The sequence below is a fragment of the Podarcis vaucheri genome (assembly GCF_965113315.1).
Source record: "Podarcis vaucheri genome assembly, chromosome: 3".
In the NCBI taxonomy this organism is placed as follows: Eukaryota; Metazoa; Chordata; class Lepidosauria; order Squamata; family Lacertidae; genus Podarcis; species Podarcis vaucheri.
In genome coordinates, this window is record NC_138761.1 from 65,884,721 (window position 1) to 65,945,668 (window position 60,948).

General features: G+C 41.6%; 1 protein-coding gene and 1 long non-coding RNA gene across 2 annotated transcripts; both read right to left on the reverse strand.

Annotated features, from left to right (window-relative positions):
• Positions 1 to 11,579: 11,579 nt before the first annotated feature.
• ENPP1 (ectonucleotide pyrophosphatase/phosphodiesterase 1) lies at positions 11,580 to 59,730 on the reverse strand. The gene is made up of 25 exons (XM_082216075.1): positions 59,393 to 59,730; positions 43,979 to 44,051; positions 42,474 to 42,590; positions 40,145 to 40,270; positions 38,367 to 38,427; positions 34,532 to 34,629; positions 32,226 to 32,305; positions 30,488 to 30,607; positions 29,061 to 29,170; positions 28,134 to 28,199; positions 25,858 to 25,930; positions 25,127 to 25,235; positions 24,120 to 24,251; positions 22,601 to 22,632; positions 22,210 to 22,337; positions 21,539 to 21,608; positions 19,971 to 20,058; positions 18,469 to 18,644; positions 17,062 to 17,095; positions 16,811 to 16,965; positions 15,834 to 15,969; positions 15,494 to 15,574; positions 14,875 to 15,007; positions 12,289 to 12,445; positions 11,580 to 12,199 (listed from the first exon to the last, which is right to left on the reverse strand). The coding sequence occupies exons 1-25, from the start codon at positions 59,594 to 59,596 to the stop codon at positions 12,032 to 12,034; spliced, it is 2,727 nt and encodes a 908-aa protein (XP_082072201.1). The 5' UTR covers positions 59,597 to 59,730; the 3' UTR covers positions 11,580 to 12,031.
• LOC309528612 lies at positions 55,139 to 58,157 on the reverse strand. Its single transcript, XR_014217842.1, has 2 exons — positions 57,920 to 58,157; positions 55,139 to 55,906 (listed from the first exon to the last, which is right to left on the reverse strand). It is a non-coding gene; the product is annotated as an uncharacterized lncRNA (long non-coding RNA).
• Positions 59,731 to 60,948: the final 1,218 nt, after the last annotated feature.

Genomic DNA, 60,948 nt, shown 5'->3' on the forward strand with positions numbered 1-60,948 from the left:
ATGCATGCACAGGATTGCAGCCTCAAGTTTGCAATCTGCTTCTCATTGACACTAGCTAATCCAGATTACACTCTAGGTTTCCCTGCAGCAAGTTTCCTAAGGTTTGAGCCAGCAAAGTCACATAAATCTCATCAAAGTCAGTTCTCTGGAGTCGTCAGTTTCTTCCAACCAGCCCTCCTACCTCCCATTCATTTTGATCAATTGGAAGACCTTCTTTCTTGCATGAAAATAAATGAAGGGGTTGCACTCTGCCTCACTGCCAATCCAACTGTATTATGTACAACTCCCTTAGGGAGTGGAATGTTTTTGGCCAGCTCTGCATGATCATTGGAATGGTGGAAACTCATTGCTATAGCGGACGTGCCCCAAGGAGCAAATATAGGGAAGAACAGTATCCCACTAAAATTATTGAAGAAGTGCTTTAGTAGTCCAGAGATAGCACCTTCCCACTGCAGAGAGGATGGGGATTAAGAAGAGAATGATCCCATAAGTCAATGAACACAGTCTGTAAATTGCTAATTATTCAGTCCTTCAACTGATTGTGGAAGGCTGGTTTTTACATTTTTGTGGTTGGAGTAAATATCTGCATAGGAAATGCCCCTACTTTTAAAGAAAGTCTCTTAACAGTCCCATCTAAAAATAATAGCAACACTGTCATCACCTGCAGGACACACATTGCCCTATAATTATTCCAGTCTGCAGCGCAGGTGTTTTGAGATCTCTGTGGCTTGCAGAGATTAGATACAATCTAAGGATTAAATTAGATCTCATGAAAAGACTCATACAACAGTTCATTGTGAAGCTTGTTGTTACCACCTTGTCTATCTTCATTTCCTTTGTTTATGGAGCGACATGGCTTGACCCTAGTGATGTCTTTACTGTTTCTGTAGGAAAGAGAGGAAAAAATAATTCTCTACTTCTCCAGTCTGTGTGTTGCTACCCTGAAAATTCAAAAGCATGGATCCTTGACCGTGCTCTTCCTGTACAGGCAAAAATCAAGTCGGAATCAGCCCAATGCTTACTCACAGAAAAGAACTTCCACATGTCCCAAATTCCCCAAGGATCCTTCCAGCACAATTTGTTGCTGCCTGTGACATGTTCCCACTTTCTTTTCAGATGGCAAAGAATTAGATGTGATGCATATTTGTTTGTGTACATCTCCAGAACAAACTCCCTCTCACATCTGTCTCCTCTATTGCCACTTTGACTCATGTCTGCCATGTGCTCATAAAACAGGAGGGCTTGGCCCTATATTGAGACAATCTAGAGATTATGAAACATAGTTTTATGAATAACTTACTGAAATAAACTTTTAACCACACGGATTCATAGCAATTAACATACCTTAGCTCATTTGGTAGACCCATCACAGTTCTATTATCGAGGAAATATTTGTCCTACCAGAAACTAAAAACAAAACAAAACCCCAAACCCATGAGTTTTATTTATTTCTCCCTTCCACCTCCAGATTTTCATCCAAGCATTCAGGGCTACATCCAGGAGGTTATTTCATGTAAATAGGGTATGCTACAGCCTTCCGCATAGAAATTGATTTGGACTTTGTAAGAAATGTGGTGTCAGCTTGGCCCCAAATTCACAGCAGGTGCTGTAGACCCACCTGTTTGAGGACAATCCCATAAAGAAAATATAGTGATATTTCTTAGCAAGATAGAAGAAGAAGAAGAAGAAGAAGAAGAAGAAGAAGAAGAAGAAGAGGAAGAAGAAGAAGAAGAAGAAGAAGAAGAAGAAGAAGAAGAAGAAAGAAGACTTCTTTGAGAGAACATGACAGGTGGAAAAGTCACCTAGTGATACCATATCTGAGGCAGGGAATGTGAATTCAATTCAATTCTTCTCCTCTTCATGTCCATCCTACTATATCCAATGCATCACTTTGGCTCTCTGTCTCTACCTAGGGATGCTGACTGTAGAATCATTCAACTGGGGAGCAAAGGGTTGGCCAAGACAGATACATTATTGGGGTTCATATATGTTTTTTGTTTGTTAGCTTGTTTGTTTTCACTGCTGTCTCTGACTGGGCAGTGATGGGCCTCACTGCTTTCTTTGCAGAGGCAGAAGTTGCAGGAGAGAGAGAAGGAATGAAGCCTTTCTATTTAACTCCACACCACCTGCTGGCGTTGACAATTTCTCATCCAAACTCAGACATTAATCTACTGTGATTGTTTGGCAGTTAATCTGCTGTGATTCATGAAGTGATGTTACTTTCCTGGCTGGATGTGTGAGTTACACAAGGGGAGGTGCTGGCTATTCCTCGAAACCCAGCTAGAATAATCTTTGTCTATAAATGTGTCACGCCTGACTGTGCCAGGAGCAATCATGTTGATTTCCCCAAGTTTTTACTTCAGTATCCATTGCGATGCAGATGTGATCAATAGAGAGAAGCATTTTTGTAAGGACTCAAGTACTTGAGAGCCTGGGTAGTACCAGTAGCAGCTGGAATGGTGGTGTGGAGCCCACCCATCAGCATCAGCACTGAAGCTTACACAAATCAGACTCGGCTAGGGCAGGGCAATAGCAAAGTTGTGGCTGTGCAAGAAGCACTGGATTGGTTTTGCCCATGTATCCACGCAACCCTTGTTAGAAGAGCTTGCAGCCTGGATGAATTATATAGAAATGATCACTTTACACCTTCTGGAGTTCAAAGGCTTTATTCATGAAGGAGCAGATTATCTTGAAAGAAACTATTTACGGGATGAGTAGAGATGAAAGAGAGAAATAGCAGACATCTTGGGAGAATCTATACTGGTCGGTTATAATGTTAACAATGCATTATAAAAATGTGACACCAGAGGGCACTGCATTGAACGCTATATAACGTTTTTAAAAATAGCCTTTAATAGCATTTTTGCAGATCAGTGTAGATTCAGCCCTTGCATCAGCATATCAGGAGAGAGAAAACAAAATGGTTCAGCTTTTAGGGGCGGAGTTAACTTAAACAGAGAGACTACAAACAAGGGCTGGCTACATTGCTAGACAAACAGTGCCTTTGTGTGCTTTAAAGAAACATTAACTAGATGCTCAAGAGAATTAAATGTATTTGTTTTTCTCCAACAACCCTGACCTCAACACCAGCCTGCCCCATGCAGGTAAGCTGCAGTGATGCTTTGTCAGGAGGGTGATTTCATGGCTCAGACCCACAACGCCAGTTGCTGTGTGGTGTTGTGGTTAGTGTGTTGGGGACAAAGTGGGGAGACGTAGGTTCAAAAATCCCCAGTCAATCATAAACCTCCTGTGTGAAATGGGACCAGTCACTATCTCTAAGCCTAAGATACCTCACAAGGTTGAAATAAGGATAAAATGGGGGGGTGCAATAGTGAGGTACGTCACCTTGGAGGTAGGGCATAAATGTATCAAATAATTAGTGTTGTCCAGCTCTTATGCTTCCATATTATTCCATATTTGCTGCTGTCAATGCTAGTGATGTTATAATAGTCCAAAGGCATGAATTAAGGAATGAACCACAATCCATAGCCACTTAGAAATAAATAAGTCTCTTGAATAGAATCCATTTGTCTGACTCAGGAAGAAGCTGGAGCCACTTCAGAAAATTTGCTTCTTCCTTTTTAGTGCTTTTTCTAGAAAGAGCAAACCCCAGTTAGGTAATTTGCATTCTTTCTTAATACTGTAAGTCCTTTCCCAAACACACAGTGCTATAAAAAAGCACTTTTGCTATCAATATAATGAAAGGCATGAAACCAACAAGGTGAACAACATCACCCTAGCCCTGAACCCACAACAAAATGCTGCCTTTTGAATCTTATACATTTAGGGCATGATTGTTGCCCTAATTAGAAAATGGGCTGGGTGTGGCATTAACTCAATAGATTATCCTATGTTTTATGTTCTTAACATATGGAAACAGTTACCAAGAAGTCCATCCAGCCAACTGGGAAGAAAAAGCAATGTAAGACTGTACCCAAAAAACAAGAGGAACCTGAGAACAGAAAGAGCTCAGTTAATATTTTCTTAACTTCATTTTTCCATCTCCCACCCACCCCACCCCACCCCTTTAAAAACAAAAAACAAAAACCCTTCTGGATTTCCCCTACATGTCCATAAATGGAAGTTACCAAAATGCCACATTTTCAGACTGACTTGAAACAGGAAATGCCAAAGATGTCTTAAGATAACCTGTTCTGTAACCACAATAAGGCTGCAACCCTAACCTCAGTTGCCTGGAAGTAAGTACCACTGAATTCAATAGGACTGACTTCTGAATAGATGTGGTTCAACTTGCACTGTACAGTGGTACCTCGGGTTAAGAACGTAATTCATTCTGGAGGTCCATTCTTAACCTGAAACTGTTCTTAACCTGAAGCATCACTTTAGCTACTGGGGCCTCCTGCTGCCGCCGCGCCGCTGCTGCACAATTTCTGTTCTCATCCTGATGCAAAGTTCTTAACCTGAGGTACTATTTCTGGGTTAGTGGAGTCTGTAACCTGAAGCATCTGTAACCTGAGGTACCACTGTAATGGTTTGTTCCAAAGCACACTTACAAGGGAGTCAGTACTGAATATATAGTGAGTCTTGCTTTTGAATAACATGATTAGGACTGCACTGTATTTAGATACGTTCAAAGGTTTTGCAAATTGAGGTGATACTCATGCAAAAGTACAACATAAATATAAATATTAAACAATACATTTAAATTTGTCAAAAACAGGGATACTATTGGAGCATTTGTTGGTGGATATCCCTAGCCTGATGGGGAGTTACACATTTCTGATTTCCTGATCTCTTCCAGCAGCAGGCTTCTCCCCACATGTGAGGGATATGCTTGGGGAGAAACAAAGTGTTTTGCCACCTGAGGCCACTGAGCTACCAATCTTTCTCTTGCCTGCTCACTTCTGATTCCTCCACAACCCGCCTCATCTGGGGCTATCTTGCCCCTGTGCTGCTCTGAGTATCATAGAGTCTTTGCTCAGACTGAGGCACTGTGGGTAAGGTGACCTTGGAAAGTGTTCAGGTCACCACCACTTGGGCATTGACAATTATTTTTTTTTTAATTTCACTGTAATATACTGTGAAGCTCTCCAGGGCCACCTGGCCCACATTGCCTCTACAGTGGTACCTCGCAAGACGAATGCCTTGCAAGACAAAAAACTCGCTAGACGAAAGGGTTTTGCGGTTTTTGAGTTGCTTCGCAAGACAATTTTCCCTATGGGCTTGCTTCGCAAGACGGAAACGTCTTGCAAGTTTGTTTCCTTTTTCTTAAGACCGTTAATACAGTTGCGGCTTGACTTCGAGGAGCAACTCAGAGAACGCGGTGTGGTAGCCTTTTTTGAGGTTTTTAAAGACTTTGGTGATTTTTGAAGCTTTTCCAAAACTTTCCCGACACCGTGCTTCACAAGACGAAAAAAATCGCAAGACGACAAAACTCGCGGAACGAATTAATTTTGTCTTGCGAGGCACCACTGTATTTCACCCGCATTGCCCTCCCTCAGACTGAGGCGCAGGTGAGTGGCCTAGGCAGACCTTTCAGAGCATAAGCAATGGAGAAGCGGTGGCAGCACTCCTATAGTCCACTAAGCTGGGAGGCCCTTGACTACCACCTTAACAACTATAATTGTCAGGCCAGCAAAAACAGCATTGGGAGGTGGTTGGCTCAGATGTGGGCAAGGACTGTAGTCCTGAGGCAGGAGCAGATGAGCTGGGGAGGCACTGATCTGCCAGCCCATAAAATCCACCGCCTGAGGCAAATAACATGCTAACGGGGAGAACAATCAAGGATATGCTAATATCTCCCCCTCCCATGTGCACAGTGAACATGCAGTGAGGTCTGTGACAGATCCAAGTTATCCAGGTCAAGATTTCAGAATACCACTGCCACACATTCAGTATACATCAGAGGGTGGGGAAAGAAAGAGAAATTCCCATGAGAAATATGCATTCACCGTGAAACTTCACACCATTCGAGAAGTAGGCCAGAAGTGAATAAAGATAGATTGTGTAGATGTCCTCTGCTTCATCGATCATAAAGCTGACATCTATAATTTTAGCATATGTAATGCCAATGCAGGCATGTTGACATCTGCAGCCAAAGGTTCTTACCCCATAAATTTATGTCTATTATTAGATCTATTTCTCCAAGTTGTATCAGTTTCTTTTTATTTTATTTTCTTGGACCAATATTGCAGCAACTGCTCATACCAACTATGGTAAATCTATTTATACTATGGGGAAGGGCACCGTTCTTAACTGAAGCATAAATAGTGACACATAAGCTTCTGGTGAAGGAAGGCCCATCAACACAGAGAAGGAGGCTTCCACTGTGAATCTTCCTTCTGCCCTGCATGCCTCTTCTCAAATGTCCCCAAGGCTTTTTCCCAGCTGGAACTTGCCAGAACTCAGTTCTGTAGCCTATCAGGTGGGCACCATTGACATTCTAAGAGAACTTCCCACTGGTGGGGCTAGCACTGCATCCACAGCCCAGATGTACATGGTGGAACAAAAGGTGCAGGGTGGCTTGGCCCAGATTGGGCCCAACATTAAGATATGATGGCAATGAAACCAGCTCAGCCCCACCCTGCCATTTTGGGACCTTCTGATAGCTTTGTTTGGCAGCTAGGGGAGGCTGGAGGGACATTGCTATCTAATCCAGCACAGTGAGGGGTATAAGCATTGGATTGTTTTGTCCATATCGAGCAAAAAAAGGTTGACATGTTGTTCCCAAACTGAGATTGTGTTCACATCATGAAACTGGTAATTATTTATTGGGGCGGAGGCCTCATGCCAATCCATTCTTTCTAATGCTTCAACCGGTGATAGCTGTTGGCAAAGCTGACCACAACAGCCTTTTATCTGACAGGAGATCCTCACTCACAATAGCATGCATGTGCTGACAGAGAAATGTGCAAAGATCTCTGAATTGGATTAATAATAAAAACAAACAAACATGTGCTCCACTTTTAACGTGTTTTAATATTGTTGCTTCTAATGTCAGGTTATATTCCAATGTATTTCATCTCTTTTATTTGTGAGCAGTTTTGAATACACCAGAAATAGTGAAGTAAAATTCATTTTGTGTGGCTGATGGATATTACATGTTTTACGTGCACAGAACTTTACAGAGTAATAAGGCGACTCCTCCTGTCCCTGAAGAGCTTACAAGCTGCGAGACAATAGAGAGAAGATTAAACAAGGGGAGAAAATTGCTTAGATCCAGGGTTTCTTCTATTAATGGAAGGGGTTTTTATCCAGCAGAGACTCCCAGTAGTGAAAGGGAGGGAGGTAAGTACCACCTATTTTCCTTTCCCTGTAACCTCAAACAGAAAATAATGGATTAAAAAGAATAACAGCCTCTATTCAGAGCCACTGAACCCCAGTGCCTACATCAGGGACCAGACTAACCTGTGGCCCTGCAGATATTGCTGCACTACAGCTCCCGTTATTGTGGACCACTGGCCATGCTGCTTTGTGGTTAATGAGAGTTGGGGACCAATATTTGGAAGGACACAGGTTCCCCACTCCTTGGCTGGAGTATAGGACTTGAAAGTGAGAAACCCAGACTCATGAAGCACTCAGGCTGATTTTCCAGCATTGCTGAATTGCTGCTCTAAGTTGCTTTGGAGGCAGTATGGCATATTAATGAAACGTTTTGGGAAAAATAAAGCCAGGAGCTCTGAGTCTGTAAGAATTGAGCATGTTCACTGGTGACAGAATGTTGACTGGCTTTTGGAGGAGAGGGTAGAAAATGGGGGACGGAGGATGGAATGATAAAAGACATGCTGGCACTCTGAAAAGGAGCACTCCACACAGCAACATTCAAAGTCCCACTGAGAAAGAATATTTTGGAATGATTGCCTGAGAAGTCCCAGGAAAGAGTAAGGGGGTCCATGTTCCAATTTACATACTTCCCTCAACTGCACCATTCTTAATGCCAAAACTGCCTGCATACGCGTATTTATTCTTGTTGGTGCTGCTCGTCATAGAAAATGTTGAATAGTTGAGCATATTGCCCTCCTGTGGTAGAGCCACAGAACAGCCTCAGGCCGGGAGAACTTTTGAAGTGGGGAAAAGGAAGCTGTTCACTCTGCATAAACTTCTGTCTCATACTGAGGGAAGAGAACAACTCCAGATAGATGTAAGCAACCATTAAAGACCAAACTGTGGAAGGCAGTAGAAGACAGGAGTGCCTGGCGTGCTCTAGTCCATAGGGTTACGGAGAGTTGGACACGACTAAACGGCTAAACAACAACAACAACGAGGGCCTGTGAGAAAATGGGAAGAGAATCATGTTCTTTGTGTGGCCAGAACGTGCTGGAGGACATGAGGAGGGAGCCCAATAGTGCAGATTTTCCAGTGTACTTGCATATGCAGCACATGGACTGATTAGGAAGCACCAAAGGCCCTCAGTCTGGAAGCATTCAAAGTATTTAGTGCCCTATATAATTTGGCCCACCAATGGGGAAATAGGTAAAAGTGCTTTTTCTTGTCAAGTACAGGTTGCTACTGTTGGGCTTTTAAAAAAAGTGCTCCATTTACAAAGACTCACCCTTTTCAGAGGAGCAGAGAAACGTAGCTAATTAAAGATGTAAATAAATGTACATCTTTTGTGTATTTTCCACAATTTGGGTGGAATAAATATGTGTAGCAGCTAAAGACAAAAGGATCTGTCAGTTTCCATCCTCTTTCTCATTTTCCCCTTAAGTCCAGTTCTCATGAAAATTACATTTTCAAGAGATTTTTCTCCCAATAAACATATTTTTATATGCAGTTTTGATTAACACACACATTTTTGCATGCAATTTTCCCTGATATCATGAGTTACTGTATGTTATTTTCACCAACATCTTCATTTTTAGGCATACTTTCCCCTAACATATGAATTTTTGTAAACAGTGGTTGAGGAACTGCATTGTGAAATTCAGGTAAGAGAGAAGGATGACTGTGTTTCTGTTCTCTTTTGAAAAGTGCAAATTTGATAAATTTACTGAACTGAATTTCTCCTCCATCCCTAGTGGCAGCCTTTACAATTGGTTGTGGCTTTTAAATTCACACCTAAAAATCACTGATAACACTGAAACTTAGCCCACCTTTGCCTCTGCCCAGATTATAGAGAACAGTTATAACAATGTAACACTTCCCAACCCATCCATTTGTCTCAGTCTGCTGACTAGAACAACAAAGAATCTTGCCGAATCTTAAAAGACAAACACATTTAATTATGGCACAAGCTTTTGTGAACTAGAGTCCACTTCACCAGATGCACAGCATGATCCTCAGTTGGTTGATATATACAAATGGGTATATAGAAGATGAAAAATTAAAAGGCACCGTCCGTTACATAGCAATGAACTGCAAAAAGCATAGTTGGTGGCAGTTCAATTAGACACTAATTAAATTCAAGCTGCTCAGCAAAGGAAAAAAAGGTTCCTTTGTTTACACAATTTTATTTCAAAGCAAGCATTTGCAAGAATGACTTAAATAGAAGCTAGCCTACAAAGGAGACAAAATGGTGGTGAAAGGAGACAATCTCAGATGCATTGCTCACGACTAGAGCTGAGGTGAACTATGTGAACTTGCATTTGGCACTATGTGGACTCGCATTTGGCACTTACGGCAGGATTCTGGCGCTCCTGAGTGGAGCCAATCCCAGTGCAGCTCACAGTTGAGAGAACACTTGAGGCCTCCAGGTTACTCCTTCGCTGCCTTGGTGTTGTCCATCCCACAACTGACATCATATGGTGCCAAGTGTGAGGCAGGTGGCCATGGCTTGGGAACAATGTATTCAAGGGCCAACTTCTGCCAGGAGTTTCCCCATGCCTGAATTAGAGCTTAAGTGTATGCAAAAGAAGCACAACTACCATTTACAACAACTATGTATGTTGGTGGCAGCATAATTCTATTAGCTTCCAAAGCAACTACTCTCTTCCAAACTTAAAAATGGTAAGCTTAATGCTGGTGGTCAACAAAAGCGGTTCAAAGACTCTCTCAAGGCAAGTCTAAAAGAATGTAGCATAAACACCGACAACTGGGAAACAATGGCCTGCGAGTGCTCCAATTGGAGAACAGCCTTTAACAAAGGTGTCATGGACTTTGAAGAAGCTTGAACTCAGGACGAAAGAGAGAAATGTGCTGAGAGGAAGGTACGTTTGGCAAGCCCCTACCATGATCAACTCCCACCCAGAAACCTATGTCCCTACTGTGGAAGGACGTGTGGATCCAGAATTAGCCTCCACAGTCACTTACGGACTAACTTTTAAAACTGTGTTAATGGAAGACAAATCTTACTTGGCTATGAGTGATCACAGAAGAAAAAGAAGGAGGAGGAGAATTATATTAGCATTACTGGTTAAATTAATGGTAAACCACTTAGGGAGTTTATTTACAATTAGGTGACATACAAATTTTGTAAAATAAATATTTGTATTTATTTGTAAAATAAATGCTGGCTGGGGGAGAGGGAAATTGTAGTCCAAAACATCTAGAAGGCACTAGGTTGGCAAACGCTGTATATCTTATCTGCCAACTGAAGCAGACAAGCAAAGATATTTTTCTTCTTAAAGGCACTTTATAAAATAAAATGTGGGCTTCATTTTGCGATGGTATGTCACTTTGATTAGCAAAATTAATATTTTAAAGTGGCAAACAGTCGCCATAAAAAAATGAAGCCCACATTTTATTCTATAAAGTCTTGGAAAAAAATAATGCTTCAGAACTTGTTTGTGTTTTGTTATGCTCAAACGCTCATGAAATGTTGTGTCCAGAACACCTGGTGGCGCTGTTTCACCAGGCCTGCATATTTCTGTGTGGTGGATAATACTTAGCACTGGGTGTGACTGGGATCACCTTTACAGAAGGCAACTTAAGTACATTGGAAGCTGGATCAGGAAGCCCATCTAGTCCAGCATTCTCTTGTAACAGTGAATTCCTGAACAAGTTAAAAGGGAATTTTGAAAGTCCTGAGTGAATATGCTGAAATCTTTAACATGTGCTGGAGAAGATAAGGAAGATAAGAAAGTAAATAAAGGAGATGTTAGAGTTAGGTGCGATCAAGGAATCTCTAAGCATGTGGTCCTCTCGAGTAGTTTCCATTCCAAAGCAAGGTGGCCCTATTAGATTTTGTACAGACTTCAGAAGCATTAATAAGATCACCACTCCTGATGCCTATCCCATACCCAAAGCGGATTCTATGTTGGAGTTGTTGGGATCAGCCAGCATCAGGGGTTTTGGCAAATGGAATTGGAATAATCTTCTAGGTGTAAAACAGCATTTTACACTGAATGGTATATATGGATTTACTTTTCTTCTGTTTGAGTTAAATGATTCTCCTGCATCTCAAAGGGGAAAGGGAATCTTTATGACAAATGATAATCTCTCCCTATTATTTTTTTTTAAAGCAGTACCAGCAAATCTAACCAGCAAATATGTGTTGCTCAAAAGGACTAGTATCTTAAAATCAGTATTTTCTCAATTTCCAGAAAAGGGAGTGGGCAGTACAAATATGCTAGTGATTTTTTTTCTTTTCTTTTCAGCAAATATTACAGGCCTATTACAAAGCTATCAGAAGCCTCTTCTTTCTATAAGTATTTGACATACAGTACATTCTGCAAAACAACTCCGGAACATGGCTGTATCTTTATTTAGTATTTATATTACTTCTTCTTTTTTAAAAAATATACATGCCAGTTGTTTCACTTTTAGTGAATCCACTATTAACACAAATAATCCACTATAAACAAAAATAAAGTAATTCCAGAACACTTAAATGGAATTGAAAAGAGCTGTTGACGTTGCATGTGCGTCCATTTACGTATGGCTGGCAGAATGACTTTAATAATATACAAAATTTTCCACCTCATTCATGTGGATAACAGGCTGGGAGAAGCTGTTCTCTTTTGCTATAGTTGGTCCATAAAATGTCCCTGAGATACAAATGTGGCAGAGAGTCTTTCCAGCTCCCATTTTGCTCAAGCATCTTCAAAAAAAAGTATCTTCCAGCACGATTAAAACATTTACTTTGTGCAATATAGTTTCTTTCTTTCTCTCTCTTTCTGTATAGAAACTCACATTAGGCCTTGTCCAAGCTTGGCAAATATGTTTTTAGCTGTAATATGTCGGGTACAGACTGTTTTCTGTCATGGTAGAAACTTAGTCCCGTAAGAAGTTCCACATCTCTGACTCGGGTTGCATGGAACTTAATTCTCTCTTCCACCCACGAGGACTCAGGCTTGCCATTCTGTTGGAGCAGAGAGAAAAGGTTGTGTAAAAGATTGCCACAGAGTGTGCCTGTCTTTTTTTGGGGGGGGCGGAATTAGGATTACTCACTGCGCAGCTTTCACTGTTGTCTTCTTTGTGAGGTATAACATAAGATGCAACGTCAAGAGACCCTTCGCATTGCCAAGGAGTCTGGGAAATATTTTTACAACTTGTCAAGATAATAAAGTAGTGAGTTGGAATGAGGACTTCTGGATTACTTGTGAGCCTGGAATAAAAATTTAAAAAATCAGTATCTTAGACTTTGTCCTTGTAAGCTTTTAAAGTTTTGTCACACCACAATAGAATGGACAGTGGAATCGACAAAACATTTAAGCCTAAACTATAACATTAAAATGGTTTGATCCTGCTAAATGCAACCTACCAGAAAGTTCTGCTGTGAGAAAACATTTTTGAAATGAATCATATAGGAGAATTTGCTGATGGATCAAGTCCCTTGATGTCAAAGGCATGAAATGTGTTTCTTTGGAAGTAGGTTTCCTTTTTTTAAAGCTTTACTTCCGCATTTTAAAGAAAACCTACTGAAGCTTACCAGTTAATGATGCTGTTAATGAGTTACTTCAAGCAGAGTTCATGATAAGTCAAAAGAACTCTTTGGAACCATGAGTCTAGTTAGCTGGAAAACTAGAATTGTTTTCCTAAGGAAAGCTTTGAAAGAAAGAAAAATTACAATAGCAACTCAGATGAAGGAAGGAATTGAATTTGTCGAAATGATAGTAGGTATCTGTCAGAACTGCTCTCAGATCCCAGCTCACAGAGGACCACGCTAGCCGGCAATACTGCATAAAAGTCTTTATTGCGTTACAGTTTCCATTTTCAAGCCGCAGCGTGCAGCTCTACGTCTTAGAAGCTAGACCGGCAAAGCTCCGTCTGAGTCTCCGCCTCCTGTACACCAACTTAATACCCTAGCCTTACTCCACCTCTTCCGTCTTTCCTTTCTTCTCTGGGTCCCTCTGCCCCCCTCGGTGTCTTCCTTCCTGGACTCTTCCGACGCTGACCCCCCGGACCCTTCTCCCTCCTTGCGGCGGGCTTTAGGACCCGGCTCCCTTTCCGGGCTGCTTACTGTGCCGCCTTCCTGTGTATTTGAACTTGGCGCACACGCCCAACCTTCTACCTTCCTCTTGACCGTTTCCTTGCTCCCCGACGGGGGTGTGGCCAGTCCTGACTCATGCTCTCCCTCCTGCGGCGAGCCGCCGGATCCCGATACCTGGCACCCTTCCTCCCCGCTGCGCTCTGCTGGGGAAGCTGGCCCCGATTTCCAACTGCTGCTCTCTGAGTCCCCTCTGGTCCCTTCTTCCTGGGGTGTCCCCCTGGGTCCCCCCCTTGCTCTGACCACGGGCGCTCCTTTCTGTGAGTCTTCCGATTCACTGGAAAGACTTGGAGATCTCAGGCCGCTGTCCTCGCTCATATCTCCTTCTGATTCCTCCCCCTCGCTCTCTGTTTCCTCCCTTTCCTGTGCCTCTGCTCCTGAACCCCTGACAGTATCTGTGTAGCAGATTCACAGGCTGTATTTGGACTGAATGCTAAATCTTCATTCAGCACTACATGAATGACTGGGCTCCTCTCCTTCTCTGTTCCTCTCCCACAAAGCTGAGCTGCAGTCCAGAAGTAGCTGCTTCCATTTCCCCTTAACTGTGGTTGCTAATTAGTCAGAACCAGGGATCCTATGGTTAGTGTAGGCTTACTTTGAAACAAACTTCAGTCAGCATTAAATCATGTTCCCTGATTCAGACAAAACAAAACACAGTTAAGGGAAAGTGGTAATGAAATCTTCCAAAAAAATTGTGGAGACAGAGAAGGGGGAGTGTTCAAGCTTAGGAAGGGGCTAGGCTAACTTTGCCCGCTACATTAAAGTGGACATGTGTTTTGTATTATTAATAATATAAAGTAATATAAATTATTATTTATAAATGCACATACAGTTATACCTCGGGTAAAATGTGCTTCAGGTTACGCTCCGCAGTGACCCGGAAGTAACAGAGCACGGTACTTCTGGGCTTTGCCCCTCGCTCATGCGCAGACGCTCAAAATGACGTCACGTGCATGCACACGGAAGCTCATACCAATTACAAACTTTGTTGGTCTCTAAGGTGCTACTGGAAGGATTTTTTTTATTTTGTTCCCAAACTAATGTGAGGATCAGAACTTACTTTATCCACCAACATTCATACTTCATACAATTCTCAGAAACTCAGAAACCGTATCAGAATATGTTTAAATACAAATTTGGGAGGCCATAGAAATACATATTTTGAAAGAAATGTGTTTTAAAATAGCATTTAAATATAGATTGTTGGCTAACTTTCCAAAGAAATAAAACCACAGGTGACTGCAGAAATGGAACACAATGAACTTCTAGGTGAACTCATGTGAAAGTGAAACAGACTTATTGGCCCATCAGTATTGCTGAGAATACAAAAATGGGAGATAGATAGATAGATAGATAGATAGATAGATAGATAGATAGATATAGATAGATAGACAGACAGATAGATAGATGATAGATAGATGATAGATAGATAACAAAATGCATTTTATCTGATGTTTCATCCCAGAAATTAACTATAGTAAGAACTTTTCTATGGTAGCTTGTGCCATAAAATTGTAATAAAATAGCTACAACTGACATATGTTTACCTTTTCACTTCCTCAGGTGTATCATACAAGCCATTGTAGTCGTAATCAAACACAGGGCCAGCAATGACATGGACACCATTTCTGGCTGCAGCATAGGCCGGCAGTAAGACCGCATTAAAGTAGTTCCATATCACTGAAAACACAATGGGAGCAGTTGAACAAGGAAATACAAGTGCCTTTCCTATCAATCACACATGCAGGATAAGAGGGCATCTTTTGGCATTTCCCTTACTAAGATCATAGGCTGCCTTCGTTTTTCTTATTTGTCAAACTAGTTTTGTATGGCATGAACATATCACCATCCCCTGACGGCTGGCAAATATGACATCTTTGGGATGTTGGAGGCCTCATAACACATAACCTCTGTGGCCTGGGGAATTTCCCTTGATTTGTATATTTTTTAGGCAAACTGGGGCGGCGGCACAGGGAGGTGCAAGCAGCTGCCCTCCAGACCCCTCACCTGCCCCTGCTAGCCAGCCCTGCTGCCTCCTCATGCCATTCTTCAACTGAGGGAGTACACACTTGCCTCCAAACATCTTTACTTATTAGTGAGTTTCAGGGATTTGGGTGGCAGGTGGTGGTTTTAAAAATAAAAAGAGAAGACACAATTAACCCTTACCATGGAAAGCATGGTACATTGGTACAATATTGCTTGATAAGAATGCTTCGATTTTACTGTATCTTTCATCCTTTATCAGATCTGAAAATTAAAAATGTATAAACAACTATTAATTACAAAATTTGAATGAAATGTCTCAAAAAAGGCTTATGCCCCATTCCCCCCCCCTTTTTGCCCACTTCTGGGTTGCAGCAATGTGCACATGCGCTGTTGCATGTCAATTCAATGCACATAAATCAGTCGGTGCCTTACATCTTATATATAAAAGCAGAAACTGCAACTCTTGCTTTGCACGCTAATAAGTTGCTCTGCTTAGAAATGAGAAAGAAAACAGAATTACTTGGTGGGAAAAGAAATCCGTAGTTTAGCTGGGGGTGACTTTTGTAAAATGAACACATCTGGCTGCGGTTCGAAGGAATGCGACTGTCGGCATTGAAACAGCTTGGGGTGGCTTCTGAAGATCCAGTCCAATTGTCCTATTTAACAAAATGGGGTATTAGTTGCTGAGTATGCATACCACACATTAAATAAATTGTCAGATACAGATTCACAATTGCCTCCCTTGCTCTGACTGTCATCTATGAAATGGTTTAGCCTGTGAAGCTTTTTTCTGGCCAATAATTATTCCAGTCTCAGTTTGGCTGGCTGAACATATGACTTGTGAAGAATTCTCTAATAGTAGAATTTTATAATTCCAAACCTCTTCGTTTTGCCACACCACCAGGAATAGGTCTATGTAGGCCTATTTGGTGGAAATATCCTTTTGGAGCATCAGACATTTTTCAGACCAAGCTGGTCATAGCTAGGGTGAGACAACATGTAACATGCAAATGTGAGAAGCACATGGATGTGTTGTGGTCCACCTGGCCTTTGTCCAACAGAAGACTGTGAAAGTGGAGGACTTCAGGCTGCTGTGGGAGATCTTGGATGTATGAACTTCAAAATCTTCAACTTGGAATTCTAATCAATTCTAATCAAATTTCGTTGTGACCCAATTCTTTATCTTTTACCATAAGTTTTCATGGTGGTGGTGATCTTGCTGCAACCCACTTGTGGGTCCTGACCCACCCATTGAAAACCAGTGAAAGTCAACTAAATATCAAATGAAGTAAATTAGCTGAATTGTAACATGGGCCTGTTCTGCAATCTCCCACAATACTCATGGGGAACCACTGTGCTGTCTAAGAACCATTTGGTTTTGCTCTTAGTATCAGTATTCGTCTTAGTATTGTTTAGGCTCACTAGTCTTGCACCTCCTGATAACTTCTTTTCCCCCTTTTAAATATAAACTGTGTCCTTAATTACTAATGTACTTACATGCTTGTTAACCATATAGGCACTCCACAAAGGCATCTTGATCTTGTGGCTAAAACCATTTACATAATGGTAGCTGTGAAGAAGGCAATAGACCTGCTTCTTTTGGAGCACTCTGGGCCTCCCAAATGGCAAACTGTATTTTTCAATCTTCTTTACTAGAGTAGGAGGAAGAAAAACACAATTCAGCTTGCTTCTCCTGGAAAGATTTTCTGCTTAATTTATACTTTTCTCTAAGTAGTTACAACGCTTACCTTCTGAAGTATTGAAAGTTATCTGTTGTTGAACCTGTGGCAAGAGAAAGCAAAAAGGTGAGGTTGTCATTTTGTGTATCATACCAAGCAAAACATTTCACACAAAAATGTCCTGTTTTTTATGTTCCATCTTTGTTCCTCTCAATCACAGGGGCCCCATGAGGGGATATAGTGACAAAGGTTTCTCCCACTTCAGAGACAGAGAACCTATGGGCCCTCCAGCTGCTGTTGAACTCCAGCTCCTATCAGACCCAGCTAAAATAGTCAATGGTTGAGGGCTAAATTTACCATTGGCCTACCCTGCAAGGGTCACATGCCAGCTAAATGGGTGTGACCACCAACGTTATTACAGACACATAGCCCTCCCTCCTTCCCCCTCAGCTGATCTGCAAAGATCAGTTGTGGAACAGGGTTAGGTCTCTAACCCACTCATCAAAGGACCAATCTGATGACCAAGACAGGAACAATTGAATTCACATCATCATCTGGGGGCTGGGCTGGGTGGAGAGATTTCCCTTTGAAGGAGGAGGCTCATGGTCTGAGAATTCTCCTTGTTCCAGCATTGTTGTTAGGTGTGGTCTCAGTAGAAAGCTGCTTTTCCAGCTCTGTCTGGTTTGCCAGCTATGGCCATTTCTGAAAAGGGACAGTCTAGCCTCTATGACTCATGCACTGACAACCTTGGGATTGGATTACTGTAATAAGCTGTATGTGGGGCTTGCTTTGAAGATGGTTCAGAAGCTACAGCTAGTGCAAAATGTGGCAGCTTGTCAGCTGACTGTTTCAGGTCCTTGGAATCCTATTGCACTGATCTTGTGAGAGTTGCAATGGTTCCCAATTTGCTTGCTATCAAGCAAAATTCAAGGCACTAATAATGACTTATAAAGTTCTAAAACAACATGCTAAGATCAACAGCTGAGGTTCTCCTAGCTGTTCCTCATCCCAGTGACATCTATTATGCAGCATTAAGGGACAGACCTCTCACTCCTCACTGCCATCATGGTATGTCCTTTCCCTTGAACTATGACTGGCACCAACACTGATAAGCTTCCAGTGTCAACCGAAAACCACCTATTCCATCCAGCCTTTACAGAGGTGACCATCTGGCCAGATATTGATTATTCTTGTTATTGCTGCCCTTGCTGTGATTTTATCTGCTCCTTTTATTTTTGGGTTATGTTTGTATTGGTTGATAACCCTCCCTGGTATCACATTGTTATAAAGACTGGGTTAGAAATATAGATATTTAAAGGGTTTTTTTTAAAAAAAAATTATTACAAACCATAGAAATCCCTCATTGACATCACTGAATGCCAAGTGATGTTGGCACAGCTTATGCAGGATTCCATGGGTTTAGCCAAGAGTGCCATCGATTGCTGCATATATATTTTTGGTCTCATGAATACTTACTGAAAAATCACATGGGCAGCCACGGTTATCTGCAGAGGTTCTCTGTTGTGTGGGAGGGCATGTCGAAGGAAGGCTTTCTTCCTTGGGATGTCTCGGCATATAACTGGCCTTCTTTAAAAGGTGGTTGAGGCTTCCATGGGTTCCATTGTTGGGAGCCGGTGTCAAGCCGAGTAGATCTACAGTTGTTCAGAAAACAATGGCAAAGATGTTCAAAGGTGCACTTCTGCACTGCAGTCCACTTGCAACTATGATCATGAAAATGCCATGTCTTTAGAATTTCTGACATTTTTTATTATATCTATGCTGGTGGTCAACTGAAAGGCCCACTGGAAGCAGATCATAAGCATAAAAGTATAAGACAGTAAAATAAAGTAATCACATGCCACAGGTGGGTCTCCTGGGAGACAGAATTCCAGAGCCTGGGTACTACCACTGAGAAGGACCTCAGACGTTATTGAGATGTGAAGTTGTGCTTCCTCTAAAGATATCAGTGAGTAGGCAGACTCATATGGGAACAAGCAAATCTTTAAATACAGTATATTATAGTCTGCTCACTACCCAAGAAACACTGCCTGTCATATGTATAGAAGACAGCTTGGGATCTTCCGCCTTCTATAAGGCACACTTGCACACTGGCCAACCCCAACCCTGATTCAAGCCTACAGGAATAGTCTACAACTGCAAGAATTTATCTCTCATTTCCTTCACAGGGCTATAGCTTCACTGTTGACAGAGGTTCTAAAGGTGAAGCAAAAGCTTGGGCCCTTTGCAGGCTGTGATGCTGCTGCTAATACACGATAGGCTAAAATTCATTCCCTAATAAAGAGCAGTCCAATGCAGCCTCGAACTGACAGGGATCTCACAAGTGTGAATAGTATTTACAAACAGTTTTCTCCCAAAGAGAAGTCTGTGTGCAGGAACAACCGTTTCAATAAATGCACACTGAGAAAATGAGAGCGCTATTGATGCTAAGGGGAAACAAGCTATTAATCTGGATAATCAGGTCATCAAGGGCCGTGCAAGAGAGCTTTAATATACAGCTCCCATGAATCTGTATGTTGAGACTGCATTTCATCACTTGCAAAGTTTCAAAATGTAAGACAACAAAACATGTCTTTATGGTGAAGCTGAAGGCTTATTTGGCTTCTTGTCTATGTCCTATAACCCATGAAACCCATTAAACACTTATTTAAGTGTGGGGCAGTTTGCAATGGGTAGAGAGAGCTCCAAGAAAGGGGAAATATTAAGATATGGGAATCCTGAGAAGATGATACACGTATAGAAAGAGAGTGAATAGGAAGAGGACAAGAAGGGGCTAAAAAAAATGTAGGGTTGTTGTTGTTAGATTGAAAATTGACGTGGGCAGGAGACAGCAGAGTCCAGCAGTTTCCCACTATAAGAAATGTATCCATAATGTGCATGTAAAAGTCCAGTCCAATCAAAAACTATTTTTCCAAAAGCTTTGTGAGGTGTGTGGGGGGGGAGCAGCCACTTTACCATACCACACATTAAATTGTAGATCTCAATGTTTTCAAAGGGATCAACTTCATTTTGAATCTTGAATCCAGGTCCAAACCCAATAAACAGAGCCTAGAATAAAACAGAAATTATGTTTTATATGTATGAAATGAACATATCTCTCTCTCTCTCTCTCAGTGTGTAACACACACTCATTTGGAACATCCATTTAGGATGTAGTCCTTTTCTCATTTATCTGAGAATAGGCATGATTAATTCTATTTCTACTACTTCCATAAGGTTGCACTGTTAGTGTTTAACTAATAATTGCTAAATTGATCTGAATACAAATGCAGTCTAAGCTCATCTTAAATGATTCTCCGTTAAAGTTATTTCAGGGGAAATCGGAACAACCTTTCAACAGATTTCTCTACTTTAGACTGTGTGTATGAGAAATATATAGTTGATTCACATATATTTTTCAGAACTGTCTCCAGCAGAAGTAAACAGTGACTAATTATGCCCCTGTGTCTATGTAGCCCTTAAATTTATCTAAACATGTAAGACTGAGATAGCCCTTTTTAACAGCATACAGGAAACCCAGCTTTAAAAACAAAACAAAAAACCAAGTTTGATCTAACATTATCTGTCAGGAGGCTTACATTGTTGCAAATGTTCCAGTTGAGGTTCTTTTTTACTTTCTTTGAACAAATACAATATGTATTTCCTTGCAAATGTTATTGAAGTCATGATATAATTGTTATAATCTACCTTTATTCAGACTACAGCTGCATCCCTCAAGACAAACAAAAGCAAATAACAGACTGCTACTTTCAAGGCGAGTGAGTTTCTTATCTCTTGTGGTAATTTTTTTTTAACAGCTGTTATTTGTGCAGCCACTGCTGTTTGCGATAAAGAACATTAGCATGCCATGCTTCTCGGTAACAACAGATGCTCCTACAGTAAATATCTTAAACTACTACTTGTCCCCTGCAAAGACCATTCTTTTGAATTCTCATGCAAGTTGCACATTTAATAAAACCAAGATCTAGCTGTAAGACTGCTCCAGTCACCAGAAAAATATAGCAGACAAGAGCTGATACAAGGATGATACCTGTGCCATGCATTTGGACTACATACTCTGCAGATGTACAGAAGAATAAATGTTGGGTTACCCAGTATCATCCCACTCCATCACACTCGGAACAGGACAGAATCTGCAATTTAAAGTAAGATAAATGCCATATCTCTGGCATTTCATAAACGTATGGGTTCTTGATCCAAATATCAAAAGTGAGATAATTTAAAATGCTGGCTGGCAAGATATAAAATTCTTCACCTACAACCTGAATTTGGAACAGTCCCATGAAAGTAATACAATGGGGGATCTTTTAAAGATATATAGATGAGCTCACAGGGGCCTCCCAGCCCCATATTACAGGTAACTGGAATAAGCCTAAGTAGGCAGGACACAAGTCTAGATGGCAAGGAGGGTCAGTGGTCAGGCATGAGTGAGAAACATAGTGGGAGCATGATAGAGATCCCAGCATCAAAGCTACCCCAGGATCATGAAAAGCCTTGGAAGCGCACAGAGGGGAGAGACCCTATTTACCTGCATATTTGCAAATGCATTGTCTGACCCATGGAATCCACCAGTGCAATACTTGAGCTCAGAGGGCATCCTACAAAACACAGACATGAATAGATAACTGGCAATACCTGCCAACCGGCATTACAGAAAAAGCTTGACTAGCGCAACCACTGACCCTCAAACCTTCCTTTTTCACAATTTGTTCCTCTTCCTACTATTCAGAGCACCATTTGCTGAGACTATGTAATGCTGTTTCCATTGTCATAGCCAAGGGCGGCGGAGGGGAGGCCGTCCTCCCATCAAGTAAATAATCAAAAATACTTAACTGAGGTTTTGCCGCTGCCCCACCCCACCCCCAAATCCTAGCTACGGCCATGGATGCTTCTCAAATCTCTTCATTAGCTTCTTTTCCCTTTCCATATCCAGGACTGACTCATTGTCCTGCTCCTTAAAATTCTTCTAACCAGCAAAGCTCAGCCTCAAAATCCAACAAACTAGCAGAAGGGAAAACTCAAGAAAGGTTACAAATATATAATTTGATCCCACTTAATAGAAATAAGCAACAAAACTCAGAAACATACGATTTGTGTTACGGTGCTGGAATGAAAGAATGCTTCCATGCACAAGTAGAGTTCATGGGCCCTGTAAAAAAAAAAAAAATCATAGCCAGGAACGAAAGAGTGGCCACTTACCGAGCAAACTGCCATTGCTGGTCCATATAAAAATTCACTGGCTCAATCCGGTCATTCTTGGCATAATGAAATCGCTTGGGGAGCAGTTGCTTCAGGTATGCCTTGAAAGGTTGATTTGGAACCAAGCACTGAAAATGTTGAAATTAAAAACACATATTTAACCCTGTTACGCTTGCAAATTTTAAGTGTTCCCAAATGGAAACACTTGAATAACTCAAACAGTAAACCTATTCAAATTCTTCTATAGAAAACTTTCAGGTCCCCTTCTCTCTCTCTCACCCCATCATGGGAGCCACTTCCATGTGATCTGGTGTCATACCCACAAGGGTAAGCCCGATAAAGAACGTAGCTATAATTTTACAACTGGACAGAGAGTAATGACTATACTTACTGTAAGGTTTCTTACAATGCCTTCGTAATCAACTGGAAGAGTTAGATGAAATAATTAGTTACCTAAAGGCCAAAAGAAAAATGAAAATAAAGGATGTCCTAATAAGTCGTGGTGATCTAAAAACTGCACAATACTTCATATTCCTTAGCAAGCATTCATGGCTCTCTCTTTTTTGCCATAGCCTTATCCACACCAAAAGCAACTCTTTACCATACAGCATAGCACAAGGGTGTCAAAAACCAATGTGGCCAGTCCCATGCTGGCATCAGGCAGACTTGGCTGAAAAGCTCTCCAATCGTTCATCAACTTACTTGAGTAATGTGAGATTTCTCTGAGTGCTCAGTATATTAGTTAAACATAGAGAAGCGTCTAAATAAATAAAAACAAGCAGCAACAAGTCATCTTTCTGGAACCTACTTGAGTTTTGTGTTCTTTGAAATATCATGCCCTTGGTATGAAACAGTTCAATTGCTTTAAAATGTGCCAGCTCTGTATTTCCCCCCAAAAGAAATCAATTGCATTTATTCACTTCTGCGAAAGAAAGTTAAGAGAATGTGGACTAAAAATGCATCATGGAATTGTAGATTTCGAAAAGGCCACAAGTGCCATCTACTCCAACTCCCTGCAATGCAGGAATCTTTTGCTCAGTGTGGGGCTCAAACTCATGACCCTGAGATTAAGAGTCACGTGCTCTACCAAAGTATGATTGCATGTGGCATCTTATTGTATTGTATTATATTGATAGGATACTGGGGTTGTGCCTCAAGATACTTAGTGGTTGCATTTGTATATAACACTGAAGAATATGCCTGCAAAAACTAGAGTTCTTTTTTTACCTCCCCATATCCAACCAGCTTAAGTGTTCCAAAACACTTAAGTTATGTCTTTCAAGTGATTAAATCACTGAAGAGTTGACACAGAGAAAAGCTCCAGTGCAATGATGCATTGTTCTATAATTTTTGCTGCAATCTTTACCTCATTGACCTGGGAATAAGCCCCACTGAATTCAATAGGACTTACTTCTGTGTATATACCGTATTTTTTGCTCTATAAGACTCACTTTTTCCCTCCTAAAAAGTAAGGGGAAATGTGTGTGCGTCTTATGGAGCGAATGCAGGCTGCACAGCTATCCCCGAAGCCAGAACAGCAAGAGGGATTGCTGCTTTCGCTGCACAGTGATCCCTCTTGCTGTTCCGGCTTCTGGGATTCAGAATTTTTTTTTCTTCTTGTTTTCCTCCTCCAAAAACTAGGTGCATCTTGTGATCTGGTGCTTATAAGTTGTTTCAGATGCAGGTAATGAACACAATAATTCATTTATTTGTTCAGTTTGCATTTTAACCTGCTCTTTGGTCAAACAAAGGTCAACCATTCCCAGGACTGAAGCAGGAGAGAAGCTTGACATGGTTATTTTGTTATGGACCTCTTGTAGTACAGGCTCGTTCCAATATTTATTTTGCTGTACTTTCAAAGTTGCAACACACACAAATAAGTAGTATAAATTAGTCTAGTAGTTACATACAAGAGTAATACTCATCTGGAACTTTTTGGGGTCTCAAGCGAGCTGCAGGTCCAGGTACTACAAACAAGTCTTGAACACTATCCAAGTATGTATTGAGGTATGCCGATTTGCTGCAGCTTGCTGCCTCCATTCCTTCAAAGAAAGAAAGAAATACTCTTTTTAAGAATAGCTCACTGAGACAACATAGCTCACCAAGCAAAATTACTAGAAATACGTGAACAACAAATGAATGGCACACTCCTGTACATGTCTACTCAGAAGCAAGCCTCATTAAGTTCAGTGGAACTTACCCCCAGATAAGTGTGTATAGGATTGCAACCTTAGTAGTATAAATAGACTTTGACATTTCAATAACAGAGCAATCCAAACTACAGGAAATGGTGTAACTTCTGTCGGGTCACTAAATCTAATGAAAGAGCTGAAGGAGGTTTGGGATCAGGGTCACACTGCTATTTCTCCCTCCTGCTCCAGCCACTCCCCTGGATCATCCCCTTTTTTTGGCAGTGTGGGGGTTGGCGGGTTATGCTCACATAATTTATGCTGCTCATCTGAGCCAGGGTGGAGAATTTATACAGTTGGGACAACCCAAGAGCTGCTGGATCCAATCTCCCCACCCCAGCAGGTTGTTTCGATTGTACCATAAATGTTGCAAATTGTTGCCTATGTTTTTGTTTCTCCACCTCAATCCTAAACATGGAAGTAAGTCACTGTGACTTAAACTGGATTTAATTCCATTTATTCTGGACCTTTCTGAGATACTGATATGAGATATTACAAATAATGAAGAGTGTGAACCAAATCAAGTTAGAGAAAATATGTATTCATTCACACATAAAATTTATAGGCTGCACTGTAACCATGGTTCTCTAGCTAGCTCAACACAAAATTACAGTAAAACAAAATATAACCAATAAAACACCAGAATATTGAAAAATATACTTATTATTTGTTTGTTTGTTTTTAAAAGAAGTGTTCAAACAAGACCTGCATAATTTAAATAAGCTTACCATGATCAGAAAGCAGAATAATGTTAATGCAATTGTGGAGGTTCATCTGCTTAAGTCCATCCATCAGTAGCCCAACTATGCTGTCTACTCTCTGTAATGCAAGAATGACCTGCAAGGGGGGGGGGAGAGGCAAAACCAATGATAACTTAACATGTAAATAAATGTTAACGGCGATTAATATTTTCAATATTTCAACAAGTTACTCACATAGAAAAAACTTTTCTCTCTAGGCCTGCAGCCTGACATACATACACAGAAACAAATGGAAATCTAGACTGGTATTTTGGAAAGCATCACAAATAGAGTTAGAAGAAAGATGTGTCTTATTTTTTTATATTTAATGGCTTAAATTAAGAGGTTGTCAGTTACATGTACTACACCATGGCCCGGTTAATGCATAATGCTAAGCCAAACCATGGTTTACAGCACAATCCTAACCATGTCTTCTCAGAAGCACGTTTCGTTGAATTCACTGGGGCTTACTCCCAGGTAAGAGAGGTGCAGATTGCAGGCTTAGTCTGGGGTAGCACAGCAGCAGAAGGACCAGAGAAATTCACACTGTGCCATGGTTTAGCTGAGCATTAGGTGTGAACTGGGAAATGTTGTTATTAAAATGCTGCTGTACATATAAGCTTCCAACAAATCTCTTTATATATAAAAAAAATCACATCCCTGAGCAATTACAGAACTTAACATTAAAACCAAAAGTAAAATTATATGAAGTTACTTACTTCACTGCTAACTGGTCCATATCTGTGGCCTGAGGAATCAGGTTCTTCTAAATACAGAGTGTAAAGGTGTGGTCTATATCAAACAGCACCAACATTTTAATATTTTACATATAAATTCAGAGAGAAGCGTGGAAATATTTAGATTCAATATTATTTATGAGAAATAAGTGTGCACCAAGAACAAGAAAGGGTCTTGCAACACCATTACAGAATAGCTGAATATCCTAGCTTACATATATTAGAGAACAGGTGTGCCACACCAGCTAAGAGAACAGAATGAGTTAGGAATCAAGAAATCTCCCGTTTGAATCTCGCCTCTGCCATAAACTCATTAGGTGGCCTTAGGCAAGCCATTCTCCCTCACCCTTAGCCATGCCTCCCCAGAAGAGAGACAGGAAGAATAACAAGGACTGAGAATGCACTCCTAATCCTGCTACTGTCTGGCAGGTTTAATGGAGCAGTGGGGGCCCCACCACATTCACATCCTTGCTAAGTATGGAAGGTGAAAGGGGGAAGAGAAATTGCTCCAGCAGTTGGGAGATGGTACATTGATCAGCCCTGGATCCGTGGCAATGCCATCACACGATGGCAACAGGGCTGGCTTGGAAGCAAAACAAACCCTCAGCTGGCTCAGCCCCTCCCTAGAGTTCTCTGCTGGTTGCCATTGCCAGGAAACTCACTAGAAGCACTTCCTGCTGCTCTTGTATTTGGCAGGCAGAATGGGGAACTCTGCACACAGGTGGAACACAGGGCTGGGCAGAGGGACATGTAATCCAACCCCAGCCCGGTGCAAATGGGGGTTAGATTGCTCTGCCACTTAAGCGGGTTAAGATTGTAACTAGATAATGCATGAAAAGTACTTGAAAACCCTTCAAAATGCGTGAGAAGTACTTTGGAACCCTTGAAAGTGCTACACAAATGATGACGTGGCATATATATATATATATATATATGCTTTCGTAGATTTTCACGGGTACAGGAATGCAGGTTTTGGTGTCTTCGGGTGTCTTCCCGTGTAAGAGTCGGGGTGTCTGTGCGACGTTTCGACGAGGTCTCACTCGTCATCTTCAGGCTGGTGCTTTCGGCTTCTTGTTACTGGAACAGAGCAGAGTCTGGTGTTTGAGTTCCTATAAATACTGTTGAGGGGTGTGGTGTATAGCCTCCAACGTTCTGGGCAGAGAGGAAGTTCCTAGATTAGTGTGCCTTTTCTTCTTTTGTTCCTTATATATATATGCAGGTTTTGGTGTCTTCGGGTGTCTTCCCGTGTAAGAGTCGGGGTGTCTGTGCGACGTTTCGACGAGGTCTCACTCGTCATCTTCATATATATATATATATATATAGGCATGAAAGCTTTTTTCTCCATGAAAGCCTGTGCTGCAATAAATATGTAGGGCTTTATGGTGCCACAAGACCTTTCATCGCTTTTTCTGCAACAGCTTAAAATAACTATGGCTCTGGAAACTGTTTGTTGTTCACTGAAGCAAAAACAACAAAACCTGTGGTTCAATGTGGTTCAAGCAGATGTACATATGGCGGCAGCCTAAGACCACAATCCATGCAAAGTCAAGCACACATGAATCCTACTAATTTCAGTGGGAAAGTGAAATGTGTACTCAAGTATCTGCCATTGAAAATTAAAGGGGATTAAGTGCTGATCATGCTGTAACAAATGTACTTTGCTGCAAGACCCTATTTTTTCACATGTACCTTCTTCAGATGCTGCATCAGTACAGTCTTACTATGGAAGCTCATGCCACAACTAATGTGTTACACTTTAATGTACCGCCACACTGTATATTGCTACCACAGCTACACATCTGGAGTTATAAACTGAATACATATCTTACAGGGAGATGGAAACAGGCGTAACTTGGTGGTCTTGCTAAAATGCACAGAATTATGCAGTGATGGATGTCCCAAAGATCCTACAAGCAGAATTCTGCCCAAGGGATGCTTCTGCTGGTAGATGAAGGAATGGATTCCATCATTTCTCCTTCTGCTGTGTTTCCCCTTGGCCTTGGAAATCCACTCCAGAGGACCAGGGGAACCCTCCAAAACAATGAGGGAGGTGGCAAGAAGGATGGTGGAGAAAAAGGGGAAGCAGCAAAAATTTCTTCCTTCCCACTTCTGCCAGCAGGAGTCTCCGCAGGGTCAAATATTGTTCTGTTTGTGAAAGAGCCCAGTCTGGATCCAAGGCAAATAGCATTCAAGTTAATCATTGTCCTGGTTTTCTAACAGTCCTAAGCACAAGTATAGCTTTGAAATGTCATGCTTACCTTTCCTCTTCTGGTAACTGTAGCCATTTCAGAAAAGTCATTACTCTTTCTCCATATGGCACTGACCTAAATAATAAAACAAAACAAAACAAAACAAAACAAAAAGACTTCAGCTCCAAAACACGGTGACCAGGTATTACCCATTAAATCTGTACAGGTGGATTCTGTTGTCCTCAGACCATTTTTTTATGTTTGTGTATCTGCACTGAAGTACCTGCTTTATTTATTAGTATTTAAAGGTAAAGGTAAAGGTACCCCTGACTGTTAGGTCCAGTCGCAGACGACTCCGGGGTTGTGGTGCTCTTCTCACTCTATAGGCTGAGGGAGCTGGCGTTTGACCGCAGACAGCTTCCAGGTCATGTGGCCAGCATGACTAAGCTGCTTCTGGTGAACCAGAGCAGTGCACGGAAACGCCGTTTACCTTCCCACCGGAGCGGTACCTATTTATCTACTTGCACTTTGATGTGCTTTCAAACTGCTAGGTTGGCAGGAGCTGGGAGCGAACAACGGGAGCTCGAACCGCCAACCTTCTGATCGGCAAGCCCTAGGCTCTGTGGTTTAGACCACAGCGCCACCTGCGTCCCTTTGTATTTGCTTTGTATTAATTCATTTGGTCTGGGATTCATTGGTGGGGATGATGAAGAGAGGAAGTGAAGATGGCTGAGTTGCAGTTCTAAAGAAAAAGATGGGTAGAAGCCAAGTGAAAGGCCATTTCTGTGGAAGATAGACATGGATGAGACATAAATCAAGGAGGGATTGGTTGAGCCTGCCTTGTTAAAGCAAAAGAAAAACAAATGACTATTTGATGAATTGAGGAATATGTTCTTCTTATTGTGATATTGGTAGAATAAACAAGATGTGCTGTTTCAAAACTTTTTTAAAATTCTAGGTTTTTTGTATTTGTTGTTCGTCAACTTAGAGACTCACCCATTGTATACTTTATAGATGTCTGGAAAACTTCCATTAACGGCGACATCTGAACCAGGCCAGAAGAATGTGGCAGATTTTAGTCCTTGATACATAGCTGTCAACCAGATCTGTATGAAAGGATAGACAATTGCTATTCATTAAGTCTTTCTAATGATGAATTTCATGAACTGTATTTTAAAGCTATTTATAGTAACATGGAGAGATACGTTTTACCAGGTCAGGTCAGGTCAGTGACCCATGTGGCTCAGTGTTGTCTACTTTTACTTGCAGTGAGTTCAGATGTTCAAAGGTCTCCTGCTCCCTCAAAGCCCTCTGCACTGTTTCTCCCTTGCTGTCCTGTATACTTAAAACTGCCTCCTGGAATGCCTGTGTGATGCCGCCTCCCTTACTTCCTCTAGATCATTCCCCAAAGACCAACCTTTTCTATGAAGCTGTTGGCTCAACTGTCTAGTTCCTATGCTCTTCTCTAATGGAGCCTACGGCCATCCACACATTTCCAGCTTAAAACACAGCTAAGTTGTTCTTTCTCTCAAATCAGATCAATTGATGTGTGGGTGTTGGGGAACTATATAAAAAAAGCTGTCTGTTATAATAAACAACGGGATAGAGATGGGGTGGTATTCAACTAAGTTTGACTCAGAGTAGACACACTGAAATTAATGGACCTAATGGATTGCAGCTAACGTCCTTTCTACACCACTTGCCAAAGCAGCAGTGGGAATGGACTGACCGCAGAATAAACAGGACTGTGTACACAGCCTCTAACTAAGCTTAAGCATGTGAAACTGAAACAGCTGCACCAATAAGGAATCAATAAACTTCTAGTCTTTACCTTCAAACCCTCCATGGCCTTGGTCTCTTATACCTTTACTGACACATCCTTTCCTTTTGACAGTCAGTTATCCATTCTATCATCTGTTCCCTGAAATGATTCTGCCCTTACTGCTTTGCTGTCCGTCTGGAACTGCTTCACAAGGCACCTTTATGCAAACACCTTCCTTAATTTCCTTCAAACCCACCTTCAACCACAGTTCCAAAGATTAAATGTAATTAATACAAACATGTGTAATTGAAATAACTGGATAGTTCAATCCTGACTTCAGTTCCCTCCCCCCATCTCTTTTGTCTGTTTCTCTTGCCCTGAATTTCAGACTGTAAGCTCCTTGGGGGCAGGGACCTGTCCTCTTGTGCTCTGAAAAGTGCCATGCACACTGATGACGCTATATAAATATAGCAATAGTATAAATACATATTCAGTTAGAATAGGTTCCTTTTAAAAAAAAAGATAAATAAAAGCAAAAGATACTTAAATTTTCAATTCTTTCATGGGTTGTTAGGATATACTATATATTATATTGGCATATAACTTTTGGCAGAAAGGGCAGGATATGAAAGAAGTAAAATATAATATAATTAGCACTTACTGGCTGTCCTTGGTACCACTGTGGATTAAACTTCTCTACGTTTCTGAGAGTGAAGATAGCATTTCTCTTTGGGTCGTACATTTTATTATCCACTAGACCATGGGATTCTGGGTATAAGCCCTGAAAAATAAGATTGATTCATTGCATATGTATCAACATTGCTTCTGCTTCCAACCATCTGGGGACAAGGGACTGTATTTGAGCAATAACACTTGCAGGTCCAACCAACTTGACATATTGCTTATCTTTACCAATCTCCCCCTATAATGTACAGCCCCACCAGAGTTTGGGGTGCTTGTAGGCCATACTCTCCATTCACATAGGACAACAAATTAGTAGGACACACCTCTTAACAAGTGTGGGAAGATTAACAAAGAGGCAGTGTTAATTTGAAAGGCAAGAGAGACAGAACAAGAAAGAGGGTAAAGAAAGGCTGGGATGGGAATGGTATTTCAATTAGCATCATGGACTCAAGGGGTGGGGAGAAGATATGAAAAGGGATGGACTGCTTTCATATTTTTAAGTCACTGAGTTTTTGGCAAACAAAAGGTTAAAATATACTTTTAAAAAACTAGCCAAAAGATATCACATTACACACATGTATAATGTTAGAAACGTAAGTGCTTCACCAGATTTTGTCTAAGGGCTCCTCCAGCAAACCTCTTTATTGGAGCGTTCATCCCAATTTGCTTGCATGAAGCTTAGGTGGTGGTTAGCTTTGTCCAGTCCCGATTGAGCATTTGAGCTGCTTTATTTATGGGCAGTTATATGGAAATGAACATTCATCTCGCATTCCTCCTAATTTGGTTGGGAGGGGGTTTACACACCTTCCTGTTAATTGTTTATTCACCCCATCACTTTCCAAACCACAAAATCTGTGGTTGATTTTAAGTGGATTCATTGCACTAGAATTACAGAGTACTTTAATCCACTTTAATTGTGCAAATATAAAGCTCTGGTATGTGACTGAATCTCTTCCACAAAGTACTGACAGTCACAAGGCACCCTAAATGGTTATGAGTCTCTAAAGGGTAGTCAAAATGGTGATTCCAAGATGTTGATAAGACTCCAATTCCCTGCTACCATGGCTCTCAACATACAGATGTTCAGGCTTGGGATTTATAGTCTTACTTAGGGGTAATTGCTAGTATCCAGGTGATAAAAAGATGATAACAAGGCTTAATTTGCTTTTTTCAGGACACTGATCTAATGTTTTACTTAAGAAATGGCATTGACTGAGGAATCTGAATTTGAGGGAAGCAGTTGCCAAGCACTTCCTGAGACTGTGAGAATGGCTAGTTACCAGCAAAAGGATAATGAGATTCACTAACTACCCCTTTTAGTCTCTGTCAGCTATCATGCACAAAGCAACATGAAAGCTCTGCCTTAGGCAAGCATCTAATTACTTCCTCCTCCGCCCCTGCCCACCTCTCTGAACTGGTGTTGCCTCTTTGGTATTAGCATCTAGGCATTTCACAGGTACACATTTGCATTATGCATTTTCTGCAGTTATCCTTCTGTTTCCCACAAGAATCCTTACACTATTAACAAGCAATGGAACTTGAGAGCCAAAATTCTCTTAATACGTGCTGACTGCAATATTGTACAATTTTGCGTACTCTCTTACTAATGAACTGAAAATGAAATAGTATAGAATGAAATCCACTTTCTTCCTCCTAGGGTGTGTGTGTGGGTATGTGGGTGTGTGTGGTGTGTAGGAATCCCAAGATGCTCTTACCGTGACAATGCTGTAATGATTGGGAAATGTTTTTGATGGATACACTGGTCTCATGCCATGAGCATATGTTCCACATTTTCCTTTTGTAGGAAGCAAAATAAAATTAGAATTGTCTAACAATGCCACATTGACAGATAATATATTTTTTCATACAAATACTTTACAAAGTGCTATAAGAATATGACAAAATTGTCAATTGCACCAAAGGTCATTTCCTCAGCTGCATTTACAGATTGGTAGCTGGTTGGAGCACAACTGGCTTGCAGTGACAGCGAGTGGCAACTATATTCACATAAACTGTCTGGGGAGCCATGGGGAGTTCCTCCCAGACAACCACAACCATATAGCAATTTGTTGCTGTATAGCAAATCGCTACCACATAGCAATATGAATGCGTCAACTGACCCTCATAAACATAAAGAGAGTAAACATAGGAACTTTTGACGCTAACAGTTTTCCACTTTAGAGTCCTGCCTCTTGTGGTTTTCAGTTTATGACCACCCTACATTGCTGGATCAATAAACTAAATCTTTAGAAATCTACAGAGACAGTCTTTGGTTTCTAGTGCTAACTTAAAAAGAAAACAAATAATCTCCAGAACTTATACTTCCATAAACACATTCTAAAGAATGCCCTTCTCATCTCATTTCTTAAAGTAACATGCCATTCATTACCACTCTGAAATGGGTAATGGTGATCAAATGAAAGATACCTTGACAGGAGTCCTTCTGGGCTTTTATTAGGCCCCATGACCTTATTCCTTCACTCCTCATCCTCTTTTCACACTATGGGCTTATCAGGTTAAGGAGCAGTAGTGGATGGCAGAGCAGGGTGATGGCACTTGCCTGACCTTCCAGCAGAGGAATCAATGCCACCAGCTCCTGCTGGTGTGTTTGCATGTGCTGGCCTCACCACAGCCTTGTACCTGCCTGTGTTTATGTGACAGCTGTAGCTAATAAACATAGCAAAAGAAAGTTGTTCTAGAAACTGGTTTGTGTGCATGTGTTTGTACCTGTTCCCTGTTCTGATTAGCAAGCTAATTCAACATAAATGCTTACATTATTGTAAAATTAGAAATACTGTGCTGTTGCCAAAACATGTCCACTAGGCACTTGTCTCTCACTCACTTTACAACTTTTTAGATATCTAAACATTTAAACAAAGAACTGCCACGGAATTACTATGTTGCTAAGTTACAGGCTAATTCTGCCCCCTGAATTTTTATATAGTCAATCAATGCTCCATTGTTTTCTCAGTATGCTGCATACCACAGCATAGACTTTGCTCTTGCAGTGCTACACACCAGTATGCATAATGGATTTGATCTAGAGATATGCAAGCACAAGTATAATGATGTGATGGAGCTTTCACGCACAATGGGGCTTTCCATCTCCCCACTGCAACTCTCTATAACACACACACACCGCAAAACAAAAAACCCACTGCTCCTGATGAGATAGGACACAGGCACTAAAGCAGGGTGGACAGATAGAGGGGAACAGGAAGAGAAGTCAACAGGAACAATTTAGGTGAGCAAAACTGCCTTCTGTTTACATACAGGACTTTCTGGACTAAAATCATAGGCTTTACCTATAACAGCTTTAAAACAAGCTTGTTTGGTTCACTTCAATATGGCAGAATATGACCCACTGGAGGTCAGGGATGGCAGTGGTTTCCACCAATTAGTCTTCCCCTCTTGCTACCTCCTTTGTATTCTGGTGATTCCCAGCCACCCTTCTGGAGCAGATTTACAGGAGGTACAGGGGGCTATAGGGAAAAGCAGGGGTTGTCTTGTCTCTCTCCCCCCCCCCCAACTCTCCCAGTTTGAAATTCAAATAAATAAACCATGTGTTGGGCATTTGTTGTGTGAGTTGCTGCTTTGTTTTTTTTTTTAAAAAAAATCAAGTCAACTGAAATTCTTGCTGACTATATTCTATTTTTAACATTCTTCTGCCCTCATCCCCAATACTAACTCCTTAAGAGTCCAAGAGTCTTGTCTCGCCAAATTTTTCCATGTTTTGAACTGTGGTCACTTCCAAAATGATCGCTGTCCAGCCACAGTAACGGTTGTCTAATCATGCCTGCCCTTCATAGAACCCAGACTTGGCTTCATCAAAGTCTCTCTTGTCTTTTGACTCATCAGCCGCTATAAAACTGCCACCCTCATTTGGGTCAAAATGAGTTTACGGGAAGTGTGAGAAGCTCATGAGGGCAGACAACATGTTCAAGGGGAAAGTACTGTTTAGATTTATTATTACATTCTTAATAGATCAACATGCTGTGGCTCAGACAGAGAAGCTACTCACGTAATTTGTTAATAACAGGAAGAAGTCTACCCCATGTGTGCAAATACTCAGCTCTGAATCCATCCAAGGAAAACAACAACAGTGGAGGTTTTGAAAACCTGAGCAATTAGAAATGAGACAGTTAAAGGCAAGAATTTATTAGCTGTTCACTCTTTCTCCAAGTACTCTTTACGCCCCTTTGGGAGCTCTCCCCCATGTGCTCATAAAGAAGAGAGTGAGACCACACCCAATGACCCCACACATGCCATCAAGTCACTGCTGTCTACAGATTAAAGGGAAAGTCTGAAGAGGGGAGCCACTCTATATGCGTATGCTTCCCTGTGATCCAGGATCCTTTGAAAGGCCAGCAGAGACACAAAGGTGAGGGCAGGAGCCAGCAACCCTCAGTCACCTGTTTCACAATTTGTTTGACACCTGAATAGGGTTAACAGGCACCAATCTCACCAATTCTAATTTTTAAAAGCCACACATTTAGATAAATTCAAGCTATACTTCCAAACCCTTTTGCATTGTGTGAAAAGACTGAACATCTAGACCACGGGTAGGTAAACTAAGGCTCGGGGGCCGGATCCAGCCCAATTGCCTTCTAAATCCAGCCTGCGGACAGTCCAGGGATCAGCATGTTTTTACATGAGTAGAATGTGTCCTTTTATTTAAAATGCATTTCTGGGTTATTTGTAGAACATAGGAATTTATTTTTGTTTTGTTTTTCAAAATATAGTCCAGCCCCCCCCCCCAAGGTCTGAGGGACAGTGGACCGGCCCCCTGCTGAAAAAGTCTGCTGACCCCTTATCTAAACAAAAGAGCGCTGTATACGTAGCAAGGAGCATAATGACATATGCTACAAAAAATGTTGCCGGGAGCCTAGCCAAAGGCAACTCTAGTGCAATAAATATGCTGGAAAGTTCATTTATCTCCTTGGTAACTACAATGAGTCCTTTCCATTTATTTGCTTCATAAAGTTAGTTTCCACATTTTAGAAAGAATGGTACCCACACGGGACAGAAGTCAAATAAATATAGAACAATAACATATTGTTAATTATAATTTAATAAATATATCCAAATATCATATAATGCAGTGGAAATGATATGTAAAAGCATATAATTTAAACTAGGGTTATCATTATAAGTAATAAATATTGCAAGTACTAACTAGTAAAAAAAATACATTCATACAGAAATCAGTCCCTGTAAAACCTTAATATTACAATACAATCACATTTATGGAGGGACAGCGAGGAGTGGTGATGGGGAATGGCATTCCTAAAGGGTTGTCATTAAAGAAAATGGTAATCACTTGATGTTTATATAAGAGATGCTGTAATGAGCTCAGACTGGAGCCTGAAAGATTTAGGAAAAATGTCTGGGAAACCTGCGGAACTGGTTGGGCACTGGTTAAGCAAATTAATTAAAAGAATCTCGATCACTGGGTATCTGTAAGAACAGGATGCAAAAATAAGAGATTGCATTAGTTTTGATGGACTTTACATATTTAGCTAAAATAGTTGGGTGATCTTTTAAGTTTACCTAGGTATTCACTCTATACCAAAGTTCCCTTTATTGGAGAGGAGCATTTAATAAGACAGAGATGCTTCAGGCAGGTTTTCTGCTGCTAGCAGTGGATTTGGCTTGATGACCTACCTCTCTAAGTCAAATGTAGTGATGAAATGTACCAACGTTTTCTGAAGAAAGTGTGAAAGGAGTTCTGTACTTTTCTTATGAGCGGATGTATCATCTGAGCTTCACCAAATCTGTTCTAAAGCTGTCATCTCAAAAAAATGGGCACAAAACACAAACCAAGGCTGAGAGAATATCCTTGGGATTGGGGTTAAGTACCCAGAATTCTCATATTTCTATAAGAATGTTTTCAGCAGGCAGCTGATTGTCTTCTGTTTAGTTTTTAGCCATCATTCCTTTTCTCTTTTGCAAGTTGGATAGCACCTCCACACACATGCTCTTTGTTCCATACTAGAGTTTATTTTATAGTCAATGAAACATCTAAATAGCAGCAGATTTTATCATGGTAAGGCTGCTCTCTGAAGCACATTTGGTGGGAAGTAAGATTCATCAATGGCTACTAGCCATGATGTCTATGGGGCCAGAAGTGGAGTGTCTTGAATACTAGCTGCTGGGAATCACAAATGGGGAGGGAGGACTGGGCGTATGTCCTTCTTAAGGACAACCCAAAGACACCTGGTTGGCCACTGGGAGAAAAGGAGGCTGGATAAGATGGTCCTTTGTTCTGATCAGCAAGGTTCTTTTAATGTGCCACTGAAATTAGTAGGACTTCTGAGGAAAATGGCTAAGTGTTAGTTTACACACTCTCTCTCTCTCTATATATATATATATATAAAATCTTTTTTAGTTATATTCCTCAGGCAGCATAAGAGCTTCAAATCAATGCTTAGTGCCAAATTTTTAACTGAATGAAATGTCTAGCCAATTTAAAATAACAGGTTGGGAAGTAACTTGTTTCTTTTTGCAAATTGCCTTCTGGTTTGGCATTGGCAAGAAAAACCTCAGGTTAAATATAGTACGCTGCTCATCCAAACTGTTTCCCTTTGGTCATATGTCAATCAGTTTGCCTCATATAAGTGACTGTTATGTCCAAGAAGAAGATTGATAGCTTTGCCTTGTTTACAATGTTCACAAACATTGAGAATGCATCCAGACAAAACACCAGGATTCTCCATTCCAGAAAAAGAGGCAAAGCAAAACTCCAGTCAAGTCTTATCAAATTGCACTACCTTGCTCCACAAGATGACAATGATTTTTCCAACACTGAGTGGACTTGGGTTAGCTGCTGTCACTGGGAACATGCATGCCCCTGCCACCAGACTTGTAAATAGGAGATGCACTCCAGGAAATACATTTGATGGCTGAAAAACACTAGCCTTGGCAACTCTGAAAATTAGCAACTGTGAGGATATGTGATTGCTTTTAAATGTTCTTAGATATTCTAAATATTTTTAAATATTTTTAGATATTTTAAAAATTGTTTTGAAATATTTCATTTGGTCTTTAAATTGTTTTAAATTTATTTTGTTTTGCTTTAAATTGTATTGTTATGACTTTTTTATGTTTGCCACCCTGGGCTCATTTGGGATGAAGAGTGGGACGGGAATTCATTGAATATTTATTTTAACTGGCTATAGCATTTAAACTGGCCCACATCATATGCCTAGAAGGGCAAAACACCTCCAAATGTGATACTGTTTCCTTCTCGGCTGCTCTTTGATTCTCAGTCGGTAAGATCCAGTCCAAGTTATATATATTCAGCAACAATCCTATATGCACTTACTTGGGCATAAGTCCCCTTGAACAAAGTGAGACTTGCCCCACTAGAATTCCAACTGGAATCCATGGGATTAATGTGCTTAACTTTAGCTGGGTCTCTCCCACTAACATTTGTGTTGATGCTTGTGGGAGCAATGACTAATTCTAGTTGGAGCACCAAAAGTCTGAATACAACCAGTCTGGGCCAAGCCTTATGATGAACAGCTCAATCCTTATAATCTCATTAAAAACCTTTGGAAAACTGGGAAAGGATCAGTCTGGAAGAATGGTTTAAAGCATAGGTGGCAGTTCATTAATGGCTGTTCAGATGTCCAACTCCCATCAGCCTCAGTGAACATGAATCTGGGCCAGGAAATGAACAGGGAGCCAATGCCAAGGGTAATATATATGAAGAGAGAAACTTATGTCAGGAAGGATGGCAGGGATGAAAGAATGTGACACCTTCAGATGTTGCTGCACAACTGCTACAGAAAGATTTACAGTGCCACAACACCCTCTCTTTTTTAGAAAGATGCAAAAGATATACAGATTCTTACCCTTCTGGGCACTGGGGTTCATTTAAGTCCTCACATTTTTCTTCAAGCCAGCTTGTCCTTCCTTATTTTCAAAAAGAAGGATATCAGTATATTATTCAATTGTTAGTAGCATTCTATTACGTGAAAGGGGAAAACTGACTTGATATGCAAGTATGGGAAGTTAAAAGCAATGCATTTCCTGACATTGAAACCCATCAACATGGTCATTTAATGCATTCTTTAAAAAAAAGAAGTAGGAGTACAACTTCTAGGAATTCATTCTAAGATATAGGTTGGGAGCCAAAGAACTGAGGGATTGGGTCTTCTGTTTCTTGAAGAAGCTGCCAGTTGCAGATGGTATGTTGCCCTCCCCCAACTCAGCTACCCTCTGGTCCATCACATTGCTGTTGCTTATCTGGAGGTTGACAGGAAGGGCCAAGCAACAGGGAGCTTGGCATGGCACAAATGCACCAGCAGGAATGTCAGATTGGTTCTGCAGGTGTGTTTGTACTGCACTGACCTCACCACTATCTTCCACTCTATCTCCTAGTAAGTAGCAGAGATGTGCTCAACTGGAGGTCAGGAGAAGTGGTGGTGTCCCATCTGCTACTGAAGCTGTCCCCATACCCCATAAAAAGTGCCCCCCCAAAGGAGTTTAAAGCAATTTAAGATATATAATGGGATCCGCAGTTCTTTTTTTTTGAAAAAAAGTTTTAAAACAAAAATAATAATCGTGTGGGAGTGTGCACCTAAACTACATCTTGTATCTCAACCCTAAATACTTATAATAGCAGCAATTAAGAAAAGGTCATTTTGAATACTGACAGCATTTCTTTTTAACCCCCCTCCCCTGAGATAATAAACTGTAATCTTCAAAGTGCTTATTCCAGCATAGCTGGCATGATGGCTGCTGCTTCCCTTATTATTATTATTATTATTATTATTATTATTATTATTATTATTATTATTAGCTATAGGAGCAGTCTTGGGACTGCTGCACCTTCAAACTCTGCTGCTCAAGCTATTTTTCTCTTAGCCCAATGCAGCTACTGCTGGTGAGTCAGACCATGAAAAGTGGCTGAAACAATGAAACACATGACAGAAGGGTAGGGATGATGGAAAGTTCATCTGCCGCCACCCATACTCCTCATTTGAGGCGAAAATCAAATGCTTCATCAAAAGTCCCTGTTCTATATGTGAATGGCGGAGACCTGTGAGTGACAAAATTATTTGGTTGGCCCCATTACATCTAGTCTGGTCCTGGTGGGGAGAAGGGAGTCAAGATTAAAAGGATTCTTCAGCTACACTTAATTGGTGGGATTGTGATTCTTGAGTGGCAGCCTCCAATGCCAAATAGCAAACCCATTTTTGAAGGAGAGAAGACAAAACCCAACAGAATGTGCCCAAATCCTTTGGGCAATTCCTAAGATTGCCAGAATGTTGTTGTGGAGTCTGTGGCAGCCCTAGATCAGGAAGAACCAGAATAGACTCCAGATGGAACCTGCCTGAATCTCCTGAATATTGGGCATAATCTGCCACACTTACTTATTGTTTTTCAAGCACAGGCTACCTGACATAAGAGTTGTTGTTGTTTCCCCCCATAAAGTGTCTACGTGCTTGACAACTGCAAGTATGGCAACAGTAGCCCTTTGGATCTCAGCCAAGGATAGGTTTCCTTAGATTTTTCAAATCAAAGCAGCTATCAGTACTTTGACCAAGTAGAGCAAATAACCCAGTCCAATACTTCCCCCTTTCACAGCTTTTAACCAGTCAGCGATAAAACAAACATAATATTTTACCTTCACACACTGAGTAATAATTGACACAGCAGTTGTTATTTTTCACACAGTCTTCTGAACAGGAGCAGAGGTACTCTGGCCGGTTCTTCTCCCCACACCGAAATTTGGTACAGTTCCATATATGAGCTGCAAAATGCATGGAACCCACCCCACTTTTAGTTAATTATGGCTGAACTGGGTATTGCGTAGAAGGATATCTGAATGCAATTATATGGGTACAAATCAAAGGAGGCATCGTTTCTTTACTGGCACTTTTGTAGATGTTGCCTTTATAAAAGCTAGTCATTTTAATATCTTCTCCGTATGTCTAACTCCAGGTTTGGGGGTTGTTGGCAAGGTGCCCCCTATGGAAACCTCCATGTCTATGACCCCCCCCAATCCCTAGCAGCCTTAACTAGCAGATGGGGGCCTGGGTACAAAGTAGTAGAAGTCACCACCTCTGCTACCATTGGTGGACAACCAACACCAAAAGAAGAGTGCCACCTTCTATGGTATTCTGAATCCTGCAGCCTGTTTAATTTGTTTTCATTTGACTTCCAGCCCCCCACTGACTATCAGGAAAGAAAGAAAACAATATGGGGCTGCGGAACCCAGAGTAGTACAAGGCAACCATGCTTTTCTTCCATTGCCAGCACAGGCAGCTCACAGTAGCACAGACAGCAGCTCCTCCCCACTCATCATCTTCTCCACTCCTTGCCCAGAAGATGCTTCCTCTTTGCCTATCCACCTTGCAGCTTAGAAGAGCCACTGCCTGCATTCCTCTGGGGAAGATGGGGATGGCAGAACTATCAGCAGGAAGCAACTGTGCTGTAGAACAACTCATGTTACTTTGAGCAGGCAGGCAGCTACAGTGGAAGCAGTCAACAGAGAAGCACCACTCTTTGCACTACTCTGGGCTCCCCGGAGCCCTACTTCTTTTACTTGTTCCCAGCACTCAATGGAGCACCAAGAAGGAGAAAAACGAAGAGTCCCAGAATGGTGCAGCTGACTCCTGCAGAGGAGTGCCAGGGGCTGCTATTTTAGTTCTCCACAATGCCCCTGACATTGCATCACTGTAATTCCTGGATTAGCAGAGTGATGCTTCAAAAAAAAAGAAAGAAACAAAGAGGAGCTCTGGAACAGGAAAATCATTGTGGCTTTGGCGTTTCCTATGCCAGGCCTGATATCCATACAATTCTAAATTCCTGAAACATGACAGAAAAAAAGTGTTAAACTGCCTTGATGGTTTAGCTCCCTTTCAAGTCAGGATACAACTTCTTATTCATGCTGAGAACAAAACCACTACACCTTGCTGATCTGGCATCAGTCTGAATTATCAGTAAAAAATAATAATAATAATTAAATTTGGATTAGTTTTCATGAATCCTCACCGACTTTCACACAACTGCTAGGTGAAACTTAGCAAAGTAGTCATGACCCATAGGTTTTCATGGTGGAAGGAAGGCATGACATTAACAGGATACAGTGGTACCTCGGTTTACAAACTTAATCCATTCCGGAAGTCTGTTCTTAAACTGAAACCATTCTCAAACTGAGACATGCTTTCCCTAATGAGGCTTCCCGCTGCCGGTGCCCTTCCACCATTCGGATTCTGTTCCTAGACTAAGGTAAAGTTCGCAAACCGGGACACTACTTCCGGTTTTGTGAGTTCATAAACCGAATAGTTCTTAAACAGGGCTGTTCTTAAACTGAGGTACCACAATATAGTGTTTTCTGTGAGTCAAGTATTAGGGCGGAGCTAGGCATTGGGTGGCAAATTTCTGGAAACATCAGATGAGCTGGCAGTGGTGAGGCATGATTTGAAGGGAGAAAGCAGAAGCCAGATGCTTGCCTGAAACCTGTTCAGCCATTTCAAAAACATATATGGGAACCACAGGTGGTGAGAAATAGCTCAGGGGAGAAGACTTAAGGGGGAAAGTAATAGGTAGGAGAGAGAACTCAGCACACCTTTCTTCCCCATCTACCACTCCTACCTTCCAGTTTCATTCCCTCTCCCACTAATCTTTAGATAGTCTGAGGGACCAGCAATATACAGGGACATCTGACCTGGTCCTTGTATGCAGTAATTGAGTTGTTTTGCCTACAGAAGACTCTGTCATTTTCTAAAATGTCTAAGCACTTTCATGGAACAGCATCAATAACTGCTGCAGTCTTAGAAGCAGCATTTTGTTTAGGAAAAATGCAGAGTGTTTTGATCAGACTATGATGGTTTGAAATGGCAATGGGACAGCTGTAACAGGACAGCAGCTGGTTCATGTCTCCCAGCTCACCCACATGCTAAGCTGCTTCAAGAACGGGAACAAATTTTATACAAAAAAGTGATGCTTACCCGGTTCTATACAGGCTTCTTGGAAATCTAAACAGCAGTTTCCAAGTTTAGCACATTCTTTGTCGCAGCGGCAACTTCCAAATGTTCTCTCATAGCAACGGCCTTTGCAGGTTTTGACTGAAATGGTTCATATTTACTTGATGTTAGCAATTGAACATTGATACTACATTAATTAACATTTCATTATGGACCCAGGAGTAAATTTGCATGAAAAAATAGATCCCCTTCACTAATTCTTAGTCTAACGAAAAGTACTGTGGGAATTGTGCATGGATGGCGAGCAATCTGCGAAGAAATATATGAGGGGCAGACATGAGCCAACAGGCTTCCACTGCAACCAATAGAGACTGTGCACCAATGCTGCTATTTCGATTAGCCCCATTAGTTTTTCTTCCTCATCAGAAAACTTAGCTCAATGAATCTGTGCAGAAGTAACAGAATATGCCATTTCCAGCAGCGATAATGATAAAAGTAATCCATTTCATGCTAACCTCAGCCGTACCCACAACTGAAAGCAGAACTCAAATGATGTCCCTGGGCTCTGCACTGGCCTAGAAGTAGGAAAATTGTTAAATCTGCTGACTAAAATGTCTCCTTCATATGACACGCATAAATATTTCTACCCATGCAATTCCTCAAACGGCTCATTTAGCATACAATGCAAGTTTGGTATGTCTGCCCTTTCTGCAGTATGTTAAGTGTACCATTGGCAAAACAATGTGGAAGCCTTTGCATGAAACATAACCAACACGAAAACCACATATATAATAATAATAATAATAATAATAATAATAATAATAATAATAATAATTTCTTATTTGTACCCCGCCCATCTGGCTGGGTTTCCCCAGCCACTCTGGGCGGCTTCCAACAAAGATGAAAAACACACTAAAATGTCACATATTAAAAACTTCCCTGAACAGGGCTGCCTTCAGATGTCTTCTGAATGTCAGGTAGTTGTTTATAAACACAATGGATTAGTCACTGTACATGGGCTCTGTGGAAAGGGACTTTATAGGATGGCAGTCTGACTTTCACTTGCCTTTGAGTGGAATTTAATGTCATGCAATTATGATTGTTCCATAAATGCAAGCATTTCTGCTTGCCCGATGGAACAAGCTCTCCTCCCCTACTTCTGTATGGTCCTGGGGGTTCTTCCAACCCCCCGAGCCAATTTGGGGGCACAGAGCAAGGGGGGAAAGCCTCATTGCTCTAGCAGGACTCATTGTACTCATTCCCACAAGTGCACCTATCTGATTGAATCCATCATTTAATTAACTAAGATTTCCTTAACTGGGTGACAGGCCTAATAAAAACTTTATCATGTGCATTCATAATTTGTATTATGACAAGACTGTTACAGAAATTTTATGACAAATGGAAAGATTCATAAATGGGAAAATGGGCAGAACCAATAATGGATGCTGTGTACCTAATGAATGCAAGGTGAACCTTTTATATGTAAAGAAACTCAGCTACTTATATTAGCATTCTTCATTACTTACCATCTCTTGTACAGCTAGGTTTCAGACCAAATATACATCCCAGGATTGTTGTTAGCACAATGACACATAATACCTAGAACAGAAGAGATAATAGCAGTCAATTTATATATACTTATTACACCAATTGACATTGCTTATCTTCACTCATGCAAACAGAAGTAATGCTTTTAATTACTTTTACTTGAAATGAAGCTGGCCCTGGTGACTCCAACACAATCGTTCCAAGAGCGGATTTAATTAACTACAAATGAATGATTGATGATGAAGATTTTCAGAGTGAGTTCAAATTGCAGCTGACAGAAGTTGCACAATTCTGCCCAGTCTATGCGATCACAGCTCTGACATGTTGTCATCATGTGTACAACACATGTTTACTGTACACTATGCAGAACAACACACAGGGCACACATTAAATATGTTCTTTGGAAGTTCTTAATCAACCAAGAGGGTAAACAGCAATCAATCAACATCCCCCCAAATTATACTACACTGTGAAGTTAAAGCAGCATTAGGGCAGAGATACAAGAAACCAACCTATTCTAGATGTTCAGCTAGAACTGCAAGTTACATGGAACATGTCATGGAACATGACAGCCAGGCATTTAATTTGTCCCACTATAGCATCTAGGACAGCTTAGTTATGTTATATGCTCTTCCCCACATCTAATGCATAAATGGCTGGAATTGGGAATGGGTGTGGAAGCAAAGAAGGTGCCATAATCGTAAGTACCACAGGCCCAGGGATGTAAGAAGAGAACTATTCCCATTCGATCCTTTTAATCCTCGTTCTGACTTGTCTTCATCACAATCAGTGTTGTTTCTGTTCTCCTGCACTTCAATTTCTACCAAACAGTCTGTTATTCAACTCACTGTTCATTCATTTTCTTGAAAGCAAATGCAGTTTAAATGCAGAAAAAGTCATTGATTAAGTTTCATTTGCAGGCTAGGGGTGATGGGTGGGGACCAGTGCTGGATTGGTTTCTGTTCCTGACATAGAGCAAAATAAGTGAACAATGAAAATTTCTGCTTCTCTTTACATCAGAATTATCTGGCATACCTAAGCCACAATGTAGCAACCATAGAACAATTACAGCTGCCTTCTCTTCACAAACACTAAGATTGTGGACACCAAGAGGAGCCTTGCATGCACACAACTTCTCCAGCTGTGCTAAAGTTTTAATGTTGTCACTTCACACAAATAGAAGAGGGTTATTATGCTCTTTTTCTCTCCTGGGTGCCATCTGGTATCTGTTGTGGTGCAGGCAAAGGATGAAAGTTAAGTCACATCTTGAGTTTTTCCCCAGCATCACAGAAAAGTTCTAATTACATCAGAATAGGAAAACTGCACATTTCTGAGCATGGTCCAACAGAGCTGCTCCAGTGAAAGTTCCACTTAAATGCAGGGAAATGTCACAAGAGCAGAACATTGATGGATGGTGCCAAAGGTGGTAAATGTTCTAAGAGAAATAATAATTTATTTGTTTTTATTATAAATAGAGGCTTCTTTCTAAAGGGATAAGAGCATAGAACGGTTTTCAGATTATCTTTCTGAAAAACAAGAAAGCAAAATTGGTACATTTAGAATTCAGCTACTGGTAGCAAGAGTAAAAACCCCAAACCTCAGACGGTTTACTAAAAACTGGACAATGCCTAAATACCACCATGCCACCTCTCTAAATGCCACAGCTGAATAGTTTCACATTACAAGTGGATATAACTCATCTAAATGAGTAGTCCTCATAATATCATCATGGTTGGTAGAGAGAGGATGAATCCCTTCCTGTGGTGAGGAAGTCTTACAGAAATGATAATGTTACTTATGAGCTGAACTGATTCATGTCATTTTGGGTTCTCATGCAAGCCACACACAGGCAAGTTCACAGCACCACAAACCTCAGAACATTACAAAAATATTCATGTGTTTACAACAAGTGCATAGTACCTAGAACTTGGAAATGTTGAGCCATATGATTAGCAAGAGCATCCCAGTGATTTCGAAAGAACAAATCAAACTGAAAGATGAACATTTATGAAAATGATCCATAACCATTCAATTTATTGGATACACAGTACAATTAATTTTTAGTAAATAAACAGTATGAGTATCTGATGTGATACAGTAGTCCTATTAGGGGTTACAATTGTAAGTTATCAATAATGTTTCCCATACCAATATACCAACAACCACTTTCAGTAGGGTGGCACTTTTACATTGACCCAGCACTCACCACAAGCAAAATTAGGTTGTGGATGCCAACGTTCAAAGAATAAGATGAAGCTCAATCACGTTTCACTTTGCTTCCATGCATCTCCAAAGAACAACATGGTCCTAGTCCAAGTACCACTTGAAGATGCTATAGTGAAGGAATGGCCACAAACTATGAACACTTCTTAGTCTTTGATGAATTTCCTTCCCTTCTAATTATGTTGTTGTTGTTTAGTCGTTTAGTCGTGTCCAACTCTTCGTGACCCCATGGACCAGAGCACGCCAGGCACTCCTGTCTTCCACTGCCTCCCGCAGTTTGGTCAAACTCATGTTGGTAGCTTCGAGAACACTGTCCAACCATCTCATCCTCTGTCGTCCCCTTCTCCTTGTGCCCTCCATCTTTCCCAGCATCAGGGTCTTTTCCAGGGAGTCTTCTCTTCTCATGAGGTGGCCCAAGTATTGGAGTCTCAGCTTCACAATCTGTCCTTCCAGTGACCATTCAGGGCTGATTTCCTTAAGAATGGATAGGTTTGTTTTTCTTGCCGTCCATGGGACTCTTAAGAGTCTCCTCCAGCACCATAATTCAAAAGCATCAATTCTTCGGCGATCAGCCTTCTTTATGGTCCAGCTCTTACTTCTATACATCACTACTGGGAAAACCATAGCTTTTACTATACGGACCTTTGTTGGCAAGGTTATGTCTCTACTTTTTAAGATGCTGTCTAGGTTTGTCGTTGCTTTTCTCCCCAGAAGCAGGTGTCTTTTAATTTCGTGGCTGCTGTCACCATCTGCAGTGATCATGGAGCCCAAGAAAGTAAAATCTCTCACTGCCTCTAATTATATTTTGTTCAATTTAACAAATATCCTATCCCTCATTTGTCACAGTTTTACTACCCTCTCCCTAAACCTGGGAAAAGTTAAGCAGCCTCTCTCAGCTATTCTTCAAACAGCTGAGCTCCATTCAAATGCACTAATCCAAATTGCTTTGGAGTTAGAAAGAAAAGTTGAAGAAAGATACCAAATCTTACTCTGAACATGTGTAAAAACGTTTGACTGCAGCTGGTGGAAAATGCAAAGCAATGATTTGGGAGGGGGAGCAATTAATTGGTTTTCAAAAAGTGTAATTTGACCTTTCCATTAATTGCAGCTTCCGATTTCATTCTTGAGCAGGAGAGTCACAATGATATATGGAACTTTGGAAGAAAAATTTAGAGTTGGCTTTGGGGTTACAGAGAAAAGAAGAAAATGTTCTGGTTTATTCTGAGAGGTATTTTTGTGCTTGTTTATATTGGAACAAACAATTGTATTCAAGCCATGCTTCCTCTGTGTGGGAGGAAAACAGAAAGCATCACCTTGCAAACATTATAGGCAATGGCAGCAGGTGGTCAGATACCGTAAATTTCGCTCTATAACACGCAGATTTTTTGTCCTAAAAAGTAAGGTGAAATGTCTGTGCGTGTTATTGAGCGAATGTGTGGTCCCTGGAGCTGACTCACGGAGTGCAGGGGCAAAATAGGCAAAAATAAGATCGGGCGGGCGGGCGGAGGGAAGAGGGAAGGCAGAAGCTTTCCTGCATTCTGCCTCAGGGTCTTACTGCCCGCCCGCTTCTGTTGCTGCGTTTGCTCAAACTCAACAAAGAGCAGGGAATCCCTTGTCCTCCTGGCAAGCAAAGGGTTAAGGAAAGGATCGCGTTGTTCCTTCTAATCTTCCCTAGTCACACTGCGTGCAGGCTCCAGCCCACCACTTCCTCCTCTCCGTGCTCTAGGGACTCGCAGGCAGCCGAAAAGCATGCAGGTGGGAGAGAGAGAGAGAGGGGGGGGCTGGCTTGGGTGGGGGGGGGAACGACTTTTGCTTTACAATGGTAGGTTTCTCATTTCTTTTCCAAAAGCAGAGAGCCCTGCCCCCAGGCCCCCTCCAAATTACAGCTTCTCCAAGCAATGTACTGCTGGAGGGAGACAGTATGCTTGTTTGGAAGAGAAACCCTGCTTCCCTGCTCGTAAGTAACAGCAGGCTAGATTGCAGAGTGAGACATGGAAATCTCTGGATTTATATGCTGTATATCAACTATCTTGGCAGATGAAAAAAAGTGTGTTACATGCCCTATTGCCCAAAAGTGTGCAAGCACAGAGCAAAGGTTGCAGTGACAGAGGTGGCCAAAAAAAAACCACCGTAAATAAAAAAGAAATCATACTTCGTATATCCTGTCTGGCTTGGAGGGGGGGGACTTTTGCTTTCCTTCCCTCCCCATTTAAAACGTGGTGACAAAGCACGGATCCACATGGATCCTCAGGATTTTTGCATTGGGTCACCCCAAATTCACCATCAGATCACATTACATGTCCATGGCTACAGTCTGTACCAAAAAAATCACACACCCACTGTTGCCTGGGGCTGCAATGGTGCAAAAACGTGGTTACAAAGCATGGATCCACAGGATCTTTGCACTGGGTCACCCCAAATTCACCATTAGATAACATAGCATGTCCATGGCTACAGCCTGCACCAAAAAAATCACGCACCCACTGTTGCCTAGGGTCGCAGTGGTGCAAAAACGTGGTTACACATGGATCCTCAGGATTTTTGCACTGGGTCACCCCAAATTCACCATTAGATAACATAGCATGTCCATGGCTACAGCCTGCACCAAAAAAATCACGCACCCACTGTTGCCTAGGGTCGCAGTGGTGCAAAAACGTGGTTACAAAGCATGGATCCACATGGATCCTCAGGATTTTTGCATTGGGCTACTCCAAACTCACTGTCAGATCACATGTCTGTGGCCACAGCATGAACCACAAAAATCATACATCCACTGTTTCATTTAGAATATTTTTTTTCTTGTTTTCCTCCTCTAAAAACTACGTGCGTGTTATGGTCGGGTGCGTGTTATAGAGCGAAAAATACGGTAAGTGGGGAAACATTTTCTCATGCTAGACAATGAACACTAGGGCATAATAGTTTGGAAGATCTTCCAGATGAAAACCAATTAGACTATGAAAGCAACATGATTTTGGTCCTGATTTGCCCATGTTTGCTGTTCTGCAAATAAGCATTGTTCGAAGAAATTATGCAGTCCAAATGGTTTGAGGGTCCAAGTGTGTGTCAAGGCAGGCAAAACATTTGTGGTGGTGGTCATTACATCTTTTGTAATGTTAGTAAGGTGGTCCTAACATCTTTAAAAAACACACACACACCTCAGAACAGAATAAAAAAATTCCTTCCAGTAGCACCTTAGAGACCAATAAGTTTGTTATTGGTATGAGCTTTTGTGTGCATGCACACTTCTTCAGATGCACTGAAATAGTGAGAGGGTGGGGAGGGGTATTACTCAGAAGGGTGGTGGGAATGGCTGATACGTGTGGTAAGCTGATTGGCTGATAGGTGTGGTAAGTTTGTTGACAACTGTTAATGACTGCAATTGGACTTACAGGAAAAAGCAAGGGGTGACCAATTGCAATTGTAAGACCAATTGCAGTAGTTGACCAAACTGCGGAAGGCAGTGGAAGACAGGAGTGCCTGGCGTGCTCTGGTGCATGGGGTCACAAAGAGTCGGTCACGACTAAACAAGATTTAAAAGAAGCCAACCCAGTTGAATATCATTATTTCTTAAACATATTTTGTTTAGTACCTCTGAAATCGTTGGCAATTTCACACAAATTATGCAACCCTTCAGGATATTTCATGCAAAGCAGCCATTACCACCATAACACTAACATTGTTTCCTGTAATCTGTCGCCTTGGAGAAATGCATAGTTACAAAAGAAGGTCTGTATACTTTGCAAAGATCCAGAAATAATGATTTCGTTAATCAAATGCTCCGGAGTGCATGGAGTGTATTGAATGACTTAAGCCTTTGGTACTTGCATGGTGTGCTGTGTTAGGGTAAATTGAAAGTGCAGGAATAACCAACACTTCCTTAGACACATATGCAGGAGGTGCCCTCTACCTTGTGTGTTTCCTTCCTGTGTGGAGTGAACTATCCAAGAGCACAGCCTTATACTTTGCCACCGGTCAGCCATGCCAATTGCCAGCAAATTAGTGTGCAAAAGTGCAATGTAAGTTATAGGGATCTTATATACTAAACCAGAGCTAGCCCTGTCCTGCCCCAAGACAAACATATGACTGCAAAAGCATGGCATGTGGAATGCATGTGTTATATATATATACATAAAATTCAGTAGTAGTAACTGCATGATAAAGAACACTTCACATGGCTGAGACCAAACCCAGATTAGCTTGGATTTTCCAAAGGGCTAGTCTTGCCATGCTTTGAATCATGATGTACTTATTTGGCAGCCACATATGGATGTCATGGTCAATCACCCCTCAGAACTTGGAAACAGTCATCCCACCACCACACCTATCCTTCTGGTTGCCTGTTTATTTATTGTGTGGTTGTAGAACATACATTGCTTGAAGTCAGCCAGTAGCAGTGCTTAGTCAGTTTCTCCTATATGAAACCATTGTGTTTGCAAATGCCTTTCAGCTTGCTTTGACCTTTAGCAGCTCAGGGTTTACTTTTAACAGAGGTAAATTTATTATTATTCTTAAACTTCACAAAGCAATATGCCGAAGGGCTAGCCTTATTAGCAACTAAAGTGGATGTTCTCCAAAACTATTGGTATGTGCGGTGTGATTTCTACTGAAAAGAACAAGATAATTTTGAATGAATCATTGCCAGTCATTGTGAATAAGCATTCAAGTGTATATTAGGAAATTATGGCTCATTTTCATGCAGGAGCAAGCACTTAACTAATAGCTGACATATCTAAGTACAGAAAGTGCAAAAGGATTGTTTATATGGCCATGTTCAACAGGAGAGAAACACGAAAGGTAAGACAAATTCATTCTTATTTAAGATAACTCATCTAGATTATTTTCTTTGAATTGTTCTAGCACAATATTGAATCTATCACAACTTTCCTCTGAAAAAGATTAGTGTATCTGACTAAATAAAAGCAAGCATGGTTAGGTTGTTGTTCCTACTGCTTCAGTGCTTCCCCTTTCACCACTCTGATTTTACAACAAAACAATATGACAGGCAGCACTTCTTACATACAAAACTGGTGAGTTGTTGTTTTGCTGTCAATTTCTAAAATAGAAATACACAATAAGGAAGATGCCTTATAGCAAATCAGGCCATTGGCCCATCTTGCTTTGTACACACTACACTGGCTGGGAGCAGCTGATCAGGATTTCAGGCAGGCATCTCTGCTAACCCTGCCTGGAGATATCAGTGATGGAACCTAGGACCTCCTCTACATGCACAGCCAATGTCAAGTCCAGCAGAAGCTAGAGGACCACAAGTTCCCCATCTCTGTTCAGGAGGCTTATCAGATTATTAGTGAGTTGAAATCAAGAAACAGAGGACCAAGCTGTTGGAATGGTTAAGTGGGGTTCATCATGGACTTTTTCTCTCATGGCAACAGGGCAATACTCTGCATGCTCACTCAAAAGTAAGTCCCACCATGTTTGGTGAGGCTTATTCCTAAGTAAATGTGAATAGCACTGAAGCCATGGAGATACAGGCAAGCAGGGACAAAAGCCTGCAAATGTAGGTGCACAGTCCAGAAGAGCCAATAAGTTCATTAGGAAGTTGAGGTATAAAGTTACAGCTGTACATTGCCAAAAAATATTTATTCACTGGCAAGGAACCACCTGCTCTTTGATGTGTATGCCAAAGCACATATGATTTAATGGGCATATGACTCAGAGTTGCCTCTTTCTGTTAAAAACTCGACGATTATGCATCCTGCTAGGAACGGTGTAGTTTTCCAAGGAATCACACTACTAAATGGCCCATGCTATATAATACTGGACTTGTAAATTGTGATTAATTGCTCATGTTCATATCAAACAGCATTCACTTAGAAGTTTTATTTCGAAAACACAGACAGACAGTGCTCTCCCTGCCCCCCCCCCCAATTGAACTAGATCTGTTAGCTCTTAGATATCCTGCCCTTTTTCTGTTAGACTAACTTTGGTATGAAATTAGTACAGCAAAATGATTTTAATCCTGGCTCACATACTTGTATAGATGCAAACAGCACCATTCCTTCATATGGGTAGAAGTGATTGCCATCAAAAGTTCAAAGCACACAACCAGACAGGGGTCAGTTTGGAGGGGGGAAGAGTTATTAATACAAAAATCAGCAAACTTGGATAAATATCAGCAATTCCAGTCCTGGGAGAATCTATAGAATTTCAGACTTGATAGGCAGGGGTCAAACCATCATGAAGGAGGCCCTCACTGCATGGCTGGTGTTGTTTAGTCATGTCCGACTCTTCATGACCCCATGGACCAGAGCACGCCAGGCACTCTTGTCTTCCATTGCCTCCCGCAGTTTGGTCAGACTCATTCTGGTAGCTTCGAGAACACTGTCCAACCATCTCGTCCTCTGTCATCCCCTTCTCCTTGTGCCCTCAATCTTTCCCAACATGAGGGTCTTGTACAGGGAGTCTTCTCTTCACATGAGGTGGCCAAAGTATTGGAGCCTCAGCTTCACAATCTGTCCTTCCAGTGAGCACTCAGGGCTGATTTCCTTAAGAATGGATAGGTTTTATCTTCTTGCAGTCCATGGGACTCTCAAGAGTCTCCTCCAGACCATAATTCAAAAGCATCAGTTCTTCGGTGATCAGCCTTCTTTATGGTCCAGCTCTCACTTCCATACATCACTACTGGGAAAACCATAGCTTTTACTATACGGACCTTTGTCATCAAGGTGATGTCTCTGCTTTTTAAGATGCTGTCTAGGTTTGTCATTGCTTTTCTCCCAAGAAGCAGGCATCTTTTAATTTCGTGACTGCTGTCACCATCTGCAGTGATCATGGAGCCCAAGAAAGTAAAATCTCTCACTGCCTCCATTTCTTCCCCTTGTATTTGCCAGGAGGTGATGGGCCCAGTGGCCATGATCTTCATTTTTTTGATGTTGAGCTTCAGACCATATTTTGCGCTCTCCTCTTTCACCCTCATTAAAAGGTTCTTTAACTCCTCCTCACTCTCTGCCATCAAGGTTGTGTCATCTGCATATCTGAGGTTGTTGACATTTCTTCCGGCAATCTTAATTCCGGTTTGGGATTTATCCAGTCCAGCCTTTCGCATGATGAATTCTGCATATAAGTTAAATAAGCAGGGAGACAATATACAACCTTGTCGTACTCCTTTCCCAATTTTGAACCAATCAGTTGTTCCATATCCAGTTCTAACTGTAGCTTCTTGTCCCACATAGAGATTTCTCAGGAGACAGATGAGGTGATCAGGCACTCCCATTTCTTTAAGAACTTGCCATAGTTTGCTGTGGTTAACACAGTCAAAGGCTTTTGCATAGTCAATGAAGCAGAAGTAGATGTCTTTCTGGAACTCTCTAGCTTTCTCCATAATCCAGCGCATGTTTGCAATTTGGTCTCTGGTTCCTCTGCCCCTTTGAAATCCAGCTTACACTTCACTGTCTTGCTGTGGCGAAGGGGCTTGAATAACTTAGAGAAGCTATGAGCTATGCCGTGCAGGACCACCCAAGATGGACAAGTCATAGTGGAGAGTTTGACCAAATGTGATCCACCTGGAGCAGGAACCAGCAAGCCACTCCAGTATCCCTGCCAAGAAAACTCCTTGGACAAAGACAACAGGCATGGCTGGAGGAGATACCAAATACATGGTTTCTGCTGAGTCAGGCATGCTTATTCGTGGCTTACGTGGCTTGTAGAGGAGATAAGAGTCTACTCACTCCCTTACACTTTTTGAATCCCTGTGCACCAGATCAAACCTGAAAGATAGACGATTGGCCTCAATGCTTTACAGAACATTGATATATCTATAGAAAACTCTGGTGGCCCTCTCAAGGCTTAGGAGCCGCTAATGAAAACCTGGATAAATAACATCAGGACTCTCTTGCAGGAGGGTTATAAGGGGCATGCCCAAAAAGGGATAGGTTTGGTATCTGCACCTCTTCTGCAGAAATAAGAGTCAGCACTCTGTGTATCCCCCAGACTCTCAGTCTTCTATGTGGAGAAGTCATGTGGGGGGCCCGTACTGGATGAGGGGTAAAGCACAAGGCACAAGGTCCCTTTGACAAGGTGACTCTTTACAAGCACAAGAACAAACCGTGTTCATTAATACCTTTGGTGCATACTTTCTTTCCTTCCATACTATACTCTGCCTTGTAAAAGCTTGTAACTGGAACAACTTTGTGTGGTAATATTGGTTGTTTAAAGAAAATAATAAAAATTGCAGTGGGGGGGAAGAAATCAGAATGCTATGGGCTTCTTCCAGTCCAAGATTCTATGCTCCCATGAGCATCATATGTTGAAATTGTATATCACCCAGCCTTGGGCCTAAGAGCTTGTTTCTTCTCATTGTTCCACCAAAGGTTGTAGCCTGCTGTGCACTAAAACAAAATAGTGCCTTTTCCTCATTTGTGGAATTCCCTCTCATTGGACATGCATGTGGCACTGCAACAGTTTGGAGGCGCTACCAGATTACTTGCTTTTGAGCACTTGCCCTGATATGTTTGCAGGGAGATTAGAGAATGTTTACTAAGCATTCGTGTCTGTTGTTGCAAGATTAGACGGCATGGCATCATAGCAAGTGTATTTTCTCATCACTTTGCTTATCACAAAAAGTACGAGCTTTTGGGGGAAGCTGGTTTCTTGCACAAGACCTCCAAATCAACTATAATTGTGCAACCTGAGTTTGTTAGTATGTGATTGAATCCCATCCAAAAATAACAAGTCTGGAAGCACCCTGGCTTTTAGTAACACACTTCCTCACCCAGTCCTTTGGGGGAACTTGATGTAACAATGTCAGCTACAACTGATGTCATCTGCTGTCTGCTGTTATTTATTGTTGTTTGATATTTTAATTAGTTCTGCGATATTGTATTTTAAATTACTGCAAACCACTCTGGGATCATAATTAAGAGTGGCTTAGAAACTGATGAAATAAGTTGTTGTTGTTGTTGTTGTTTCAGGTATTTATATACCACGTAATATTCAAAAATAATAAGCAGTGAAATTAATGAAACAAGTCAATCAAATAATGTATAATTAAATAAATAATCAAAATATAACGGCTCCTAATCCTCCATTCTAGTCATACTCTGTTCACAGATGCAGTTCATTGATGACTAATCACTATGCAATGTCTCCATGTGGGAATATTCAAATCTTCAACGGTTCAAGACATCTACTTTTAAGCATAAAATGTTATATCAGAAGCAGTCCTGAAACAACCTTTGGTATCCCAAATACCCAGCAGTAGCTTCCAAAACACAGAACATTTCATATCAATGCACCAAACACACTACCTTCCACTGTCCTACAAACACATTCATCATACTCCATTCTCTCTCTCTGCTCCTCAGCATCCCGTCTACATTGTGTATTCTCGCCATACTGTATTCTTGTTGGAAAGGCCATTATGCAACAGTGCTTAACAACTTGATATTTTTAACAAGATTATTTAAAATGCAATCTTAACCCCCCACTGCCCTGGAGTAAGCCCTGCTGAATTCAATAGGACTTGCTTCTGAGTAGACATGCTTAGGAACACACTGTTACTGCTTCAAAGATACAGCATTGGTCCATGCATCCTCCTCCTAGAAAAGGCCCATATAGTCATGTTGGTTCATAGACAAATCCAGAGTAGAGAAATACATTTCTTAGGACCAACCAAATGTCACAAAATAGTAAGGAAGCTTTTCACTTCTTCAGAACTCTTCACCAGGCTGGACATTAAACAAAGCATTGGAGAGAAAGAGAAAAATGGCATGATGTTAAAAGAAAAAAGTTTGTAGTTTTAATAGTCTAAAAGATAGAGGAGACTGAATGGAGAGTAAACTGGAGCAGACTATACAGTAAGTTACTTTGAGTTTAATTCTTTGGAGAAAAGGGACTGATAAAATAAGAATAAGAGTAATATTGTGGCCTTTATGAAATAGAAAAAAATGGCAGATTTTCCATTACTTTGAAAATATAAAATCTAGTCATTACTCAGATCTGATTTTTTCTTCTTCATGTTATCCATTCCTATCATTCTTTCTTCTCTACTATACTGTAGAACAGCAACATATTCAATATACCATATGACTAACTTTACAAAGGTCATAGTCCATATCTCAAAGGTTTTATGGCCTACTGTGCACAACCCAATTAATCAGTTTAGAACCTGACAGCAGGTGAGCCTTCATATTTTAGTCATATAGCCAAGCATCTTAATTGCTCATTATGTTACAGAACAGATTGGGAACGTTTGACCTAGAGAGGGAAAGGCAATCCTTTTTAAATTGATATGTACTTCTATTTTTAGAAATTGTAAAGGCTTGAGGAACAATTCTCCTCACACCTGCTGCACACATGATACCATAGAGAGCCAGTGTGGTGTAGTGGTTAAGAGCAGTAGTCTCGTAATCTGGGGAATTGGATTCGTGTCTCCGCTCCTCCACATGCAGCTGCTGGGTGACCTTGGGCCAGTCACACTTCTGTGAAGTCTCTCAGCCCCACTCACCTCACAGAGTGTTTGTTGTGGGGAAGGAAGGGAAAGGAGAATGTTAGCCGCTTTGAGACTCCTTAAAGGGAGTGAAAGGCGGGATATCAAATCCAAACTCCTCTTCTTCTTCTTCGTCTCCTTCTCCTTCTTCATAAAACAAGTGGAGAGTAAACCAATTCTAAAAGTTTATTTGCCAGGTTCAGTAATTATATTGGCAATTGTGGGTAACTATGGGTGTTTCAAAATACTGTAGGCACCAGTTTTGTTGAAACATGATGCAAGCCAGTGCTATTTTTCTAGAAATTGGGGTGCCAGAACTCACCATGAACTTCTCCCTTGTTCTCTTATACTAATACTAATACTAATACTACATTATTATTTATACCCCGCCCATCTGGCTGGGTTTCCTCAGTCACTCTGGGTGGCTCCAAGCAGAATAGTAAAAACACAATAAAACATCAAAAATAAAAACTTCCCTACATGGGGCTGCCTTCAGGTGTCTTCTAAAAGTCAGATAGTTGTTTATTTCCTTGACATCTGAGAGAGGGTGTTCCACAGGGAGGACGCCACTACCAAGAAGGCCCTGTGTGGTGTAGTGGTTAAGAGCGGTAGTCTTGTAATCTGGGGAACTGGGTCTGCGTCTCTGCTCCTCCACATGCAGCTGCTGGGTGACCTTGGGCCAGTCACACTTCTTTGAAGTCTCTCAGCCCCACTCACCTCACAGAGTGTTTGTTGTGGGGGAGGAAGGGAAAGGAGAATGTTAGCCGCTTTGAGACTCCTGAAGGGGAGTGAAAGGTGGGATATCAAATCCAAACTCCTCCTTCTTCTCTGCCTGGTTCCCTGTAACTTTGCTTCTCCCAGTGGCAAAACCGCCCAACTGAGAGGTGTCGGAACTGAGTTCTGGTGAGTTCCAGCTGAGAAAAAGCCCCGATGCAAGCTATTTGAGTTGCAACAAACATTTCTTCAGACAGCTCTCAGCTAGATACCTAGCTGGATTCCATTCCAAACAACCTTCTTAAGAGCCAGATAGATAAATTCCAAAAGATTAGACATATCTAATCACACACACACAAACCCATGCAGTTCTGCCTGCACTCCATCACTTTAGCAAATTAAACAATGAGACAAAACCAGGGCTAGGACTTTTCAAACAAACATCAAAGATATCTCTGTTACGAGTCAAAGGGACTGTAATCCACTAAAGAGAATTAAGATTCCACACTCAAATCCTGGGTCCAGAAGTGTGACTCACTCTTAAGAGCAGAACACTGCTGCATCACATGTTCTCCTCTGGGACAGCCCTGACCCCAGCTAAGTATCTCAGAAAATGAGTAAATGTGTAGAGGGATATATTAGCACACTTTCCTCCAGAATTCCATGTAAAGCGAAGTTCTCAAAAAGCGATTCTGTTTTATCAGATTTTCCATCAAAATATGATGAAGAAAAATGCTCAGTTCACCACCGGCATCACACTATGTAACTGACAGATTAAGAAAGATGGGTCAGCAATGGGAGTGGACATAAGGCATAATCATGCAGGGCAGGGTAGCAGCACAGCTGCATCTTAATATGACACTCACTGTCTTTGTTTGTTTGTTTATATTATTTTCCCACTTCATCCCAAAAACAGGTTATAATATAATCTTAACTCAGTTCACCTTCAAACCATTCCTTTGAAATAAATTATGCTGCAGTTTACACATGCAGAAGGCCACTCCTATGTAATGTGCAGTAATTTATCTGGAATAACTCTCACTACTTCACTGTGATAGTCAGTAATGCAGATTGCCATCCTCATTATCCCAGATGAGCTTGCATTAGAAAGGTGGGGCAATCCAACTTGCAACTACTACTCTAAAGTCAAGTGCCAAGGAAAGTTTAAAGAGTGCAAATACCATACTAGACTCTTGAATATTAATTCACAGACATGAATCGTTGGCAATGTCAGCTATTAAGTCCAGTGTATGGCGAACCACCATTTCACCACACACCAAAGTTTTTCAATGCCCCAATATTAGTGTGTTTAAATCAGCTGGCTCCCTACTAGTGAATACTTTCAAAAAGGAAGATGCTGTGGTTAAAGCATATCTGGCGTGCTCCTAACATCCTCTACTGTCTGATGCAACACATGCAGGTGGGGAATGTGAGTAACCAATGTCGAGGAAATTTAATTCTGCACATGCTCGGGGCACCTGGTTCTTATTCACTTGTCGTTTCACATGTTACGGCACTGAATCATTGCAGTGAAAATTGTAGGTGGCCCATTTCAAACCTTCTCTCTCACACACACATAGTATTTTCCCCTGTATCGGGAGGAGATGACTTGCCAAAGGTCAGGCAGCATGTTTGCTGTTCCTCCTAAATTAAAGGCATCCCACTCGGTGAAGCTGTGCTGCTGCCTAGGTGCTTTAGCAAAGCCTGCGTCGCTTTAGGATGCCAGCCACATCGTTTGGGTCCCTTAGCCAGATTCACAGAGTGGCCCAAGCAAATATTTGCTTCTCCCTCTGCAAAAAGACGAAGGTCACCAACCATCACTTTGGAAAGCTTGCCTTCGCCCGGCGAGCTGGTGACTGCGTGGAAGAGAAGCGTCCCCTTGGAGCCTCACGACAGCCCTGCGAGGTAGGCTACTTTGCCGGCCGGGGGACGGGTTTTGCGCCCGCTCCGTCCCCGGGTCTCTCGAGGCGCCTGGCTCCGGAGCGGGGAGGGGGGCGGCGAGTCTCCTTACCAGGGAAAGGACTTTGTAGGGGTTGGGCTCCTTGACCTTCGCCCTGAGCGCCGCCGCTTTCTCCGGCTCGTCCGCCACCTCCATATCCGCCAGCATGGGCACCGCAGCGGAGTTCTTCTTCTCGGGCCCGTCGCTGCCGAAGCCCTTCTCCAGCGGCGGAGGAGCCACCTTGGCTTGGCTGTTCCTCAGGCCGGCGTTCTCCATTCTCTCGCCCGGCGCCTCCTGCGCCCTCGGCTAATAAAAGGGCCGTGGCTCCGCCCCCTGCCTGGCTTTGGCGGGCTTCCCTCAGGCCGCGCGAGGTGGGCGAGGGAAGAACTCGGCGCTCCGGGTTCCTCGGGTTCCTGCCTCGCCTCCCCCCGCCCCCACCCGCTGGCCGCGCGCGCTCTCTGGGGAGCCCGGTGGCTTTTTCTTCCCCCATTCGTGTTCGCAGGAACCTTCCTCTGACGCGCCCCCTTCCCGGGAGATGAAGAGGAGCCTGTGCTGCTGGTCCCCCTGAAGGAGCTTTCTAGAGGATGGGCATCATCATCACCACAAAGGCTTTATTATATATCTGCTAGGAAGCTGAGAAGATGGCAATGTGCGGCTCCAGAAGCAGGCGGCGCAGGAAGGTGACCGGGGTTGTTTACACGGGAGAGTGTGAAGGGGCAGCGTTTTCCTCTGCGGAGAGGAAGGGAAAGTGGGTGGCTGGGCGAGGGGAAGACTTCCAGCCTTCCTATTTGCACAGGTTCTTCCAGAAATCACACTCACCTCTCCAGGCGAAAATGGAACAGAAAACGGATAAAAGATGGAAAGGCATCATCCAAAGATGGAACTGACTTTTTTGTCCCCCATGGACCACTTGGGAATTGGCTGGTGAACACTTAATGGTTTTTCTGCCTGTTGTAGCAAGTGCCATGTGCTGTGCTAGGTGTTATATGATTATTATTTTTCTCCCCACTGTTGTATGTTATTGTATTACAGTTTGCATTTCACATAATTCAAATGGTAGTTCAATAACAAGCAATACAATAAATAATATACAATAAAAGAAGCAATAAAGATTCAAATAAAATCAAGATGAATATTTAATGCAAGATATGCCATGGGCCACCAGAATGAGGCTTGCAGACTACTGGTGGTCCGTGGATCACATTTTGGGAACCACGGTTTGGGAACTATGGGAAATAGTTGTTTATTGCATACCATCTCTAAAAATAAAACCCGAGGGCTATCTGATGTTCATCTTTGTCTGCCACATCCAATAAGAAACAGTCTTGCAAATGCAAACTTACCTTCCTTGAAGTTTCTGCTACAGTTTGATGCATGGTTACTTGGAAGTGATCCCCACTGAACTAAGACATTACTGCAGAGGAAACTACTGCAGAGGAAACATGCTGTGTACATAAGAGCTGGCTGCTCCTTTTGTAAATGCACACAGAACATACACCTGTATTTAATATATATATATATATAGAGAGAGAGAGTTTTGTTTCCTTTTTTCTTTCTTTGCATACACTCAATAAAACTGCCAATATAATGACATCATTCTACAAGTCTATGGTGAGACCACACTTAAG

Excerpts from the sequence above, each read along its gene's own strand:
- ENPP1 (XM_082216075.1), bottom strand. The coding sequence starts at position 59,596 with ATGGAGAACGCCGGCCTGAGGAACAGCCAAGCCAAGGTGGCTCCTCCG. Across the intron at positions 22,633-24,119 it reads TCCAGATGAGTATTACTCTT|TTGATTACGAAGGCATTGTA; the intron begins GTATGTAACTAC and ends TAACTCTTCCAG. Across the intron at positions 17,096-18,468 it reads GCTGCCCATGTGATTTTTCA|GTTCAACAACAGATAACTTT; the intron begins GTAAGTATTCAT and ends CTCTTGCCACAG.